The 72,089-nt window shown below is 41.7% G+C and overlaps 1 protein-coding gene across 2 annotated transcripts; it reads right to left on the bottom strand.

Annotated features, from left to right (window-relative positions):
* Nucleotides 1–7,134: 7,134 nt before the first annotated feature.
* Nucleotides 7,135–33,938, bottom strand: PHF6 (PHD finger protein 6). Of its 2 annotated transcripts, XM_086619447.1 has the most exons (11): nt 33,903–33,938; nt 28,673–28,852; nt 28,367–28,468; nt 24,905–25,038; nt 24,567–24,610; nt 14,738–14,904; nt 14,416–14,559; nt 13,125–13,229; nt 12,174–12,307; nt 11,404–11,533; nt 7,135–11,111 (listed from the first exon to the last, which is right to left on the bottom strand). In XM_086619447.1, the coding sequence occupies exons 2-10, from the start codon at nt 28,808–28,810 to the stop codon at nt 11,404–11,406; spliced, it is 1,098 nt and encodes a 365-aa protein (XP_086475573.1). In that variant the 5' UTR covers nt 28,811–28,852; nt 33,903–33,938; the 3' UTR covers nt 7,135–11,111. The 2 variants fall into 2 exon arrangements, with proteins under 2 accessions (XP_086475573.1, XP_086475574.1); XM_086619448.1 differs by having other exon boundaries at nt 7,135–11,533; nt 14,738–14,901.
* Nucleotides 33,939–72,089: the final 38,151 nt, after the last annotated feature.

A 72,089-nucleotide genomic window follows, 5' to 3' on the forward strand; every position in this document is an offset into this window, starting at 1 on the left:
GGTCTGGGCTTGCTCCTCTTCCTGCTCTCCAGGGAACTTGCTCCCCGGGTACGGGAGAGCTGGGAGAAGTGGCAGGGATAGGGAGGAAGGTGTGCCTGAAATCTGAAGCGAAAGGTAAAAAGCCAGGAGTGTGTTTTAACATGCCAATAGCCCAGGGTTTGCTGCAGAGCACCCTTCAGAGCCCTTAGGCTACCATTTGCTGCAAGCTAGTTGCTGCCGCACGAGGGGAACCACCAGCCTTTATTAGAGATGTTGTCATGTGGCACTGAACACGCCGCACGCACAGGCACCGTGAAGCCCAGGCTGACCTCGTTTACCCCTCCCACCCATCTCCTTTGACTACAAGGCATTGCTTTTCTCACTTTGAAGGTCTCGTCTCACCTGAGGTCCCCAGCAATCCCTTGCAAAAGCAAAGCAGAATGAAGAGCAGAACCAAGACCAGTTATGAAAATCAGATTCTTTCCTTCACCGTGCAGCAAGCATTAGTGAGAGGTGCATTTTCTCCATGCCAGTAACAAGGAAAACTCTTCCACTCCCCTCATTCAGCAGCACTTTCATCAACAAGATACCTGGGTGACCCAGAAGCTTCTACATGACACATTTCAGTGCAAACCTCATCAAAAGTGACGTCACTGATGGCAGCCACCTCAGTCTGCTGGCTTACTTGAAATTAAATGGTCTCTGGGAGCACAGGAGTGGAGAGATGTCCACACTGCAACATGCACATGCAGCAAACTCCTGGGACTACACAGGCATCAAAGGACTTCTGGGAGATGGGCTGTGCATGGGAAATGCTCTTGGTAAAGTCGAGCAGCTTATTTTAGCCGACAACTTAGTTAACGCATCCTCCGTTTTTTCAGTCAGTTTAGATGAAAGCGCGCTAGCGAGAAACCAGGGGAACCCTGCAGCGGGGCTGCAGCCCAGGGTGTCTGCGCTGGAGGCTCCTTTGTAGCGTACCTTCAGCTGAAGTCAGAGGGAAGGCTGGATGACTTCAAGTGCAGGCAGTTGGTGCTGGCAGGACGTCTTCCCACCAGGGAAGGGGGAGTGAGGGAGAGAAGAGGGGTTTCCTCCCTTGCTCAGTTGCGTTCTGAGGAAGGAACAGGTTAATCTGCTTTCAGCAGGCATCCGAGTGCAGGAGCTGCTGGCAAACCCCAGGAAGCATTTCTAAAAAGGTGTAGAAGACCAGCTGTGTTGCGCGTCTCAGGAGAGGTGTCTGTACAGCTACACACAGGTGAGCCAGATGCAAGGATTGTTTGAAAAATAAAAAATCTGGAACCTGGTGATACCAGCATGGACAAAGGGGCCAACGCATTGGGACACAAACTTGAGCGAAGGCAAGAGGAGGTGGCAAGGCCGTTTTGGTAACAGGGGAGAAGAATGAGGAAGACCAGCAAGAGACCACAAGGCAGCAACCCAATCAGATAGCTCGCTGATAGAAGGCTGTATTCGCCGAGGCGTGCAGATCCAGCTGGCACTGCCTCAATGCAGACTAGGCATCAGGTGGCAGAGCTCACATGCCAAGGCTCCTGCCTCCCGTGCAGATGGTGGCAGCCATTCAAGTATCTCAGAAATCTTCTCTGGGCAGATTACAAGGGAAGAGGAGACGAGAAGCACACGCCAGGCTGGGAGGAAACTACGCTTCGGGACTCCCTTCCCCTTTGCAAGACCTCTTGAGTTGGATGGTATGAGCTGGCAAAACTGTCATTCAGATCCTCGGATATTAAACACTGTTCTAGAAGTAACACCAGACCCTGAATCTGGATTTGGATTAAGGGTGCAAGACTAGTTGAGATGCCTGGTGAGGACAAAGTCAGATAGTTCAGTGGAAGAGTGCTTTTAGAACTCAGTTTATATTTAAAAGGGAAAATAAGTGAATTATAGGGCCCCAAGATAAATGACCAGGCAGCAGCGAGCTAGAATTCCTGTGTACTGTCACCCTCACAGAATCCTGCTTGAAGCAGTGGAAAGCTCCATCAGAAATCTGCCCTCAAAAGTGTCTATGAGACAGGGATGGGAAGGGGGAGAACTGTTCTCAAAAGGACTGCCAGGCCCCATAGCAAGGGGAGAAAACAACCTTTCTTCTGGGACAGAGAAAACAGGACCTCATCTGAACCCTCTCTCCAGACAGCTGGAAAGCTGAAAGTCCCAGGAAAAGAAAGAAGCTTGATGCTTTTTCAACCTCTCTGGCTCCAGACACTAACCCTATTCAGCAAACAGTACGTTCGGTTAATTGCAGAACAGAGCACCTGTACTTAAAATTGCAAAAATGTAGGGTAGTGTTAAGTGCTCAACAGATGTGACAATAGGAAAATTTTGCTTCAAATAACACTTTTTTGCCAAACCTCTGCTCTTAATTCTGTTAGCTGAAATCCACTCCTCAGATTGTAAATCTGTGCTATCTGATGGGCTAATACAAGTTTTACACAGCAATAGCATCAAGAGTTTTAAAATTAATTCACCAAGGCTTATCTAAGTTTCAGGTTGCTTGGTTTCCTCAGAGTCTGGAAAAGTTTTCCAAAACTCAGTTCCCTTCTTGTAAATATTGTTTGGCAGAATCAGAAAGGCTTTCCAAGGGGAAGTGAGACAGGCTAGAGCTCCTGTCTCTTTGAACCCCTGCCAAGTGCATCTTAAATTACAAACTTACAGACTAGTGTGGTCCTGCTATTGACGAGAGTTAAAAAAGGACGTAAAGTACAATGACACTGATCTTCTGTTTAATTGCCACACAAATCAGACAATTGGACACATAGCGTTCAGCTAAAAGCTGAGTATTCGACAATAAAAAAAATCAGGAGGGAGAAAAAAGCTATGCAAAATTACGGTGTTTTCATGCCTGTGAAATAGATAAAAATGATCCAGACATTTAATTACTGTCTTGGAAAATATTCTTGCTACAAATGAGAAATCATGATAAAGGAAAATGTGAATCTTGTTGTGTCTAAACAATCAACAACCATTGAAACAAAGAACAAGGAAGCCTGGTACTTAAATTGCAACATCATTCTTCATAGTCAAAACATACAGAAGAATGTGACACAATTTATTGTAGGGCAAAATGTTGGCACTAGCAAGTAGGTAAAAATCACTGGAAAATATGGCAAAACCATGTAACTTGTAGCATTCAAGGCCTGAATGAATCACTTCTGTCATTCAGTCCAACTGCCCGGAGAGTATTGGGTTTATTCCTTTTAAACTAGCCTCGTTTAAGGAACTGACTTTCCAATTTCATATCATCACATCAGGATTTAAGGATGTTTATTTAACAGCAATTTGGAGAGCTTAAAAACCTTTTGCAGCCCAGCTACTGCCGCCCTTACTCTGCAGAAAAGCCCTTTTTGGATGTGTCACCTGAGTATTTCAGTTTTAGATTAAAGGCCTCCTCCCTCCTTTGAACTTTGCAGGCTTCAGGGATTGCCAGCGCCAGCCTCAACCAGGGCTTAAGTAAAAAATTTTGAACGTGGATCCTGAGTAAGCTACCCGCACTCTGGAAGAAGCTAAAATTGACACAACGCAGCAGGGAGTAACAAGATTAAAAGCGTTGCTGACTGCGTTTAACTGCAGTGACTTCTTGTTTTGGAGCCGTATCCAGGCTTAAAACTAGAAGGCAGCTGCGTGGCTGCGCGCCAGAAGGAAGTTCACAGCAAAGCTGTTTGCACAGCATTAGCCTATTTTTAGTATATGGTTAGGGAGTGAGTTTCTTCCCCTGCCCCAAGCCTTTGTAGTGCCCTCCGCTGGCATGCAGGGGCTTGATAGGCGTCTTTGCACAGGAATATGGAATTTTTTTGGCCAGCAGTGTGAAATAGGGTGCTGCATGTGTGCCAAGCAACTTGCATGTCTGTCCAGGGAATAATGAGCAGGGCAGCACCAGCCCTGGTTGCTCTGGTCTCAGCTGTTTTAGGAAACATAAAAGCAGAGAACTCGGTTAAACAAAGTTAAAGAGACCACCGCTGGCAAAAATTCAGATAAAGGTTTAAGATTTCTGCCACGATGATCGGGTAGGGGATCAGTCATTCCAAGCTCTGCATCATCCCAACGCACGTACACATGCAATGAGGAAGCATCAAGCAGTTGTGCCCGCTCATCCTACACGTGTGTTCGTACAAAGTACGGCTGTCACGGCGCTTATTCTTCCGCAACAGAAACGTACATCGAAGGCGTGGGGCACATTCACTCAAAAAGCTGAAGTACTCCCGAAAATGTGAAACAGAAGGGTTGAGCATGCCTTACGCTGGGTGGTGTCAGGAAGTTCGTACTGACTATGCCGACGTGGGCCGCTCCACAGGAGCATGCCGGTCTCCCACAAACGTCATTGTTACCACCGGTGCTATTTTAAAAGGAAAGATGAAAAAGGAAACACATGGCTGTGAGCCTTGAGGTCAAACGCAGGAGCTCTGCCAGTGCAGGGTTTTGCTGCAGAACAGTAGTTCTCTGACTCCCTGCAGAAGGCCTTGGTGTGACATGAGGAAGATGGTTTAGGGACCGTGACAGTGCAGGGTGAATGGTTGGACTCGATGATCTTGAGGGTCTCTTCCAACCATTTAGTTCTATGATTCTATGACAATGGAAGAGGGCAGCCCAGGAAACGTAAGCGGGGAGGCGCTTCGTTGAGCCTTAGCCCCAGCACTTCTGACCCACGTTTGCACCAGCCCTCTTAAATGCCCACTAACTTTTCCGTTAAAATCTCAAATTCCTGAGATTCCACAACCTGCCCAGGAAAAGTATTCTGGAAATTAACCCCTCCTGTTGTCCAACTGCCCATTCTGATGTTTAAGCTAAATGTCTTCTGTAATCTATTTCTCTTGTCCTACCTGCAGCAGTGAGGGTAAGTGTTTATTTCCTTCTTCTTTGCAGCTGCCTCTTACTGATTTGAAAAGACGTCTCTCCCATCACCTTGACACAAGCCCAGTCTTCCATCCTCTCATCCCTTCTCAATGCTTTTCTCTGGTTATCTCCAGCTGCTTCACGTTTTCCATGAAATGCGGTGCCTACAGCTGGATACCATGTTCCAAGGAAGGCTTTATACTACCACATGAGGAAGAAAGACCACGTCATGCATCTTACAGACTATGCTCCAGTTCCTACATTCCACAAGAACTATTTTTTTTTTTTTTTTCAGGAACAGGATGCTGTTGAATCATCTTCAGCTGGTCGACTGGCTATAACCCCAAGAGAACTTTTCTGTACAACTGCTACCCCGGCAGCCTGTCCTGTCCTGTCCTGCATTTGTTCAGCTGATTGTTGCTTCTGCTGAAGTGTACAGATAGGCGTTTGTCAAATCCAGTGCTCGATTCACTGAATCACATTCTAACGCTTTTGAATTTATCAAGCTCCTTTTGAATTGTAATTGTCTTCTACTCGGTCAACAGTTAGCTCAAGTCTGATGCTCCCTACAATTTAATCAGCATATGCCATCTAAATTGTTCACAAAAATACCCACAAACATCAAATCAGAGCAGAACTGTAAAGAATCCCACTCAATACATCCTTGCAGTCAGGCTATGAATGATTCATAATTACTCTGAGTCGGTTTTCCGAACAGGTTTTTATAACCTCACTTTCAAATTGCTGTCAGACCACATTCCCCTACTTTCTTATGGAAAGTCATCAGAGCGACTGAAAGTAAAGCTGTGCCCATTGCTTCTCCTCTCTTCAAGAAGCTCGTTACCTCAGTGTACAAGGAGCAACATTAGTTTGTCACAATGTAATCTTTCTTTTTGAAGCTCACTGTTATTTCCCTTTTCCATTAATTTTCCAATTTAAACTATTGACCCCGAGTTCTGAACAGACGGGTGGAAGCAGAAAGACAAGCTGAGCCTTCAGTTTACAGCATCCCCCTTTGACTCTAATGCTTGGAAGTTATTTACCACACAGGGTATACGATCTCGGCACAAGGATAACTACTGGTGGTTTGCCTGTACCACAAATCCCTTACATATGGCGGAATAAGTAGAGCTTGTGTACCTGAGGACACGACAGCCCTTGAAGCACTCACTACTCTGCCCTAACACCACGCTGTACAAGGACAATGAAAGTCTGCTCCTGTGCCTGGGGGTCCCTCCTCCATTGTTCCAAGATTTCGGTGACCAGATATCCCAGTGAGAAGTCACATCCACGAAACAGAGAACGGTATCCTGCACTGCCTTCAAAGATCCCAGCTGACTGAATTAAAACACAAAAACCATATAGCAAATAAAGTAAACATACATCCAGTAATTATTTCCATGGCGTCGAAAGCCGTGTGATGAAACTACTCCCAACATCCACTTCGATAACAGAAGTCTTAAACTAACGTCTTGAGGAAACCTTTGCAAAGATGGATGTGGAATCACAGTACCAATAATTACACTTCATCAACCAGACCTGATAATTTGGCAGCTCCTATTTGAAGATGATGCATGGCAATTTTTTCCTGACACATAAGTCTGTGCTGACTGGGGATATGATTTCTTGGGTCACAGTAAATACCTACTGTGCTCATTAAATCGACTCCTTGTTTAAGGTGATGACAGAAGAGTATACGGTCATTTTTAGAAAATAAAATCTGCATCAACATGCCAATGGTACCCTTCCTCCTACAGAGTCTTCCCATCACATTTCTTGATACTTTAAAGAAAGGTATTGCTGTCTCACTCTCGGCAGTTAGGTATTTGGACAAATCCAGCATTTTCCAAGTGATGTTTTGTTTTGTTAATCTCTTACACCACACCTATACAGTTCTAAAGTGCATCCTGGATGTAGCTGCTTTTCTGCAGTATAACTGTATCACACTCTGCATTCCCTTGGCATCTTAGACTAAATTAATTCGTTCTCAAAAAAGAAAGAAAAAAAGGGAAAAAGTTCCTGAAAGGTGAGAACAAGAACTTTCAGTGAGTCAGCCACTTCACGTTATTAACTAGTGGTAAATGCAAAGCAGCTTACACAAAGTTAGGGATACACAAACGTGCAGAGTTACCACTGACCAAGTGGCGTGCTGTAAGCATGCACTTCTCTCCTGGTAAAATTTTCATGGGCCTGTAACCTCAACAGGAAATACTGCGTTTATGCATGACAATGACAGTTTTTATACTTCAGAAAAAGGACAGATATGCAAATATGAAATTCATAACTCATTTATTGAATATATATATGCAAGGATATCAATAAAAAGAAACTAATACTGCAAACTACAACTTTGGAAGTAAAGCCAATATAACAGGAACAAAATATACATAACATTGTAGATAGGAATGCATTCACCCTCCTTCATACATTCCTTGTCTTTACACCTACTGTAAATGTATGCTAGAGCAAAAGCTGCAAATGTTAGTCTAACCTGAGTGCTTTTTGACAAGCAACAGTTCTCCAGGATTCTTTAAGGGTTGAGATGTCACTGCTGGCTAATGAATGTGCATACACACGCACATATAGAGACTGCTTCAACAAGTACATAAACCAAGAGCTGTGTTTTGGGTTTTAACCTCCATCACTAATACAGTGGAATCTGTTTCTGGTGACACGGAGTTACTATTTGCTATAAAGTACTTTCAGTTCTCTTAAGATTAATTTCATATAATGAGGCTTAATTTTCTTGTCAATCTGATTCAGCATATTAATATTTTTGGAATGCACTGATTATCACCTGCCAGAGAAGTCTCATATTTCACATTGATTATCACCTCTTCATCTTTCACTCTGGTTTAGCATGAAGTTTTTCTTCACACAGGCAGCAGTAAGAAGAAAGCTCTCTTCCTTTAGATGATATTTTAGGGCCAGATTCAGTATAATCATATAATTCTAGATGAGCACAGCTCTTTCTACCTGAAGATCAGACTTTGTGGAGTGTAGGTGATGGACTTACTGCTGCCTTCCAGGAGTTAAGCTGGTGTAACTCCTACTAGAGCCCTATCACAGAACCTCCCGTTGATCAACACCTGCTAAATGAGTAGGTCTTTTGATCACCTAATCTATTTCACCCTAGCTAGCTGCACTGATGCTGGTATCGAACCAGCCTGTCACCCTTCCTTGAAATGGAGTGATAGCACAGCTTACTGCTACAGTGTTTGATCACGCCTTGAGACTCTGGTATTACACCAGCTGTATCCTCAAGTTTTGAACAATATCCTTCTGATGCCTGTCCTTCCTTGGTACAGTCCTTTCTTGGTATAGCACAATCACAGATCTGTTAATATAGAGATACAGTGAATTGGGGAGATCTGTTAATGTAGAGATACAGTGAGCTGGGGAGAAGCCTCCCTTCTCAGAGGGTTCCAGGTGTCTTAAACAGCACACACTACTCTTGTGAGAAAAAGAAATGCCCAAAGGACAAAAAAAAAAAGAAACCAGTTTCATAAGACAAGTTTTGTTAAATTCATGAGTCCTCCTGATTGTGAGATGAAAGCAGAAGGTGCCTATTAAAAAAAAAAGTCTCAGTAACAAATAGACTGCATTAATTTAACTAGCTAATTTAAACATACCTATTTTACCTATAGAGCACTTTCATTACTTCTAACATTTCTGGGAAGGCAGTAGATGCTCCAGAATAATCTTCAATATCTGCTTGCAAAGATTACGATGCTTTACCCCCAAAAAAAAAATTTCAGACAGGCTGTCTGAAATTCCAAGCTAAAATACACATAAAAAGACAGTAATGGCAGTATTTTGTCTTTAAAAAATGATGTAAATGTTGTATACTATCATACATTGTCATGCTTTTTAAAACTACAATTAAGGATGTAAGAGATGTACAGTAAATACACTGCTGAGGTACATTTCTTCTAAATATTAACACCACAACAGATTACTCCCCAGCAGATGATGCTACTTGGGAACATATACATACAATTTTTACATTGTAAGGCACTTTTACCCAGCATACATGAGTTGAAGTCAGTTATGACAAATTTGAGGCTCGTAAGAAAAAAGATTTTTGCTTTTGACTTTGTTTCCAAGAATTCTAAGTTAACGACAGTTTAGTCAGGCCATCTCAGCACAAAGAGGTAAACCAGTCAGTTACTTTTCTGCTACCCGAAGGTAAAGTGCTGTTCTGGTTCTTCCAGGCATATGGAATGGGGTAATTTATCTCACAACAGATGAGTTATTGGACTGAATACTACACTAAGCAAATGACACACTATGAATTAGAGCTCAGTCTCAAACACAATCAGTATGCTGGCAGACCTACCCCATGCAACCTTAGTTAAAATACAGTAGCTGCAAACAAAGTGCCTTTTTTCCATGGGAGGGCCATGTCTGAGGCACAAATCTAGAAGTAATTTAAACATTGAAGGATGTTATTTTGCATTCTAGAACTGTTCTGAGTGGCTGAAAAATGTTTGTATTCTAGGAGAAACAAAACACCTTGATAGAGAATTTCAATAATCGATCTGTCATTGCAATTCAAGTCACACTTTTAATTTTGAAAGTTACAAATACAAAATAAAAATGATCAATGGCATCATGTTTAGAGCAGTAACTGAATATTTTCTGTACACAGCAATATTTCTTTCCAAAACGGCATTATTCTCCAGAAAAGCAAACAGAATTGATTGAATTCTAACAGGTAAAATGTTAGAAACTCCAATATACAGTAATTGAGTCCCTCAAGACATTAAGGGAATGCATAAGAAGACAAATGACACACGTTAAATCTTTTAAAAATACAAGTAAAAAATGCTACAGAAACTCATGTTACAAATGAACCGTTTTTGCAATACTAATCACAGAAGACCTGTAGCAGTTTATAGTCAAATCAGTGTATTTTGCTTGTTTCCTTCCTTCAAATCCAGAAGTTTTGTTGGGAGTTCAGAGTGAAACAAGTCAAAACCCTAAACAAACAATAAGGGGATGCGACAGCAACAGACAAACATGTGGACTAGACTCAGCTTTTTGGTTTTATTTAAGTAAGTCTGAGAATGTGCTTTAACAGACCAATTGAAAAAGCTAGTAGCCATTAGAAATGACAAAGTGTTTTGAAAGCAGTCAGAGGACTGATCTGTTGAGTTTGGTATAGCCTAGATCTGATTATTCCCTAAAGGAACATCAAACTAGCAAGCAGAATTCCATGACGTGATTGTTGACTTGAGAGAAAGAGGAAAAATAATCACTAAACCAATAAGGATGATAAGCAAAGTTTCTCATATAGTGGTCATAAGATTAAAAAATAAATACCAATCTAGCAAAAAAAGGTTGTTTCCTTGTTCTTCTTACAGAATATGGGACCTTTACGCATATTCTGGACAAAACATGAAGTGTTCCACACAACACAGAACACTTGAGGTATGGACGTCAGATATGGTGGCTAAATTCCATAGCGAGTTTAAAGTTGTAACTCTCTGAAGTAAAAGAGACTGGGCTGCAGAGTCCAAACATTTGTGTAGTAAGGTTTTAATCACACTTAGCGAGCGTTCTTTGTAAATGTAACACAGAAAGAGGTGGGTCGTTGGGGAAAGAATGAACTACAGCCCTTTGGCATGAGTTCTAAAGCTCACAGCTCAGAACCAACAGCTGCTCAAGTAAATCTCCCACAGACAATGCTGGGCAGAAGCAGCAATCACAACAGGAACAACCTGAAATGTTCAAGTGTGCTTCGGTGTACACCGAGTCCTTTTCTACTGTGTGCTTTGCAAGCGAAAACAGAGCACGGCTTTCCTGTGTGTCGCCTCCGTAACTTGTGTATGAAGAAAATGCAAAATTCACAAAGTACCAGCTCGCTGCCACCACGAGCTTGTCCATGTTGTCAATTAAACTAGCTAAGACCTTCCCTCATTGCATGAATCCACTAAATGACTTACACATTCCAAATCTTAAGGTTTTTATTCAGTCCAGAAATATAGATCTTACTTCATTTCAATGTCTGCCTTTACTTTTGACACTGTACATGTTACATATCATTTATATAGTGTTTCATTTTTTCCAGACACTGCAGACTACAAACTACATAATATTGACATGTAAAACTCTGCCACTTACTGAAGGCTCACACACATGAACGTTTCAGGCAGTTCAATGAAATTTCTAACAGAGTTGGGTAGTAAAAAGTTACTGACCCTTTTCTGATTTTAGAAAACAATTTAAAAGAATTAGTAGTTATGATGTCTTAGCCATTCCCAGTTCTCTAACTCTGTCCCTTGAACCTGTTTAAAAAACGATGAAAACAATCGTAAATTTAAAATCATACAGAAAAGCATTTAGCAGCTCTGACATTACATCTATATTTAGCGACAGACACGAGGGCCTCCCTTCTTATACTGTTACAAAGTCAGCTGGATTTAAAAAACAACAAATCCTCCCCATTTTTCTACAGTATGCCAATAAAAAGTACTTATCTGCATACACTAGATTTAAATACTTCACTGCAATAAACTACATCAAATGTATATTGCGCTTCAGTCTTGGTAACAGATCTGCCAGGAGTAACTTCCATACCTAGTTTCCATTGAGCTGCTGCTGAGGAATGTCACTATGGTCAGTGCCTGATTTGCCACGGCTTTTGCTTTCTCTTTCTTCATCCTCTTCATCTCTTTCATCATTTCCACTATGGTTTTTACAATAGAGTCTAGCACAATAAAAGAAACAGTAAGGACTTTTACTGAAAATTCCTATCAAACCCAGAGTTTCCTCTCAATTAGTTTAGACATGTGCTACAAGTCGATTGCTAATTTTAACCCATCCGTGGCTTTCAGTCGAGCATCAGTTAAACTGAGAAATAGAACCAGGTTGAAGACTAGCCAACAAAACTTTGATCGATTCTAGTTGCCAAGAACTGCTACTACACTGCTCAGAGAATGCCCTCTTGTGGGCTCGACCACGCCGGCAACTCAGCTGCAGCCGAGCCGGTAACGCCAGAGTTCAGCAGGCGAGTATGGAAAGTTACGGGGCCCAGAAAAATGGAAATAAGCAAATCAATATGGAGGAATCACGACATAAATTATCCAGGGTTTTCTCAATATAAATTACAGATTAATCGAGTAGGAAAATCTAAGTCAGTTAATTGTTTTTCTCATTTTTCATATTGCAACACCACAGAAATTTAGAGTAAATGAAATATTTGGCACAGTCAACAATTACTTAAAAAGATCATTTGAAATGAAATATTTTTTTTAATAATATACGTGACTAGCCAAGTGAGGCAGAAAAAAAATGTCATAAAGTATCTTCACTTTCATTACAGATTCAAGAATTACATAGGTCCTTACTTATAAATTCCTCGTGACATATTCTCAATGTATTTAGCTTTGTCTTCTACTCCACAGTGGTAATGGTATGTTTTTATGCAGGCTTTAATTTCACATCCAATAGTGGCACCAGGCTGGCTGCAAAGTGTGCATTTCTGTGCAGGGGAAAGAAAAGAATTGCACCGTTGAGCCTTTCAGTCTCTTTGCCTCTTAGTATTCAGTTTAGTGTTTCTCGTATTTATGGCTGCCGCTTTGGAACAGAGTTCATTTCTCTGGCAGATCATCCTTCCAACAAAAAGTTAATCAAAGATACTGTAAACCAGAAACTATATAATACTAATCTATTCAAATATAAACACTAGGATTTACCTGTTCATTGCACTGAAAATCGCTACATGATTGCACATATTATTGCATTTCCAAGATCATTTTCTCACCACTGAAGTTAGCATGTTAATACATGAAGAATCTTAAGCGATTTTTTTCAAGGAACAATATTGTGACGAGTTCTATTTTTCCCCCATAAATTTCTTACCACTTTAAAAAAAATCCTGAATTTTAGTAAAATACAATGTGACATTTTGCCAACGTCCCCTTCCCTGAGGCCTTAATAATTTTTTGTATTAGAACATCAAAACAGTTGGAAACAAGTCACTGCAAGAACATATTCTCTAAGTTTATTTGTACTTTTACACGTGTAAAAGGATCCAAAGCTGTTACTGTCTTACAGTTACAGGAAGGCTAATAATAACTTACAATGTACATTGTCATAAAGAACTCTAAATACCACATGCCTAACCACCACTAATTTAAGTCCATTCCTACCTGACTACCTGTCCCAAAAGTAAAGATACATTTAAATTTTGTGGTTCGAAACAGACAGAAAAGATGGTTTCACAAAAGGAAGGAGGCAGACCTACATACACCTTAGTAGAATCAGTAACACGTTCATCACATACTGCAGATACATACCATTCTTTTTCCTCTCTTGATTTCTTGAAGTACAGTTTTGATATCAAAATCACCAAACTCTGCCCTTGAAGTTGTTGTTAGCTGGACAGTGCCAGAAGAGAACAACTGTAAAACAAGCAAGTCCAAAATAATTTCAGGTCACCAACACGATTAGAAATTTTTTTATGTGCAGGAGTAACCGAGTATTGAACATCCCCTTCTGTGATCTCAGACAGCATCTGCTTTACTGACAAACTAGGAAAAGAACCACGCTGAGTAATTAGTATGATGAGTATTCATTCTGATACCCACCTGATTGCTTTAATTACATTGGTTGCCTTGGAGAAATGTATTTTAGAAGACATTGAGTAAACAAGAAATAATGACATTTTGAAAGACAAAGTAATAAATGGGCAATATTATCAATACACCACTGAACTTTGAAGGAATATTCCACTTCCTTCCCTGTGACATATGTACCACTCAGCTTCACAGCACCGCTCGAGTAAACAACCTGAAAAGCCCTGAGGGATGACAATGGAGCACTTAAGTGCCATCCATCACAATCCTGGTATATTCAGTTTAAGCTGTCTTAAAACTGAAGCTCAGGTACACAAAGCGGTGAAGAATACTCTAACACCCCAGGCTGCTGGCACACATCAGCTCTCTGTTTAGTGAGGTGAGGTACAGCAAGACAATTAATAATCCACAGATTGCCTGGACTGTTTATTAATTTTGAGGTTACTCAAAGCCCTAACTCATTCATAGAGCGAGTTATACGAAAGATAGTATTATCTGCTCATGTTCACTGAAATTAGCAGATTCTTTTCAGGCTGACAGTTATCATCTAAAGGCAAGGGTTTTCTAGAACTTTGATGTCCCACTCTACTTGAGTCACACAGCCTGAATCCACCGATCAGGAAATTAATGAGGTTCCTGAATTCTTCCTGGATTTTGCATGAATACCTGTGGCACAGAGGTGTTTTATTTTTGGAGTGGATTCTTTTAGTTGAAACTTTTTTCCATTTTCCCTTTTAAATATTGTGTCTGCATTTAGATGCTAAGGGAGCATTTTTAGTGAGCTGAAGAGTCTCCCTGAGCTAATTCCATCTCTTAGCATGTAGCCAACTTTTACCCATATTGCCCACAGTGAAAATAAATGAATTGCTCACTTTGCAACACTTCAGTGCTTTAAGAGCTCATCATCACACAGACAATACTCATGCATAATTACATCTGAGGGCACTGTATTAAAATCTAAAACAGCAATTCAGACAAAATTCACATAAGACTGGTTAACAATGTTACTCACCATACACTTATAGTGTGCTGCAGCCTTTTTGGCATTAAATATATGAAGCTTTCCTCTAGCTTCATTTTCTTCTTCACCTGCATGACAGAATCCACATTTAGGTTTTGTATCACTGGGGCTGCTTCTGTGGGGAGACCTGTCTCTCTGAAAGAAAAACATTTTACTAAAATATACTGCTGGGTTACAAACAAGGTTGTAATTTTAAAAGCCTGTGGCCACCAGCTGGAGGCTCAGACAAATGCAAATTTTAATAAAAATCATATTTGCAGAGAAGAAATATGCAATTCTGTCTTCTAAGAAGTTTAGCATATTTACTGCTTACATAGGAACTGCTTTCTATTTCATCTGTGCCATGTGAGGACGTAGATCTAGTGTCTTCTGATTGCCCTTTTAAATTTGTTTTTCTTGGCTTTCCCTTACGACCCCTCCTTTTTCCTTTGGGAGGTGAAGGCTCCAACTCGTGTTCATTGATACTTTCTTCTAAATCTGCTTTAGAAGTTAGAAGACATCATCAAACAACAATCTCAAAAATTTTACACAAAACAAACCAACCAAAACAAAAAACACAGACAAGAAAAAACATAACCTGTATTTTCTGTATTTTAGTCAGAAATAAAAATCGCAACTTTTTCCCCACTTATTACAAACATGCAACTGCAGATCCTGAAAAGATTCTTTAGTTCTTTACACAAATCACACAGCTTTGCATCTTTATAACATATGAAGAAGGTTTAGCATTTCTTATGACTTCTACTTTCAGACCCAAAATGTGTCCTCAGACGCAAATATTCACCTCCACTGAAAATAAGACTCATTTAAACTACACTGAAACCAGAAAATGTTTTCAACCATGAAATAAGCTTTTAATTTATTATTTTTTAAAATGCATAACTCCAATGTAAATTCTCCTTGATATTATGCCAGTGTTTCTAAATAACACCTCTCCTTGCTTTATTAATTGATGCCTTTTGACTTCAGAAAAAAAAAAAATCACCCATTTGGCTACAAACATTAACATCAAGTTTTAAAACTGAAATGTATATTGCCTCCATGAAACAAATCTCAAATTTCATGTTAGTTACAGTATATTTTTACATTTACAGCTAAAAGCAGCCACCAGTTTACAGAAAATCCTCCACACTGACAATCTCCCTGAGAAAGTATTTATATACCATTAAAAGAACATGTTTTTTTTAATACAGACATACCAAACAGGTCTGGCAAGTTGCTTTGAAAATGTCAGCTCAACTGCTGAACGCTACATAGAACTGTAGTCCAGTATTCCAGCAGACTGTCCTTTCAATTACTCAAAGCTCTGCAGTTAATACAGATCAATTCTGCAAACCTAAGATTGCTTCCAATATGATCTAGCTAAGTTACGTCTGATATTGAACAACCAACTTTATTCGGTCGCTAACAGCTTCCCCGATCACCAGCTGCTTGCAGGAGCATCTTTCCTTTTTCTTTTAATACATGACACCCACCCCTGCTCAAACTGCAAAGATATTTCAGCAGACTTGTTTAAACAAACATGCACGCAGACCGCTAAAGAACTTGCTTCTCAAAATCCAAACCACAAACATCAGTACAAGCCCTCGAATGGCAGGAAATCCTAATCAGAAGATGTGGGACATCACTTTATACGTTATTGGGCCACTTAACTGTTGTGGTGTTAGTATTATTTAAGCATTGCTATGGCACTTATCGCCATTATATCTTGGTCCCGGTATCCAGGCAGGACATCTTATTTTCAGACTAAATGCTGCTTCACCAGAACTTGTCTTTCTTATCTATTATTACATAAAAATCAGATCACATTTCTATCTCATGATTAACAGCGACTCAGCTTCACAAACGTTTGAAGTCAAGGACTTGAACATGATCCACCACCATGAACGTGAGAGAAGAGAACTGAACTACTGGTCCAAGGCCTCGCACATGAGTGTGTCCTACTGAGCTCAGTCTGTCGTATCCGTTGCTAATCCCTGAGAAAGCGACAGCTTCTTGCACATTTATTAACAAGGACAGAAAACTAATCCAAATGCATCACAACAGGTTATACTGCAACGTAATTCCCTCAAAGCTTTACTCTGTTGTATGGTTAGAAAGAGGCAAAAAAATGATAATAAATTAATATGAATCTGCAAATTATTTTGTCTTAAATTGACAGATTATTCAGATATATACAGATATTCCCAAATTGCTACTAAAATACATCAGTCTATCTACCACAACACTCCTATGCTTTAATATATACACTACTCTTTTCTAATTAGATGATGAAAGCACCATTTATTTTACGCTAAAAAAATAAAATACATGACGACATGGATTATCCAATGAAACAATACATTTTACATTTTCTTAGAATTTACTATCTAACATTATTTTTCATTTATCATTACTTGCTAAATTCCCCAAGCACAATTATGCAATCTAGATATTGTACCTCTCAGGCTGCATATAGCAATTTTATTACAACCAGAAAACTTCTTCCAAAGAAAAGAATTCTCTTTTATCTTGTCCCTCATCATATGATCTCTCCACCAATGTATTAAAGGAAGGTTGTGAATCTTTATCTCTACTTTTATATTTACAGATATCATAGATGGGTATTCTGGAAAAAAAGTTTTACAAAAATGAGACTACTGAATCCATGACCCTTTAAATAACATCAGTAAGAAGTTAAAAATACTCCTTCCAAAATCATTCCACAGATTTCCCTACTGTATTTGATGAAGCAAAATGCAGCCCATTCACCAACAGTCCTTATTTTTTCCAAAGCTCCTTATCAGTTCTGTCAACCATCACCTGTCAACCTTTTGGCAAGGCTTTCTACCTCTTAGTCCACCCTTATTTTCTAAATAACACTAAAGCATATGCTGAACTCTCTACAGTCACAATTTCAAAACTGGAAGTGAATAATAATTGCTAAAAACCAAGCACGTCTTATGAAAACCAACTTTTTACAAGAAATGTCACAGCCTCCTTATACAATAAGTTCTTAAGTGCTATTTTTTAGTCTACAGTTATTAGAATATTTAAAATTTGAAAATTAAAAATGCTATATTTTTAAAAGATGGTTTCAGTGTAAGATTAAAAAAATATCAAGATTGCGCAGCTTTCCTCAAAGAACCCCTTTTCTGTGTTCAAAACCAGTACTTCCAAAAAAGCTCAGAGCTCATCAAAATCTAGATGCTACCTGACCCCTTCACTAAAACAAAACTCCTCGCAGATTTAGGTCTCCTACAAGTGACATGGACCTACAGATTAACATCACCAAGATGTGAGGATCTGCTCTACCACACCTATCTGCAAGACCGACACCTCAAAACATGAAAGTTTCTCTCATTTTTAACACCACTACGAACTAGCGTAACAGTACATGAAGAAAGAGATTGTAACCAGCTTTAAAATACACCTGCCTTGGATGGTCTTTACTGGTTAATACACAGTTTGCTTTGTGCCCTATCCCTCCCCTCAAGCCCACTGCCAGCTTACCCTGTTTCCCTGGCATCTGATGGTTGGGTGTTTCCAACTTCTCATGTCAGCTTGAACTAAGGAAAACACAAAAAGTTGTTCAACTCCTCCCTGACCAGATGACGTTTTCTTACGGATATCACCTATAGTCTGAATCCCCTGAGATTCCCTAGATATTCTTCAACTGCCCCCCATCCCATATCCCATTACTGCACGGATTTTTAAAATCATCACAATATTCTCAACATAACTTTATCTAAAGTCTTCAAAGGAGGTATCTGATTAGCCTTCTTCAGAAGTCCCTAAATGCTGTACCTAAAAAACCCAAGCTTAATACGCAACACAGTCTGAGAAGGAGGGGTGGGGGCAGAAATCAAGAGGAAGCGTTCTACATTTTAAAAAGCACCTAAGAACACAATATTGTAAATTCAGATGAGTGGAAAGACGAGCAACAACAAGCCCCAGATTTGCATTTTAGAAATCCAGGAGCAGTACAAACTATCACAAAAAGAAGACGAGCAAAATGCTGTATTACATAAACTGTTGACAGGGAGCCTCAGCTTCAGAGAGAAATCTAAAAATTCTCCTTTGATCATGACTAGAAGGAAAAAGGATCGCGATGTTTTGCTGTTTAAAATAAGGCTTGGCAGAGAAGAGGTTGAGATATCACTTATCTATTCTATATTGCATCAGCTTGAAACGTATGTGGAATCACCCATTTCCAAAAGCGAGGTTGAAGCAAAGTAATAAAAGAATTCAGTGATTTAAAGGTTGTGAGAGAACAAATAAAAAGAAGATGTGTACAGTAAAGGCTAATACTGTTCTCTGCATCCACCTCCTATGTTACCTTAAACCACAGACTAATGAGCCAGAAGCAAAGGGGGCTAAGTCTGTATGAGGACAATAATAAACAAAACTGACTGGCAAAATATATTTGCAAGTAGGACTGTGCATAGAAAGAAGTCAAAATGTAGACATACTGTTATGTAAACCTGAAATCACACACATGTATTTAAAGATATACAGTGCACTCAGGATAAAAGAGAAACTCTAAAAATTACAAAGAACAAAATCAACCTTATTAGATTTTTAGAAGAGAAACGGAGTATAACAGGAAGAAAAAGTACTTTAGCATGTCAAAGTGAGATGTCCTTAGAATATGGCTGAAACTCAATGAACCATATGTGGCAACATAATTATTCTAAATTGAAATGTAAAAAAAACCTCAAAATCTTATTGTCTCAGTAGTCAATAATAAAAATGTGAATGTACCTATAAGCAACCAATAACAAAAATGTGAACATACCTATAAGGAACCTATAAGAACAGAGCTGCATAAAAACCTTTGCAAGCAAATACGGAATCGGGTAATCTGATCATAAATAATAGCAGCTTTTATCAAATGATGTGAAATTCACGATCAAAATGTTGAATTTTTAGGGTTTGTTTGTTGAGGGTTTTTTTTTAAATGAAAAAAGACTAAGTTACATGAAATGTATCTAAACTGGAGAAAGTAAGAGCGAAGAGGAAAAAAAATAAATTACTCCTTAGGTCTAGTCACTAATATGTTTTCCAAAAGTACCAGATACCTCAAGGAACTAACCGCTCTCGTCCAAAAGCTGTTTTTGACTGAATGGCATCTATGTAATGAAGTACTGGGGATTATTTCTTTAGTTAAGTATATTTAACATAGAAAATGAATAAAATAGTCCTTCACAACCATATAATCTAAATGCTTTTCCAAGCAAACAATCGTTGGCAAAGACTGAGGACAGACAACACACTCAGCTTATCTGCATAATCAGAAAGCTTACGACAACTGGAATGATAACCCTGTTGAGTTAGCTGACCAAGTCTCTCTTTGTACAACATATTGCCCAGATAGGAAGGAGAATTATAATATAAACACCACAGGCCAGCTCCTCAGGTACGACAGGCCAGCTCCTCAGGTACGACAAACCATTCACCACATTACTTTTATTCTTTCCCTTTCCATTAGCTGTGCGTTTTTCCTTAAAAAAACACCATTGTGATGCTTCTGCAAAACACCTCATACGTACTGCCCGGACCAACTGTTCTCGTTGTAACACTACATATCCATTTGATGCCACATTTAGAGCAGCATTCTCCACAAGACAGACCACAAGAAGGCTGAATCAGTAGAGTCCAGGAAGAATTTGTAACCACCCACCAGCAGAACTGAAAAACACTGAACTGCAATGGTACGGAAGCTTTTATCCCTGACTGCATTAACGTGTACAGCGTTGGGCAAGCTTGTGCTGTGAGCAGTGCACCAGAAAGTGCAACTATGAACAAACAGTGACTGAAGAAGCCAAAGATGAATCAGGATATTACCCAACTGTAACACCAAGAAGTTTTGGATTTTTTCCTGCCAGCCTCTGGCTTACACAGTGCTTTGAAAAAGTACTCGGTTTGATATAGGTTGCAGCATCTCTAAATAGGTCTCAGAAAGACATATTATCCTGACTCAACTCCCTGAGCAGTAGGAGAAGCATAGATTTCATGTTTGATCTCCAGAGTGAGATGAAAAGGATGCTGAGACAGGGAACGTCCTTATTTCCATTGTGGAAACATCATTCCCTGAGGCTTTGAGTATAGCTACAATAGGAATTACGGACACTTTGTTTTCTGACCCCATGGTTCCCAAGAATCTGTTTTAAACATTAACAATAGATAGTCACATGGCTTACTTCATCATTCTTTGTTTTATTACTATGTGACAGAAGAATGAAATTATTTTTTTATCTTAGTTTATATTAAACGATTCCTGATCACTTGAATTTGTTTTGAATTCAACTCAGGGCCCAGGGCAGCCCCACCTGCAAGGAACTGAAAGATAACAGATTTAAAATTTTTCAACAATTATTTCCAGCACATTGGAATAAATTCCAACAAATAGTTCCAAAATCCTAGTTCAACAATACCTTATTCTTCAAAAAGAACAAAGGCAGTTGTATCAAACTGAACGGTAATTCAACTAATAGTTAGCTGTGATGGTTTGAAAGCACTGGCACCAATTCCTGTAACCTATCAGGTGCTGAAATCTTAGACAGCTTGCCTGAATTGTGAATTAAACTATTACCTGAAGTTCAGGTCAGATTATTTTGTTAGATTTGTAACCAGCAAGACAAAAATCTAGAGATGAAGCTTTCAGTAACTTGGTCTGCTCCTCTGAGCAGGTGTCTTCAAATCTGTTGACCCCACAGCCACCGCCTAGTACGAAGTGTGAGTATCTCACTTTCACTATCCTTTTTCCAGTTAGTGGGAACACAGCACAGAAGAATCACTCTGAAATATATATACACAAAGGAAATACAGGAGAAATACAATTCTCCTATTCTATGTCTCCTGAAGGCTAGGCCATACAGATAAATTAGACAAACCCAACAATCTGCTGAAACAGATAACGAATTTAAGAGCACAATGCTTTCCTGCCATGTTTCATATTTTTATACTCAAAGAAAACAGAAGGTAGTTCAGCAGCTCCTGTCAATTAAAAGAAAATGAACTCACATCACTCATTAATTCTGTCTTGATGAGTAGGGAGATACTTAGTCTGATGAATTCTCGCTCCACTTGAACTTCATGACAGCAATAAATAACATCTGAGAGGTCCTTTTTATTAGGTTTTCACTGTACCTTGTTAAAACTTTAATTCCAACATAGCTCCTTCAACCGCATTTCCATGCGGCCTCAAGAAATTTTCCTTAACTGTTATTAAATGGGTAACAAATATTCTTTTTAAACGAGAACTTCTAACAAAAGGTACATTAGCCAGATCTCAGACTTGAACAAGGATGCCCCCAAAAGCATCTATCTTCCAGGGAAGGGAAGGAAAAATATCAGTACTATGCAGCTGTGCTGCCTACAGAAAATAAACTGTTCTGGACTGCACCAAACCAAACACTCCCAAAAACCTTCCAACATTCACTAATAGAAGTGACACAATAAAAATATTTGAACTGCAACAATTAAATCTGGATACAGATAACAAGAATAAAAAAAACGGACGTCTTACACCGACCAAGGGAAAAAAAACAGCATCCCAGTGCAGGAACAATAAGCTACGATTAAAAAGGACTAATAATTCCAGTGCCTTCGTGCAGCTACATTGAGTGACATAACCACAGATGAGCTTTAACTATTCTATTACGAAAACACTGCTGAGAGTAAGGATTCAAAAAAATGAAACGAAAACAAGAGGAAAAAAAAAAGCCCCTATGGTAGCATCTAGAACCCCTAGGTAGTCTACTCATTCTTCCCTGCAGGTCCTTTCTGGTTTCCCACACCACCCTTCTTTCACATTTAAATTCCTCTGATATTCATATTTTCCTCAAGAAATAAACCAACAAAATACATATAAAAAGCTTAATCTCACTATCCATTAGTTACCATTTCATTATGCAAACTTCAGTATCTGAATATCCAGAAACAAACCCTCCAAAGTCCCTTAAACTCTGAAAATTTCTGTCTTCCAAAGGTAATTATTAGTTTTCAAGGTACCAAAATACCCTTGCTATACCATGCTGTAAGTAATTTCCATAAGACAGATGAAGCATGTGTTTTACTTTCTTTGATTTAATGGAGATCTATCACAAAAGAGCTCCAGCTTGTGGCATTATCAAATCCATAACTGTAAGGAATAATATTCTATGCCTATAGTTCCCTAAACTGTATGGACTAAAACCAGAACATATTACTTGGGAAAGAACACTGGATAAAATTTCAGTCAGATATTAAACAAAAACACAAAAATGTGAAGTATAGATACACATTCCTATAGGTGTAAACAGAATATTTTAAACAAAAAAAAATGAGTGCAAAGTTAACTGCTAAATGAGATGCTGTTGGGTTCTTTGGCCTCAGTTTTTTAAAAGATGTTGTTTATTCCTCCTTCTCCTATCCTCAATCTAAGAGTCTCTTTGGATGAGTCTAGTTTAATGTTTTAATAAACTGCCATCATCAACATTTAAGAAAAAAGCCACCATGCCTCTGTAGTAATTTCTCCCATGTCTTCTCAGATGAATACATCCATATGAAACTTAAAAGCCTTTGCTGTTAGAGAATGACCTCGTAGAATTGGAGATAACGGTTTCTGAAAACTCTTAAAGAAAAGCACAAGTTCAGATCTTGCAAGGAATTCTAAGCAGAAAAAGTTGTCCACTGGCACTAGGCTCCATGCAGAATTGGAGGTATTTTTCAATAGATGTCAAATATTGAGCCATTTGTGAATAAGTATAAAAGATTATGTTTAAATATCAGTTAAGGAGATTCATCTCTCTCTCGACTCAAATGACTTTCATATTCTGTTTCTGCTAACAAGCAAGACAAACCCCAAAACAAAGAAACAAAGTGCCAAACTACACAATAACGTGGCCTTGTCTACTGTTTGGAGAATTAATATAACATGTTGCCCAGAGAAGTTGTAGGTGCCCCATCCCTGGAAGTGTTCAAGGCCAGGTTGGATGAGGCTTTGGGCAACCTGGTGTAGTGGAGGGTGTCCCTGCCCATGGCAGGGGTGTTGGAACTAGATGGTCTTTGAGGTCCCTTCCAACCCAAACCATTCTATGATTCTATGATTCTATAACTCTATGAGAATTAATACAACATGTATACTGCTTTTCTTGTTTAAACCTACTAATAGCAAAATCAGAGCAGAGAGTGTTTTGTATACAAAGCACACGACACAATTCTTTAAACAGACTAAAAAAAAAATTATCAGTTTTCATTTGAGATTTTCTACTGGCTTCAATATCTTCTTGAACACTGAAGTAACATCCAAACTCTCATCATTCATGTATCTACTCCTCGTAGCATAAAAAGTACTATATTATCTTAAAAATACATTTAGCAGAAACAGATTGAAGTAATTTATGAGATTTGATCTTCATTAAATGGTCATGCACTCCTCATTAGTTAAAATTTGATCACATTTCAGTTGAAAGCAATGCAAAGAGTAAATGAACAACTGTTTGCTCACCCAAATTCAAATGCAGTAGAAAAAATGAAAAATATCTGTATAAACACACAATAGCGCAACTAGTTTGGAATTTTCACAGACCACACAGTTTATCTACGTTTGTGGCATATCACCCCTCATGCATTTCGCTATTCTCCTCTGCAAAGATGCACAGCTTTTACCAATGTATCCACACAGCTTTTCCTGTTTACCAAAATCACTCAGAAATACATCTCTCAGTGATGTGATCACAAAGCTTTTCAATTGGGTCCTTCTTATTTGAAGAGTTTAACTCTGTTTAATAGTTAAAAAAAGCAGTGAATATTTAGGAACATTAGCCATAGCAAAAATCAGCTGCTGCCTGACAAAACTGATGTGTTTTAGATGCTAATATTGTGAATATTTAACTACAATATAAGCCAACTTCTTCCCAGAAGGGAATGCGTTGCTTCTACCCAAACTTTGTTTTGACAGAACATCAAATCTTTCAAACATCCTAAAATGTATGGTTTGGGTTTTTCTCCACCTCAACCAATAATTTTTAAAGAAAATATAGAAATCAGATGGGCTTCCAAACTCATTGCTTCTCAAAAAAATGTAGTTCTAATTTTTACTGAAAACATTCCAGAAAAATTAAATTTAACCAAAGTATCTTTCTACAATGGGAAAAATTTATATTGAATAATTTTACCTTCAGAGTTATGCGTAGTTTTCTTGTGTTTTCGACATAAAATCCTATAAACAAAGTAGTTGAAAACTGTCAAGTCAGTCACGATTCACAGATTATTTACTCATCTTTTAAAGTTAAATGCCAGTACATTTTTCTCCCACTTGTAAGACTCACTGATATACAAATCTTGCAGTGAAAATATGCTTTTCTAGCACATCACTATTTTGAATGCCACAATCATCATTAGATTTTTTTTGCAACAGTTTTGCTTAGATTCCAAAAGCAGGTTTTTTTTTTTTTTAAACAAAGAATGTGAAATATAAATAGAAAAATAAACATAGCAAATAAATAAGAGTTACATGTAAATGCCTTGTGAGGGTTTCTCTCTTATCTGAGCTTTATCATGCAAAGCACAGTAGTAGTGATATGTCTTGTGACATGTTTTCACATCACAGCCAATGGTTGCTCCAGGACAATGGCATAAAGAGCACATCTGGAAAGAAAAAGAAAGCACAACTCATGTTACTGTTGGCTTAGTGTTTCCCAGTTAAAAAAAATAACACTGTTATCACTCGTGGTGACAAAATACATAGAATTATGCACTCGGCATTACTCTTCCTGCTCTCAGGTGTTTTCCATTATTTATTTTAAAACCAAGGAGAAATTCATTGCAATTATGCAAAAGTACAATAATCATCATACATTCATTATCAATTCAATGAAGAAAACAAGTAATTTGCTTCTGTGGAGTATCATGTGTTTGATGAAAGTGACACAGCTATTCACCTAAATATCCCACTCCCAAGGACAGTCTGTTTGTATCAACCATTTCAGAAAAGTTAAAATCATAAATTGTACTTGTTTAATTCTGAATGACATTATGAAAGTAGGAGGGGAAAAAAAAAAGACAACCATTTGGCAATGAATGTTGCAGAGTCAGAAATACTGATGATCTGCAAATTTATCTTAGCCTCAGCAGTTAACCTTATCTCATTTTTCTCTACAGTTATTTCCATTTCCAAAACACTGAATTTAGTGAAATATTTGTTAAATACAATACATTCATTTCAATTATACTAAATTTTGCTCTATGTACTTATATTGCAGAAAACATAAATGGGAGCCTGTTGCTTTACTCTTCTTTCCCAACAATTAATTGTTCTCAGACTCATCATTGCTTAGGATACACCAACTATCATGCTTTTAAATTGCTCACTGCCCTTCTCACACTGTCTTAGGAAAGGAAGTAATTGATATTATGACAATATTTTTCTCTATATTTTTCTACTGACATAATATTGCCCCCAAAAATCTCAGAATTTCCCATTCTTGTTAGTCTCAAATATGCCAAATAAATATATCACCAAAGTTATATATCGCCATCCTGTTTTTCAATTTTAACAAAGTTAACTGAACAGGAAAAATGTCAAAGCCTTGGATCATCTCCATCTACTCCTCTGCAAGCCCTGAAATGGTACAGTTATATACTGTTCCTTATTACCTAATTTGTATGGGTATTTTATCCCATGTGTTTGTTATACATTATGGTTTAATATATAATAATGGTTGAACAAAGCTCTTTTATAAAAGCCTAGGTTGAAATTATATCCATCCAATCAATTTTAGTCAGTACTTCAGTATTTTTGAAGCCAGAAATGGCCAAAAGGAAACTTTCTCTCCATGATGCGTCTGTATGAAAGAAAAACAGACCACAGTAATTTTTATATTGATTTATTGGTCTATGTTTCCTGACCATAATAAAACATTTATTCCATTGGTACAAGTCCTGCTGTCCAAATGGTCCCTGTCAACAGATTCATTAATTCTCAAGTTATACCAGGTAAATGTTAAACTTGACAAGCTGCAAAACAGGTAAGCTCTTTAAAAAGCACCCTCGCATGCACAGCTAACAGAAATAATGATGGTAGCAGAGCCTTGTACTCCCAAATGTTTAGACTTTACAAGTTTTTGACTAGCCTATTAAGGTCTGAACCCACAAACTTTTCTCAGACAGAAATATATTACCATCAGAAAGGCTCTGCATGTCACTCATTATCAGTTCACTAATAAACATCTTGGCCTCAGTTTTCAGTGCGCACCTGGTCAGCAGCAGCACCTCCTGAAGGAGGGAAACTACATAAAATCTGCCAGTAGACAAATTTAGTCCGAGCTATCGATGTAATTACCTAACCCAGTGCACCAGGCTGAGATATTTTTGCTCAGTGTGCTCCCACATAACAGAACAGGCTAGAAGAGAACGCAGACCTTAGAGGGGGCATTTGGGCTAACGATAAACACGTAGCTTTAAGCTTCCTATACAAGTCAGAGAAAGACACGATCCCTCCAGAGACTGGTTCAGAGCTGTAGTTTTCTCACAGCTACAGATAGAAATAAGGCACCTAAGTTAAGATCTTAAAATTATCTTGTAAATTCTCTCTAAAGGAGAAACATTTCAGGACTATGAATCTACTAAGTTATCCGGACCCAGGTTTTCTGCAAAAAGCTGAACGAAGTGCCTGATATGTACAGCTAGCGAGCTCCACGAATACATCCAGCTGTTGCATTAGTGAAGAAACATAAAGAGATTCAGAAGCAGAAAAACAGAAACGACCAATGACATAAAAAGAAATAACCTTCCAAAAACATTTGAGATCCAAGAATCAAAAAGTTTCCTTGCAATCTGTACTTCCATTTACTGTCATATGCTTTGGAAATTCCTAATCACAACATGAATGACTTGTGAGTAGTTATGTCTTTATGCTTCAGCTACCTAGAGCACATAAAGTTCCCTGTGTTGGAAAGATTCAAATGAAACATTGGATGAAATATTGGACTATTATTATATAATTGTAGTTCTACAATAATACTTGGCATAACTCTTAGTAGTCCAAGAACTGGTAAATACATGAGTTTTTAATAATAAGTCTCACTTATTTTCCCACATGGAAAAAAAAATAGTCCTAAAAAAAAATAAATTATTAATTAGCTTCTCAGAAATTAAAAGAAGTCATTGCTGCTCAATTCTCATGAATTTGGTAAAGCTGTAATCATTACTGTACTCACATACCTCAGAAAACGTCCATATTCACAAAATTATCTATTAAATCAATATGAAAGGAAGCAACAAAACTACCTTTGGTAGTTAAAATCCGATTTTGGGAGCAAAACCAAATACTGGTAAAGGCACAATAATACCTTTAACAGGTCCCTAAAATGTGGGTTTCATTCTGAAATCTAACAGAAAACATTAAATAGAAATTAGTGGATTAGAAACATAAATTTAGGAAATGCTCTTGTTTATATGCAGCCCATCCAAAAGAAAAACGAGCATATTCTGTAAGTCAGTTTTCGAATTTGCTTGGAAAAAAACGCATATCTGCTACAACCATCTACATTTGCCAATGAGAAAAAAGTAACTGTAAAAATAATAATTCTGGATTTTTTTTTAATAAGTCATGATTAAGCTACAATTCTTAAAACAACACGTTTACATGAGAGCAGAACTTGACTGAAATAAACAAGTCACTTTTTATCCTTTCGTAAAGACACTTCAGGGCTTGATAAACTGACATTTAAAGTTCAGCATAAGTATAATCACATCTGCTGAGGTTTTCTTTTCATAAATCTGAGACCAATTTTACTTCAATATCTTCTTCTATACATCGTCCGTTACCTTAGAGCTCACACATAGGTAGTACTTTAAAAAAAAACAACCAAACAAAATAAACCACACATAATACACTGAACAACATCCTGGTAAACTTTATATAAGGTAAGAAAATATTGTCTTCCATTTTCCAAGGCCAAAAATAGAGACTTACCAGTTTAGTGCCTCTCTTGATTTCTTTCTGAATATCTTCAATAGAGAATCCACCAAGACTCTCATTATCAGTGTGTGAAGACACCAGTGCAGATGAGAACAGCTAAAATTATAAAACCAAAACTTATTTTTTAAGTTTTAAGGGTGTAAGCGATATAAAACATTTATATACATGAAACTCAAAAAAAATTCAAATTAGAGTGATTAAATACGTGCACCAGTGCCACAGCTGGTTCAATTTTTTCAGTCGTTTGTGGTTGTTCACCAGCTCACTCCATCCATCCCAGTCCCTTCGCCCAGTACTCACCATACATTTGTGGTGTGCTGCCACCTTCTGGTTCTCCGACATCAGTAACTGTCCGCACTCATTATCTTTATTAGACCTACAAAAGCCACACTTCCTTTGTCTTGAAGAGACTTTTTTCTGTCCAACTGAGCTTGTCATGATTTTAAACAATCTCAGAACACCGCTTCAATCCTTTCAACACTACAAAAAAAAAAAAGGTGCCATCAGCAGGTTAACATCAACAAAATGCAATTTAGTTTTATAAATATAATATTGGTTGCTTGAAAATTATTATCTGTCCCTTTTTACCCTTTTCTTGGGTATGGATATATTGTATGACTACAATATATCCATACAAACACGCATCCAACAGAGGCACTATTTTGCCAGCTTTTTATGAAATTGTGTTAGCAAGCAGAGTTAGTTCTTTAGACAAAAGTTCGAACATTAATATAAAACTTTGGATACTAATGTAAAACTTACGGGGGAAAAAATAAATAAATGGAAAGTACAACAAGCACACCAATCATTAGGTGAAAAAGTTACTGCAAGTCTTTCATCCCATTCTTATAATTCTTTATTACAGATTTATTATAGCAAAGGAATTTATAGAAAACGCACTACCTGGTGCATGCAGTAAAATTCATGCCTCTGAACTTTTTCAAAAACAGAAGCAAGAAAAACCCCAAGAGTCCAGCACAGCATCCAGAACGGGTTTTGAGTGCAAAAGCACCCACAGCAGCACAGCAGATGAGTAACTACCCTTAGAGGAGGGCAGAGATGAGAAGATAAAATGTTACCATGTCAGGCATTTCACAATATGCTGTGGCCAAATGGCATTAGGAGCAAAATTTTAGAAGCTCTATGACTAATGCACTGCGATGGAAACCTTTGCAAGACACACAGTTAATTCAGCAGGACCGTACCAGTTATCAGTAAGTGAACAAGAGCTGCTATTCTCATCTAAGAAAAGTAACTTGAAATTAAACTCAACATGAATCACAAACTTTTCATGTGCTACCAACGACACATTTTAAAATCTAACACTGAGGTCCCAATCCCCCAGTCGGGCAGACACTGCAACTTCAAAAGTGAAAACGCCTCACAAGCGCACGTGCTCCTTGGCCCAGCATTACGCAGTTTGTGTTCATCTGTTTCTACATCTCTCAAAAAAGAAAATACCATCCTCTTCAACTAGACTTGCTTACAGCTTTTCACTTTGGAGACTGGAGCCTCACCGTCAGAACTGGCCACCACTGCAATAAAAGCATCCTCCTCAGCCTTTGTCCGCAGCAGCCTCATCTAAATGAGAAAAGCCACCATACAGTTTGATACTTCTGCTGGAAAAAAATACCAAATCCAGCCGTAAGAACAGCAGAGTTGTAACAGCCCTGGACTGCGCTACAACGGCCATCTGCATGAGAAGGCAGGACTGTTTTCTGAGCTGTGCACGAGCAAACCTGCCCACTTCTCCGCGCTGTCAGAGCCCCAGAATACCAGTATCACTCACTATTTTTCTAATCAAAAGCAGAGGAATGTCATCAAGTGTCTGTCGGCACATACCACTGCTAAAAGACAATCCTGTTAGACTGTCGCTCTTCTGTTTCACCACATTTTCACAGACTGGGTTGTAACTGTTTGTCACAATGTTTACTGCAAAACTGCATCCAAAAGTGCCTGTCCTCTGCCTACTGCCTCTGCTTTATTAACAGCTTCATCCGCTTTCTTTTACAATTGGAAAGCAGTTTACCAGACGGTGACGCACACTCATAAGAGGAATGCATAGATTTCAGATCTTGCTGATTTGCACAAAAAATGTGCCAATCTGGATAAACTAGTCACACCCTTTTGCAGTGGCAATAGAGAGTCCTTAAGTGTTAAACACAAAAGAATTACTATACTGTATTCTCCTAAAGAAAAAAAAAAACACGAAACAAAACCATTCTGTAATCCCTTCTGAGCAGAAAGAAGGAATGGTTCCTGAAGGAAAGATACGCTGATTTTCTGATTATTATTTTTAATATAATTTTTACACTTAAAAAAAATTATTTATTTGGGAGCAGGAAAAAGACCTACAAAAGACAAGTAAGAAATAATATCACCAAGATTTCTTGCTTTCAGGTTACATTCAAGCGCTCAATATAAATCACACAGTGATGGGTTAGAAACATATTAACAAAATAACTTTAAATGCAAGACGTTCTGCTTCAGTATCAATAATGTGATATACACACATAATCATTCAGATTATACTACTGCAATGATACCAGTTCTTAAAAGGAATATCAGGGATTTCCTTGAACACTTGCACAGGTTCTACTGACTTGCAGGAGTAAGAATTACTACTATAAAAAGCAGCAATCCCTTCAATTTAACAAGCAAATTCATATTTAAAAAAACGCACATAATTTATAGAACACACAAAAATGTATTAAGTGGCTCTCATCATCTTTAATTTCTAAGAAGAGCAACTTTCCAAGAAACAAGATCATAAAGAACCTTCTCACAGCTGGCTGCAGTCAATGCCCTCAGCGTTCCGCCTTCCAGCGCACCAACAGCCACGAGCGGGCACGTCACTCTGACACAACCCAACTTCTTGAAGCACTTGTGCATAATTACACTTCTAAGGCTCACATAGAAGTTAAAAATAATTTCAGCATTTACTTGGTGATGCATGCATGTTGATGTTTTAACAACAAAAAAATAATTTGCAAATAGTATGTTTTGGAATACTTATTTAATGATAAATATTTTAACACTTGAAAAATTATTCAAAATGAAAACAGACCGAAAAAGATGAGGGTACGCCAGAAAGAAAACTCACATTCTTTTCACCGTCAGATTAAACTACTCAGAAAGCATTTTATAAGGCTATCTAAAAGATTTCTTTCCAATCCTGCATTCTTTGCATTTGCGTTTTCTGTATCACTAGACATTAACACTCTTTAGGCATTTCTAAAGACTGCAAAAAAAAAATAAGCATGAGAATTATTGCAGAAGCATTTCTGTTGCAGCCCTCTCCCTAAATTGTCTGCTTTCTCATAAACGTGAGAAAACACTATCCTGGGATCACTTTTGTTTGTGTCAAAACGCACTTCTTATCCTGTCCATTTAAACAAAAATAACCTTTTTCTGAAACAGACGAACCAAACTACACAGCTATACCACAGACCCAGAATTCTGAACACGACACTCAAAATTCTGTTCTCATCTCTCAAGTTAAGTCACCCAAACGCAACTAATCCAGTTTGCCAAGTATCAAGCTACATTTCATTGGAACAAGAAAAATAATGCAACTTAAAACCAGCTCAATATTTGCTTTCCATGTTTAAAAAAGCTAACGAACGAATAAGACTTATAAAACAGTGTTTAAAATACTGTTGACAGAATCTTGCTTGTCAGTTTTGTCAGAGAAACTCTTCTTAGATTTGATTACAGAAAGCGATGTCCTGTGGAATCACTGACTAGGAGATCGTGCACTATCTCTACCAAAACGAAACACACGAACCACAAAACACAGATTATTATATACAGAAACGTTTTCCACGGGCTTGGTCTAAAAAATTAAGAGTTACATCTACCCTAAAATCACAAAAGAAGAAACTCATTTGGTGATTCTTTACTCAAAAATTTTGGTTCACTTGCATTCGTGTTTCTTAATGTCCACTAAAGTATTCAACACGGTGCTGCCCCTAACAGCACTTTTATTTTACTTTCAGAGCAGCATGTTTTACAAACCCATACGACCTATATACTGGTTTACTGAGTTCTAGACGACAGATTTTCTAACGTAAAAGAGTGCAATTTCAATGACTGTCAGGCAAAGGATGCTCTCAGTGCATGAGACATTGTTCAGCACCGAAGAACGGAAAGTAACCTGGATTCTAATTCCTATTTATTGCCCGAGTGTTTCAAGAGCTGCTCCCAGTTTACAGGGGTTAAGGCCCCACTCGTACTTCCAACAAAGGAGAGTCACCTCTGTGCTATACTTTCTCACGTAAAGTTTGTTCTGCTGTGCGGCCTGTATCATTGCAGAATTTTATTTTTAAAAATTAAGATTTATATTTGTCCATGAAGAAAATTTCAGACACCCAAGGAAAACCTACAAGAGAAGCATACAAGCTTTGTAAAATTCCATTAAAGACACTGAAGTGGTTTGGACTCTCAGGAAAAGCTACAGAAAATATCTGGGTTGATTTTTTCCAAGACTCTCGCTAGAGATACACGGTTCTCTGTTCAGGAAACTTTCAGGTGCTTTCTAGTTTCTAGGGTCACACCCATTACTGGGCATTATTTTGGAGAAGAGGGGGCAAAGCTGAGGAGGAGGGAGGTACCCCGGAGGTGTCTGTATTTGAGAACCCGAAGTCACAAGTCCCATAGAAACGTTTATCCAAGAGTTACGTTCACACAGCATCCCACAGCCACTATAAAAAGTAGGGTAGGAACTTATCAATGCAGCTTCCTTGGAAAAAAAAGAAACCAAAGGGGGGCAAAGGTGGGGGAGGCGCCGGGGGGAGGGGTGGGGGTCCAACCCTGGCAAGTCTAAACAAAAAGAACAGAGCAGGTAACTAAAAATGTCACGGAAAGAGCCTGCGGTAAGGAAGATCCGGCAGCCGGCACAGACCGAGCTTCAGGAAAGTTTACGTCCTCCCACAGGGAGCGGGAGATGATCCGATAACGGCACCTCCGCCACTCGCCGCCCTGGGGGAGACGGACGAGGCACGGCCCCCCTCTGGGCAGGGGCTGCCGCGATTTCCCCCGCAGCGACCGGCCACGGGCGCCGGCGAGCCCTACCCCTCCCCGCCGGAGGGCCTACCGAGCGGGCTCGGTGGGACGCGGGGCTCCCGGGGAGGGCGATCCTCGCCCCGTTCCTCACCGAATTTTAGGGGAAACGGGACTGGGAGACAAGGGGGGGCGGATCCTCCAGGGAAGGAGGGAGCGGGCCGAGGCGGGCGGAGCGAGCGGCTGCCGCCGGCTCGGGGCGGAGGGAGGGGGGAAGGGGGGCGGGTAACGGCACCGGGGGGCGCCTCCTGAAGAGGCAGCGCTGGGTGCCGGGACCCTCCCGGGGCAGGAGGCTCGCTAAGGCCCAGGGACCGGCGGCGAGGCGGCGGGAGGACGGGGCGGGCTCCCTGGGCAGGGGGCTGCGGGCGGGCGGGCCGGGGGCGCCGTGCCTGCCCCGGGCGCGCGGCAGAGAGGCAGCCGGGCGGGCAACGAGGCGGTTGGGCACTCGGTCGGTCACTCAGTCACTCACCCGTGTGGCGGGTGGGGCGCCGGGGAGAGGAGCAGCGCGGGCACACCCCCACCCCCCCGTCACCGCCGGTCGCTCACGGCCGCTCGCTCGCCAGGACCGTCCCTTTCATTCGGGGCAGGGGACGCTGCGCCGCCGCCGCCGCCGCCGCGCGCAAGCACGCACGCACGCACGCACGAACGGACGCACGCACACACGCACGTACGGCGCGCTCGAGCCGCGGCGGCGCGACGCTGCGGGGCGGCGCCCGATTGGCGCGCGAGGCGGCACGGCGGGAGCACGGCCGGGCCTTCTCGGCGTCCTGCGCACGCGCGCCACCGCGAGGCCCGGAGGCGAGGGAGCCGGGAAACGGAAGGGGGCGGGGCGGGGCGGGGCGGGGGAGAGCTCTGCGCCTGCGCACTTCCCACCCGCAGCCGTTGGCGGTTGGGTCGGGGGGGGTGGGGCCGGCTACTGGGGCTCCGCATGCGCAGTACGCCCCAGGCGAGCGGCGGGAGGCTGCGCATGCGCAGAGCGCCTGGAGGCGGGCGGGAGCGCTGCGGCGCCGCGGTGGAGACTCGCGTATGCGCACTGGCGGGCGGAGGCGGGGGTTGTCCCCGGGGCGCCTCCTCACAGCGCAGCGCCCATGGCCCGGCCTTGGGCCTGGGGAGAGGAGCGGAGAGGTGGGGGAATGGTGGCTGAGTCGCAGGTGAGGCTGAGAGGAGGAGAAATGAACGGAGCGAGACAACAGGTGGTGAGAGGCGAGTGTGGAGAGAAGCTGAGGTAGAGAGGTGATGAGGAGAAGGCACTTTGTCACTGCGCGGCTTGTTTCCGCAGTGGCTCTGGTCTTGCAATGTCTTCCTTTTGCTAATACCACATGGCAGAGACAGAGAGGTATCATTTTATACTAGTTTCTCCATTTGGGTTCATGTCTACAAAGAGTAAGATCCTTGGGAAGGATGGATGGAAAGAGTTTTGTGGGTACATCTGTCCATTCACAGATGAACTCTCAAGAATTTATTTTTTTTTTGTTAGCCACTGCAGCAAAATAATTCAAAATGCTTACAGAAAATGGGTTGTCACTTCGAACTGGTACGAGGTGAAGAAAATGTCAACAATAATTATAAGTTACCTGAGCTGTAAGAGCATACTGCAGCTTAACAGAGTATACAATATATCCAGCTGGGGGTTGGAACTAGATGATCTTGGAGGTCCCTTCCAACCCAAACCATTCTATGATTCTATACATTCTATACATGTACACACACACAGAGTGTACTTCAACAATGCGCTTCAGCTCAGAGGAACACGATTCACGCCAGGAGTAGCGGTTCTGTGTTGAGAAAAACTGTATTGTAGATGGTTGTATCAGCAAAACTGCTTTCTCTCATATGATTTGTTGTATTTGGAGAGTATTATTGATTCTAAAGCACTGATATTGTGCCCAGTGTTAGGACAGAAGTTGCAGCTGCGTATCCTACCGGTGTTAAGAATAAATCAGACTGATAAAGCACTTTTTCTGTGGCTAAAACATTTTAAAACATTTAGTTTTGGTTTGGAAAAAAGCTCTTAGCTATAATTGCCATAATAACTAAATAGAAAAATGTGATGCAAGAATCAAATTCCAGGAGATTGCCTATTTTCCCAAAACACAATAAGTAATGAAAATTATACTTCTTTTTTTTTCCCACACAAAGTTGTCATCATATTGGATGTGTTGACTTAATCTGCATTACACTGTAGTGAGAAACTCAAATGCTGATGCACATTTAAATATTCAAGCTGCTGCCATTTTACATCATTATACATAGACGATTTACACTCCTACTCCTCCAGAAATTATTCTGCCATGTTGTTATTTTGGGCTTTTTATTTTGCTGTTTATTAATAAAAATCTATCTTTTCATTTAGTTCCAGAAAACACTGCGTGTCTTGAGGAAAACCTCTCCTTTCTCTTTGGTGTTCTTTGATTTTTACTTTTCAGTGAGTGTTTATTTAATATCAGCTACTGGAGGGGGGGGGGAAAAGCCACAAAGAAAATTGCTTTGGTTTTTCCTTGAAAAAACTTTTCCGATGATTGTGCTTCCTTCTCAAGACAATTACTTTTGTTTCCCTCTGGCAATATTTTTGTCCTCCCTTGGCACAAGGAGCTTTAGAGGGTAACGTTTAAAAATATTTGCAACATTAAAGACAATTGTGATCATTGTTTGCTCTGGCTGCTGTTGGAATATCTGCTGTGCAGCATGTTGCTGTGTAGCCCCAGCACCTGCAGAGTAGGCAGAAGCAGCTCTCTGTGGAGGACCCTCTGGATTTCATGCTCCAGCACAAGGCTGAGAACCAAAGGTATGGAGCGCGTGGTGGGGGCACAGGCAACATTTCATGTGTGTTATCAGATAGTGATGTTTAGTCCTATGTTATTTCTGGTTTTCCAGGCACGAGTATATTTTCCTTTCTTCCTAAAGGATTTTAAAATTAACATAGCCAGTTGCTTTATTCTTTTATAGCATGGCATTTAAGAGCTCTCTAGGGATGCTGTACCTCACATGAATACCGAATTTGTGCATACTTGGTTTCACTGAGAGGCTCAGCAAGGCAAAAGAATTAATGAGTTTTAGAAACAGCGTATCCAGCTGACTTCATGTTTTATCATCAGGATGTCTTACAGGCAGAGATCCCATGAATAATGGTCACGTGCAGCAGTATCACAGATTGGTTTTTAATTCCTAATGTGAGGTTATGGCTAGCTAAGGGTTGCAGTGGGCAAGTGACAACACAGGGAGATTCTAACTTTACGCTAAAATGTTTTGACCATGTTGGCAAGGAGCCTGGCAGGCATTAACCACTACAGGAGCTTACAGAACTTCTCAGTGCCTTGTGTTTGGCAAGCTCATCACCCACAAACTCAATTATTGACTTTCTTCCATTTCAAGAGAATAAGAAATGTCATCATCAAGGATCTAAAAAGACTGACGTTACAAAACAGAGTGTGTCATTTGTTCACAGATCCAGCATTAATCCTGTTGCTATAAACCCCAGACTTATATAGAAACCATTCATCGTTCATCAAAGACATGATCGGGTTTTCCCATTTTCTATAGCCCAGCTGTAGTGGAGTACATTTTACAGTGACTTCAGTGTGTGAAGCTAATTTTTTTGGTTAAAACGATGGGAAATAAAACCTCATTTATTTCCCATGAAGCAGTGCCTGATTAAAACAAGACCCAAACATTCTATAAGCTCTGTAAGAATATACCGGGGCAAGCTATTTAAGAACAGTCATTTTAGAAACAGGTTGAATCCTCTAAAAAAAAATTAAATAATCCTTTTAGCTGCTGTATTTCTGCTACATGATTTAAGTACAATCCAAACGAAGTGCAGTCAGTTAAATGTTATCTTTTCTGCAGTCTGGTTTTAGGTACAAGATGTAACTGAAATAAAACAAGGTGAGACCCATACCACCTCTTGAGTGCTGGCAGCTTCCAAGAGCACAGCCAAACAGCTCAACCAAAAACCAGCTACTTGCTTCAACAACCCTCCTATTCTTTATCTGGACAGTGCTTTAAACCTTATGAAAAAAGGCAAAGTGTTCACAGGGTAGGATTTCAGGACAAGCACTGCCATCTTTGCTTTAAGGAGATCCACAAAAAACTGATTGCAGGGGTTCAGGGGAGAAGTCAAAATAAACCAAGAAAACTGATAATAACTGGAAAAGAGAATACTGAATTGCTGAGCCATCCTGCAGGTACCCCCATTTTTAGCTTATCAGGAGAAAAAAAGAAAAAGTGCTCACAATTTTCTTAATGCCCATTCAAATTAATTTAAAAGTGATGATGAGTAATGCTGACCGTGTGTTCTAGTTGGTGGTCAAGTACAGACACCAAAGGCCTGTGCCAAGGGAGCTTGTGCCCAGCAAGCTTTGAGCTCTACCCCAAAACACGACAGGTAAGCAAGGCTGTTCTCTTCTCTGCTCTCACTGTACAACAGCAGCTCAGTTTTCAACTCTGGAATAATTCTCAGCCAATATGTATCAGATACTTAATTGCATTTGCTTGGTTTCGTACAATATTGTTAAACTTATATTCTTTCATTCTCAAAGCAGCCACAAAAGATCCAGGCTTTAAACCTAAAGTGAAACAAACCGAGTCCCCGTGAATCCCCTTCAAAAGAACGAATGTTGCCAGTAGTGACTGAACCCTTAATTATCTTACCACTGATTATTTTAGCATAAAGGTATAGCGCTTTTGTGTGAGGTACAGCGTTCACAATCCTGAACTCGCTCTTTCATCTTCCAGGATTAAAAAAGCCAAGAGAGGTTCTGTACTCACTTAATTCATGTTAACTGAGTTAGAAGCACGCTGCTTTAGACAGCGCTCCAGTACAGCAGCGTGTTAGCTCTGCTGGGTACCACAGTGTGCACTGTGGTATGTGTGCATAAGGACACTGGGTCAGTGTCCAGTCGCCTCAATATGTGTTTTCTCTGTGCCACATTTCAACTGCTCTTCTGTTATTCTGGGACAAAACAACGGCAAGTGCTCTGTTGATACATCAAGAGGTGCTTTCCTAAGCCCAGGTTTGTCCTTCTGTGGACAAACAGAAAAACAAAGCTAAAAAAAGATTATGTATCTTGAGGTTTCGCATGGTATGCATTGTACCCGTAATTAGGATCTTGTGCTACAAGTCACTGCCAACCATCTCTTCAGGAAGTATGTCACTTCATCTCATTACTTTTTTCCCCTCTGTCTTGTCTGAATAGATGTCAAAGGCTTACAAGCAAGAGCTGTTTCTTTCTACGGGCTTCTGTAGCAACTGGCACGATAGCATCCTGATGTGTTCTGGGTCCTCCAGCTGCTATGTTATACAAGTATTTAAGAGAGAACATTTTCAGAAGTGTGGGCAGAAATCTACGTCTCAATTACGGTATTTCTTACCTGTATTGTGGTGTCTTGTGGAGTTGAGGATTATACAGACAACTGAGTCGGTCCTTCTTGTTTAAAATTCACAAACTGATTCTTAAAAGGGGATGAGCATTACAAATCAGTCATGTTACAATTGCAAATATAAAATGCCAACAAGAGATAGGAGTTTTACATCATTTATGAGGTATGAAATAATAAATCATTGTTCAGATCCTTCTTTTTGAAAAGGAAAGAACCACATTAAACATGAGTGCTCTACATATGGCTTAACTGGGTGTACTTCACTGCTCATATAAAGAACATTGGCTTTTATATGTTTTTATTTCCAAAATTAAGAGAATTTCAATTCCAAACAAATCTGAAGAGAATTAATACAAGTCATACTTGTTTTGATTTATGATGTTGTTAATTCAGACTGCACTCTTGTTTTAAATACACAACAGATGTTTGTGGTTACGGTCAGTAAGTGGAACATGCAAGCCGTTGAGGCGAGAGCGAAGATAAATTTGAAGATCAGTGAAGGACACTAGAACCGTTTGGGTTCTAGTATTTTGACAAGATTTTTTCCTGCTAAAAACCTACTAACATAGAGATAGCTAATGCTACTGTCATTTAAATAACCATCTTTAAGTTTCTGAATTAAATCAGTCAAAAGCACTGGATGGTTCTTGGAGCCATTGTCAGAGCTATTGTTACGAGCCATCTGTGGCTTACAGAAAACATCTTCTCATTTGTATTCAATATATTGTTAAAACCATCAGCACTTCCTTAAAAATAAACAACTCTCAGATTGTAGACCTCAGTTCTCCATCTAGAAAAGGATTTAACAGCTATGGATTTAATACATCCGTGTGGTTTTTTGGAGTGCTGGAGCCATCTTTACAGTCAGACAATAAAGATGTCTTAGACCAGCAGTTCCTAAATTTTCTGGATGAACAAACACTGTTCACCTGTTAATATGTTAGGAGTCACAGCCAAATGTAACTGAAAGTGCTGGCTTGTGAGTGCTGGCAGTGGCTTTGAAGACTGTTCTCTGGGAATACCTGCACTAGGTGAGTGGAAACGCAAGTTTCTGTGAAACACGGGTGTTAGAACGGCATCGAGATTTAAGCCATTCGAAGAACAGTCCGCAGTTCAGTCAAGCTCCATCAAAGAGACAGGTGTTCTGTGTGTATGATTTGGGACTTGACGCTTGCGTACGTGTGGTTTATGTTCTTTGCCACAAAGAACTGAGATCTTTCTGGCTCCCGGAGGAGGTGCAGTTGCGTGATCGTCTGTATCTTTGTTAAGTGGCAGGGTGGTGGTGAGGAGGAATTTTGTAGTTTTCAACCCAATCAGCAACCTGATCTACCTGCTGTCAGGCCAGCACTACTGCCCGCGCCGGGGAACGACAACGTCTGGTTGGGGAGGGAACTTTTTTCACTGGCCACACAGTCCTAGCTGGGATTGACACAACTGCCTAAAGGCTTTTTTAAAGACTAGTTTTAAAAGTACAATAGAACGATTTTTGGGTTTGACCCAGGACAGCCTGTTGTTTGGAAACCCACCTGGCGGCACAAGGTAGCTTTCTGAGAGCCCCGAGCTCTCCTCCCCAGAAAGGTGAGATGCCCAGTTATTCGGAACACACCAGTGATCAACAGCCACTGTATCACACAGTGACGGACTTGTGGCCAGATCTTGTCCCAGCCGCTGCTGGCTTCCAGCTTGGCTGATAGAAATCCCCCTGCGTAGCTCTCGGTTCCTCCACGCTCCAGCATCGTTGTCTGTTGGAATGGTGCTGGCAAAAAAGCTGGAAACAAAACACATGCTCTGCCATTGCATTTTATTGCAACATCGATGGTTTTCTGAACCAAAATTGCGGACTTTCTGGCGAATTACATTGTCACTACTGCATACTCTTTGTGGATAGCTGTTCAATACCTGGCCAACAGCACAGAGCATCCCGAGTGTTGTCCGAAGTGCTTTCCCATTTTCAGTACTTGGGAAGAGTTGTCCAACAGCAACACGTGTTGCCTGCATACTCTTGTATCATCTTGGAGAGGATAAAATTTAGCTATCACGTGAACTGCCGCCCAGTGGGACACCAGCCCTCTGACAGAGGTACAGCAAAGGCCGGTAACAATGAGAGTTATCTGTGTGTGGGCTAAAACTCACCAGGGTTTTACAGTTGGCATCAAACAGTTCTTGCCAGTTTTTAGCTCATCGCTTCGTAGAACCGCTACACTGTAGTTATCAGCAATCTATTAAATTCAAGTTTAACAATGAAAAGCAATTCTCAGTGCAAATAAACTGTGAAGTGTATCTGAAAAGCAATGTAACAAGTAACATTTTAGGAGCTTTCTTCCAGCAGTAACTATCACACTAACAATACAACGTTTGGGACACTGGGAATGTTTAAGTTTGATAGTCCAGCCTAAGGACTGCAGTAAGCTTTAATAAGACTATAAAGTCATTATCTTGAGTACCACTTAATGTGGTTTCACTTAACACAGGTCAGAGATGGGCAGTATTTTAAAGACCCACGGATCAGATTCTCTGCTGCCATATGCTGCCATGCTTCCGTGGACTGAACCCGAGCATGAATTCTTGTAAATACCCTGGGGGTATGAAAAAAATGTGTTAATCAGATTAAGCGCAATGTGGGACATTTCACTTTCAAATAGCAAGCCTTACCTTAAACGCTGTAAAAATCCAGCAACTGTGAGAGTGCCACATTTGCGGTTGTCTCACCTCCTTTCTGTGAGCTAATTTGGCGACATCCTCTACACAACAAAATAGCTGGGAATAAATCCACAAAAGCATTTCAGCAACCCAGGAAAGCCCCCAAACTGATCACTCCAAAGAAGTTTTAAATGAAATTAGGTTATAAACTTTTAGGCTTCCTCTTCCAGAAGAGAGTATAACACTGGGAAACATTCTGCATGTGCTAGCAAGGACCCCAAGGGCTGAAATCCGCAAATGGCAAGTGAGAGGGTTTTACTGCAGGGGAGGGGAGAATGGGGTGGTGTTCGCCACGGAAGCCAGGCAGGAGATGAGTTTTCGTTTGTTTTAGCTTCCAAGTGAAACGTGCTTCTAAATCATCAACAGAGAGACAAGAGTGCAGTGGTGGCTGAGGGTTTGGGAGGCAGACGAGGAGGGAGAAGATTGGCAGCAGGGATGCTCTTGGCCACAAACACAGTTTTGCTTCACAAAAGAAGAGAAGAATACTGAGCTGTGCGGAGCGCAGCTCTATGCAGAGCAGCCTGGAGAAGACAAGCCTCAAACACAGGACAGGACAAAGGCCAAAGAAAGCTGCTTCAGCCTCTGAACTGGATGCTTCTGCTTAAAATATCCCAAACAATTCAGCAGTCTCTCCTTCTGCCTCCACTTACCCGGCTCCAGACTCGTACAGCTGTAAAAAAAACCCAACACCTCTTTGGAATCTGTGCAATCCATTTTACTTTCTTGCACCCGTTTTGGTTCCCTCGATTTGCCTCTTCCCAGTTACATCCCCCTGCCCCCCTCCCCTAAAACACAGCCTCTACTTAGAGGGTAGTTTGGTCCTATAGCTTCTTATAACTTGATTTTTTTTAAAGCTAGCTATTGTTTAATTACTACTTTGAAGTCAATTTAGCAGAAAAAAAAAAATCCCTAGTTTAAGGTGGCTTTTTGCATCCCCACCAAGCTATTCAGCAGGGCATTCATCCAGGATACAAAACTGGGCTGAAGCTTTAGGAGCTGAATGGATCACTCCAGTAGAGCTTTAATTTCCATGAAATTCTTCCATGAAAATCCACTCACTCCTCTTAGATCTGACAGGCAGGCAAAGACCAGCCACTACCTTTGAACTGAGTAATTTCTAAATGCACCCACCCCTCTGCCCACCGTGTCCATATGAATCGCTGAGGCTCGCAGTGCCCTGGTGGACTTTAAACCACTCGTGTATGATCCGTAGATCTCCACGGAGTGTGAGAAGCGGGAAGGAAACAGGGTCAAGCACACCGCTCCACGGTGACTACACTGAGGGTGGTGGGAAGAATGAGCCCCAAGGCGATCTGCTGCCAGGGCCGTCCTGCCACGGGTGACTCCGCTGGACTGGTGGCTTTGGCAGTGGGGGCACCTGCCTGCAGGGAAACCTGTGGAAAGCCACCGCCTGGGTCAGAGAAGGCCGCCAGCAGCTCTGGCCACCTCGCCTTTGGTGCAGACTAAATTCCATAATTCGCCTTGTTGCTTGAGAGCGGCACCGGACACCTCGCCCTGCTGCGCCACAGCAGCACGGGCACGTGCATCATCCGCCAGACGGGATTTCATTCCCGGGGTGTCTGCAGATAGAACCGAAACTTTTACCCCAGGCGCAGAGGAGCCCAGCGCTGCAGCCGGGGGTATTCCCGCTGCCATTTAATTCCCGGAAAAGCCTCAGGGAGCTCGCCGCGCAGCCCGAACGCACCCGACAGGCACGAAGTATCCTGGACGCGGCTTTTTTCCTGCTTTTTTTAAGGCGTTTCTCCAGTCGCTTGGCATGGACCGGCGAGCATTTGCGGACCGCTTTCTCAGCTCCCGGGGCGCGCGCCCCGCCCCGCCCCGCCGCCCCCCGCCGCCGGGGGCACAGCGCCCCCTGCCGGCCGCGCGCCGCGCCGCCCCCCGCCCCCGCTGGCGGGCTGCGGGTAACCGGGCACCCTGGCAGCCGGGGCGGGGACACCCTCCCGGGCACCGCCGCGCCCGGTCCCGGTGAAACCCCCTTAGACCTGGAAGGTCTCCGGGCGTACAAACCGAAGCCAAGCGGCAGGAGCGCTGGCGGATTTTCTTTTTTTTTTTTTTTTCTCCCCTTTTTTTTTTTTGTCTCTGCACCTAACAGGGATTCCTCCCACTTTTGTGTTTTAGAAAATATTTACCCCGGAGCCATCAAGTGCATCACTTAATGGTTGGGCCAAAACAAGTTTTTTGGGCCAAAGCAAGTTTTTTAAGTATTTCTATAGCTTTAGTATTCCAGGCATGCAAGACCTTTTCAACATTTAGCTCACTTTTACCAGCTTCCGTTTCTCTATTTTCCCGAGTATTGATGCATTTCCACCTCCCCTGTGCAAGCCTCATTTCAAACCCAGGTCGCTGTTTTAACTTTACTTAGGCTCTCGGTGTAAATCTTTCCTGTTTAAATTTGCGTTAAAAGCTGCTTTTCTTGCCTGGAGCGACTCTTCATTAAATCTTAAGTGTGCTGATTTTTCACCTAAGCCTTGTTTTAAACCTCGAGATCTTTCTCAAAGCTGGCCTTTTGCTAGAACCGGGCAGTTTCATCTACCTTCCTTCCTTCCTTCCTTCCTTCCTTCCTTCCTTCCTTCCTTCCTTCCTTCCTTCCTTCCTTCCTTCCTTCCTTCCTTCCTTCCTTCCTTCCTTCCTTCCTTCCTTCCTTCCTTCCTTCCTTCCTTCCTTCCTTCCTTCCTTCCTTCCTTCCTTCCTTCCTTCCTTCCTTCCCTCCCTCCCTTGCCCGCTGCCCCCGTGGGCAGCCGTCCCTGCTCACCGCTCGCACGGTCCCTTTCTGGCTTTCCACGTGTGGCTGGGAGCTCCAGGCTGCTCCCGTGTGTTTCTTGCCACGAATTCCTTTGCATTCCAGGCACAATGATCCTCTGTTCCCTGTGAGCTTTCTTCGGGCTCCGACATCTAAATCACCAGCCCCACAGCAGGCAGAATCCCCTTCTGTTTCCTCCTTGGAAATATTTATCTTTGCACCTACTAACTTAGGTTCATATCCTTGGGCAATGCATTTGGGAACACGTTCTTTCCTTTCGAACCTTTTTTCCTCGAGAATTTTTGTAATTGCCATATTATAGAGGGTTTTTTCACTCTTTTTGCTCTCTCTAAAGGCAATTTTTCAAACATCAGTGATTCAGAATGATTGGCTTGACTAAAAAAGTCCTGTGCACTGAAATTAGGAGAAAATAACTCCTTCCAGTGTTTTCTCTCCATTCCTATGGTTTGTTTCCTACCACAGGGGAAAAAAAAAATAACAATATACTTTCACTTTGCTGTGAATACTGATTATTTTTACTATAGAAAAATTTAAAACTGTGAATACCTTTCTTTAGCAGTTCACATATAAGGCTGCAGAAGGAAACTCACACAGCAAGGTGGTTTTATTCAGTACAAAAAAGGGTCTTAGCAACGTTACAACACGTGAACTAAACTATACAGGAGCTCAGCTGTATTTTAGCTCGTGGTGTGATATTAAAGCTGTTGGTATAATACTGATTTGTTGGAGGAAACATTTTAGAACTATATTTTTTAAAACCGAATAAATGTGTATGGTTCATGCATTAAACAAAACTTATTTTAAAAATAAAGTAAGTTTTATAGGACCTATGCTTGAAATGTTTACATTTATGGACTGGGGATTACAAACTATATTTGTTGTAAACTCGCGTCTTCATTGAATCACATCACCACTCAGACTCTTTAAAGGCACTTACTTTGTTTTAACATTTGCACTGGGATCTGAATATATGAAACACTGCTGCGATTTAGGTGCTAAGTGTTATTTAACAACTGTGGAGGTGTCAGACCTTACTATGCTGAATTACCAGAAAGCTACACATAGTATAGACAGGCAATATATACTGCCTCTGGTAACAACCCTGACAGTTGCCCTTTAATCATGACCTACAAGATTCCTGATATTCCAGTCGTGGTCCATTCTTTGCATACGAACTAAGGAGAGACACAATTACACAGAATTATACAAGTTTTCCTAGGGAAACAAACTTCTGTATGAACTTCAAGGGTATCTCCAAATTCATGTCACTAAAAATCTAAATCATGACATGAATCAAAACCTCCAGGAGTGAAAAATTTAGAGCACCTCATTATGCTATTTACTCAGAGTTATGTGTTCAGGTATATGTTATTGCACTGTAATTGCTGAACTGAGAAGATGAAACTCAGTTTACTTGCTGTTAAAATATACAAGAAAATTTTGTCTGAATTTACATTAAAATCCCATAAGAACAACTGCATGAGGTGAAATATATTGACAAAGGTTTATGTTAAATGGCTGTCTGTTCTCAGAATTGGATAATCTAAGTATAATTTAAAATTTTATAAGCAGAATAAACTGGATGTGAACAAGATTTATGACACAGGCTTTATATTTGTGGATGAGGAAAGGTAATAACTAAATAACAGCGGTAATATTTCACTTAACCGAAGTCTAACAACTGGACAGCAATGAGTTCAGAGATACTTTATTATATGTCAAAGTACTCACATACAGTATGAGTACAAATAAATTGAAATACAAGTGCTGCAGAAAGGAAGTCTTCTACTTTGGTTTCCATATAAACTTCTTACTGACCTTAGAGGAGGATCAGTGCAAACCGAAGGCAGTTTGAAGTCCTGAATTTCTGTCTCGGTTGACTGAGGATTAACAATCGTGGAATCTGTCTTCCTCCTCTGTGGGATTTTGATCCTCCTGATCCAGCAGTTATTAGACAGTAGTGCAGTTGTTTCAGACCAGATTCTAACAAGCAGGTTCCTCCATCTTAGAGGTCAGCACCATGCTGGGGTCAGTGACTAAATTAATCTGGAAAGGAGTCTGAAGTCACACAGGCAAGGATCTTATTAATCATAAGAGAACAGCAGCTTCACCTAAAGTTGTCCTTCTAGAAGAAGACTGATGTGCACTAAGCGTGCATGTAACACAAGTTTGCAGCCTATTCTGTGGTGAGGAGCCATTCAGGGCTATTAGAAGGCAATTTGCAAGAGTGGTACATTCTTGTAACAGGTTGGAAATAAAAATGGAGCTGCATAAAGAAAAAAGGGAAAGGGAAGAAAGAAAGCAAGACAGGAAGAAAGAGAAAAAAAGACAGGAAGAGGAAGGAAGAAAGGAAGCAAGGAAAGAAAAAGAAAATGTAAATACTCTTAGTTATCCATTATAATACTAAGCTTCGAATCATTCCAACCATGTATCCCAAAACTCAGCTCCAAACTTTGGAAGGGTAGGATTTCTGACCACGTTACCAATGAATGAAATTAGCCATGACATGTTTGTTTTGTAATAGAAGTATGCTGACTTCCAACGCAGCAAATACACAAACTAAACCCAAACAACAAGGGTTGTTGAAGGGCTGAATTTTCAAGCACACTGAGGATGCAGCATTGTGTAAGCAAAAGGAGCACTTCTAATTTCCTCCCACCATCCTCGGCTGGACTTTTCCACATCCTCCCTTGTTCAGACTCCAGCCATTGCTTTATGCTAAAGTCTGCCAGTTTGGCTCGCTGATTCCCTGAAAAATTATATTGTGGAGATGTTTTGGTTTTTAGCACCTCAGCACGATGAACCAGCTTCCCCCGTACCTGTGTGAGCACTCGGGGCAGGAATAAGCAGCTGCAAGAGAGGCTGAAGGAGAGCACCCTTGTACAGCCGTCCTTCTTTAACACCGACCTGGCCATAAAGGGAACTGCCCTAACACCCGCCTAACTCCGCCGAGCTGGTCTGCCATGCAGACCTCAAGAGGACAGGAACTGTGGAGCTCAAAATTTTGGATACCTGCCATGTAAATCCCTCTTGTGTGAGTATGTGACACAGTGTACGGCATAACCTACAAAAATGTTCGGTGCCAATGTAATCGCCTGATAAATCAATTAAAAATTAAATAGTAACAGAAAGAGTTATTGAAACACTATTCCTAGAGGGGTACAGGTACTCTGTGCAGCTTAATCTTCTACTACAGAAGTAAATTATATAAGTTAAAGAAGCAACTGTTGTGAGTTACAACCACCTTTGGAATTGCCCACATTCAAAGCAGCAGTTCTCCAGCAGCATGCTGATGCCTCGCTCTTTAATTGCAACAATTTTGGTCACAACCTTAGTCTCTGGGATTGGCAGCCTGTCCTCCTGGGCTTGCCTTAAACATGGGCTTTCTTACATAACGTATACTATACCTCTGAGCTAAACTGGTGGCGCAGGGGCACAGGAGAGGAGGGAAGGAGAAATTCATCAAGTTTCCTGCTGCAGCCTGATCTCAGAGGAAGCCGTTGTTTCCTGCAGCTTGGGTAGGGGAGCTCTACAAGCCAGCTGGATGTTTGCTTCAAGAAAGATCTATTTAGATAAGTCAAAAGCTGGGTAGGAGTGAGCAAAGAGCAGTGCCAAACAAGGCTGGAAAGAACACCACTGGTCCTGCCAAAAAAAATCAGAAGCCATCAGACCTGCCGCTGCTAGGTAGCGGTATTTACATGTATGCTGTTGTGATGGACTACCCCATCATCACCTTGCAAGAAGATAGTGTAGCCGCAATCAAGCCCTGTATTTGCAGAGTCTCCTCTTCCAGTTTAATGGCATGCATATAGCAGAAGGGAATGGAGAGGGTCTAGACCTCTCAGACAACCAGTAACTTTGTGACCGAGGTACATTTGCCCTAGACACCCTCTAAGAAAGAACCTAATGAAGGATGAGAGAAGCACTGAGGTAGGTTTGTCTGTCTTCTTAATTTTCATTTCTTTCTCCCCACCCTTACTTTCTCCACTTCAGTGATTTCCTCTCTATTTCCACCTTTCCTAAAAGTGCTTGTCTCCAGGCATGGAAAAAAGAGATTGCTTTTTGAAGTGACTGTTGTATTTAAATGCATGCACTGGCAGAAAAGTTAAAAAAAGAAAAAAAAAAAAAAGGGGGGAATACTTCAAGCAACATAAGATCATTCCAGAATGCAGGCTTTCTTGGGTTAGACAGTTTTTCTAGCAACAGAACAAAAACTCCAAAAATAAAAAATTCTGGATACAGACTAGTAACTGCTAATTTGAAAGTGACACCCATAAAATTGAAATGAAGCCACAGTTCTCCATGAGCAGATCAGGAGCAGCCCACGACACACTGCAGGAGCTCTTTGCAGAAAGATGTCCTGGGTGGGCAGTGAGAGCCATGTCCGAACTCACCAGGAGGACTGAAGGCTGCCCTGTGTAACAGCAAAAATGCTTCTGTTCAGTCCGTGCTAACCACGGGGAGTGTGAGGGAACATTGCTGTTGCCACGTCACTCCAGTTTGACAGCACTGAACTGGGCAAAACTTTGTACAAAGAGGAACACAAATATTTAGAATAAGCAATCAAACCACACACAGAACTTGGTGGCAAACCATTAATTTTAACATCTTATTACATTGTGTTTAATCATCTATTTTCATAAGTGGTAACCCTGTTTTCAAGCTCTAACAACGTAAGATGAGAAAAAGAAAGAGATGTTTTGACGTTGCTGTTCTAGGACAGTAATCTTCCTCCCTCAGAAACGCTCTCTTTTGGAAACATGGGTCAGCCAGAACCCATCTGAGACAAAACCCACTAAAATAGAAATAAATCTAGTGTACTGATACAAATGTACACGCTGGCTGACGTTACTCCCCAGTGTGCCTCTCCCACCAGGCACTGGCACCATCCCCGCTGGCACAACGGTTTAAAATAAGCCCCTTTATCTCCCCAGCTTTCACCCAAACCAGATTAACTGAACACATCTAGGTACATTACTTAATGATTTTTCTTAATGAGGACTAGAGAGTGTGTGAGTTACTCTGTCCTTTGATCTCCAGGGTCAGTAATCTTTGGCAGAGGACTGAGATAACGAGCCGGAGGCAGCAATCTCTTCAACCGCCTTTGCTGGATTTGGAAGAGGATACTTGTAAACAGCACAACATTTCTAAACACACAGTAAAAATAAATATCTGATGTTCCAATTTAAGGAGGGTAAAAGCTCTGTTTCCAAGTGACCAGGTAAAAGATGGCAATGAGGTCAGGAAGCGAAAGTGACCTCAGGAGCCGAACCAGCAGGTCCCACAGGAGGAGCTGGGTTGTTGTTCCTCCAGTCAGAAAGAGTAAGTCAATACTCAGACTGGTGGTCGTACAGTCTGAAAACGCAGAGCGGATCGGCAGCTTGTTCTTCTGGAGAGAAATGTGCGCAGGAAACAAACTCCTTTTCAGAACAGCGAGGGCAACCTCTGTAATCAGCCTTCCCACCTCCTGTTCTTCGCAGTCTTAGCTGCCACGGGGGCAGTACTGCTTCCCAAGGATGGGGAAACCTCCAGGTAGACAACATTTACAAGAAATTGTCAGTTTTCTCTTAAAGCATTAGAAGAAAGATGTTCATAATTTCAGTTTCTGGATTTCAGAAAGTGTGAGACTATTTAATGCCCTTACACCTGCAAAAACGCACTTACACCTGCAAAAAAACCCCAACAATCCCACATCCTGTCGCAGGTGGAGGAGGAACATGACGGCACTGCCTGAAGACATGGAAAATTTCCAACTGTTTTCATTTTCCTTTTATTAACTATTCCCTAATGCACAGTTTCTCTCTGCACCATGAACCACATATGAGATACACCAGTCATTTTGCTTAATGTACTACTGGAAGGTGCTCAGATGTTACAAATGATGTACCTGGCCCGAATGCCTATAGAGAACAGAAAATTGCCTGCTGCCAAATTTCCTGAGAAAATTTCCCAGAGAGACATTAGACCCACTCACTAATTCGACAGAGGGACTTGTTAGCTTCTCCTCCGAACATTCAGCAAGGATCTTCTCAAGTCTGCGGATTGAAAAATGATACAGTGAGAGTTATTCCCAAGAAAAGAAGGGAAAATTAAAGCTTTCAGTATAACTAATGAAAATTGCTTGAATTGCAACCAATTTCTCCTGCAGCTTTAGGTAGCATGTGGCACAAGTTCATCCCAGATAAAATGCAAGAGGTTCTGAATTATCAAGTCACAGTCTTTTGAGACACAGTTAGAAAGCTTTCTTAAACATTGTAACTACTTCTATTGAAATTTCACTTGAGACCAAATATATTTGAATATTAAAAAATAAAAATCGTGGTGAATTTCACTGTAGGTATTAAACACCAGTAGAAAAAAAAACCCCAACAACGTGTTGCGGATAATATTGTAAATGAATTCAATGCAATTAAAAACATCTCACACACCTTTTATTCTAATTTATATGTTTATGTCACCTTACCATGCCTACCTCTGAGAATCAAAGCTGTATTCATTTGAGCTAGGATATCTTAATTACACCTGAAAAAGTATTTAGGAAAGCAGAATGGTGGATAGGAAGAGCAGAAAATAAAGGCATTATTTTACTGGATACTGTTGCTGTTCTTAGTTTGATTGCTGGAGATGTTTGGAAAAAAAAACCAACGAACAATGCTCTGAAGGTCTGGAAGCTACACATCTGGATGGACACTCTCTTCAGGTCTAGGATAGGCACATTTTCTAGAGCTAGAGGGGCCCTGGAGATATTCCGTGACCAAAATATGATTCAGCCCCTTTCTGAAAAGCAGCTGTTGACTGTGACAACTCCCACTGCTAATCAATATTTCAGTAGTTACACGCTTTTTCTCTTTTTTTTTCTGGACTTAATTTGTCCCTTTTGAGTCCTACCACTCAGATATATTTTTGTCCACAAAGTCACTTGTTTTCTTAACTAGAAGTGAGTTGGAGAAGCAGTTTTGGTCTGGAAAGCTTCCCTCATCCGACCCTCTGACTTTCGACTCATGAAGATCTGGACTGTTGTGTAGGTTCCCAGATGTCCCAGTACAACGGCAGGTTCAGCACTGTATGTTAAGAATAATTTTCATTGACTCCTTTTAATAAAGATTTAGCCTTGTCTGGGTAGGTCTGTTATTCCTTGAGAGCAACAGAGGGTTTTGGAGATGTTGCCTTTGCTTTGCCACATGCCAACTATGATTCTGGTGGGTTGTACTGGTTGTCTGACACCGGTGTCCAAGCGAGTGTTGGAGAGAGCTGTACTCCATCCTGTACTCCGTTCTCCTGGAGAACAGTCTGGCATGAGCTTCTGACGAGGTTAATGAAGGAGAGAGGGGTCTACTGTTGCCCTTTCACAGCTGAAAGGGCATAGGAGAGCAGTTAGAGCCCTTCATACTAGTAGCTTAAATGTATTTTGTTTTTCATCTGACCAACTAACATAAAATACGCTTCTGAAATATGTAATAAAGGACGGTAATTTATGTAATATGAAACTTTAAATATGAAATTATAGAAAGAATATTTAAAATTTAATTGCATGGTTTGAAATGTATTTTATGTGTGCCTTTCTTGTATGTGGTGCTGGTTTACCCTGTGCATATATATTATGTAATGGAAATGTGTGACATACATTATTATCTGTTTCAGCCTCAACATTTACTTAGCCGAGGATATAATTAATACTTTGATAGAATGAAGCACCTCCAATTTGTATCGAATAGTGAGTGATGGGTCTATGTTGAGCAAGGGCCAGATCTACAAACATTTATTGGAATAAGCCTTTCCTCTCATTTCTTTCAGTTTATTTCCTTGTATTAAATTGAAGCACTGAATGAAACAGAAATTAATAATTCTTAGCCCTCAAATCTACTTTTTGTTCTGATATTATCTTCTGTTTGTTTCATGTGATCCTACTTCAAGTTATCCCTTAGGCTGCTGGAGATTCTGGGCTGAGATGGGCACATGGAAATGGCAAGTCGAGTTTAGGAAAACCATGTGGTCCAACAAGACAAGGAAGTTTGGTAGCAGCCATGAGCTGATGCTTCATTAGAAGTAAAATCTTCCCTCACTAAATGTCATAGCCACCAACTGCAAAGAAAATTATCAGTCATAGCATAAAAGAATGTGATCTATACCTTCAACCAGAGAAATACATCTAGTGTTAAGTATCAATTAATCTGGTCTACCAATCTAGTAGTGACTTGCCGCTCTGGCACTAGATACAGCCAATACTTGAGCATTCCAGTGGCTGATGATAGACAAATTGGTTTAATATAATTCTGGTAAATGAGAAATACTTTCCATTTCCAAGGTAACAAGAAATCTGAACAATAAGAATGAAAATTTCTTCTGGACATGGAATACTTGACAGGGTCTATTCTTTCTTTTTCCAAGAGCCCTCCTTTTGCTCTGAAAAAAATCAGCATTGCACCTTGAGAATACAGGGTTGAAGGTTTTGAAAGAGGGAGGAGTAGAGGAGATCCATAAAATATCATTAAAAATACTCTTATCTTTTTTTCAGGGAAGATTTAGAAGGCTTTAGTATACATTTCAGTACGAAACCCATTAATTTACAAACTGCAGTGTTTATGTTGGGAAATGCATCCTGGTCTTTCTATAAGCAAAATGTCTGTATCTTGACAGACTTTAAAAAAAAACAAACAAACAAAAAAACCCCACCATCAACAAAAGGAGAATGCCTCACAGAAGCCTCTGCTTGCCTCATGGGATTTTGTCTGGAAAGGGAACATGAGAACATGAGGCAATCCACTGATGAGTGCCATGAAGCTTTTCCAAATCAGACTATTTCAGATTTCACACACTTTTTTTTTTTTTTTTTCAGTAGGGAACTAAACAGAACAACACTTGCTCAGAGATAATACACTTTTCATGGAAAATTTTACTTTGGGAAATAACTAATTTCCTATCTTTAAAAGATATGATCAGCCTCACTCCTAAAGCATAGAGCAGTTAGACACCACACTGCAGGCTCCAGCTCTTAGCATTGATAAATAAATCAGGTGTCTTATCTCAGCCTCCAGTATTACTGGATGACTTTCCTCCCTTCCACCCCGTCTCCCTGCAGGAGTCAATCTTGTGTTTGATCACTTCCCCATCCCTTACAGCCCCACTCCAGGACGTCTCCAGTGTCTTCCACTGTTCTCCACCCAGTAGCTGCTCTTGCTCTTGCTGGGACCTTTAAAACTACTTTGGTTGTGCGTGTGGAGGGGGAGAGTGATTGCTGGCTTTCTTCTTTTATAGTATTGACTTTATCCAGGCATGGTACTGTCAAGCCACAAATTCCAACCATTAGGTGCTGGGCTGCATCTCCTCTTGAAGATCCATCTTGTATTAGAAACCTATATAAAAACTGGATCAATGATGGGAGTGTGCTGTGGGAATGTTAACGAGACATACTTCTGCAAATAAGAAAATTTGTTTTGTATATGCAATTTTATCTTAAGAATAAAGTACACATATTTAAGAAATGTGCTTATTTCTTTCTTGAAATATTTCAAAGGTGGGCTATTAAATTTCCTATCAGAAATTCAATTTTCAATAGTCTTTTTGAAAGAGTAAAGGGTCCTTAAGAACAATGATTTAACTGAAAGAGTAGATAATAATTTGTCAGTGTTTCTCAGCAAAATTACAAATACATAGTAAAGCCCTTTCAAAAAGACACTAGAAAATTAATTACAACGATTCTAATTATAGCTAGGTATTAAAACAACGTTAGATTTTTCTTGTTTGGTGATCACTAATTGTTTGGATGCTAAGAGATATTCCAGGATTAATTCTGTGACTTTATAAATATTTATTAATGTTTGGATATTTTCACAATGTGTCTAATGATATCTTCTCTTTTCAATTGCAATCCTAACTGTAATTTCACAAAGCATGCAACATAAGTTCTGCTGCACAAAATACCCTCCATGCCTTAACCAACTTTAGGGTCCTTTAACTGCCTTTTTATACAGAATTTTAGGCTAGGAGGAACAAAAGGATGCACTTTTCACGACCCTGGAACCCTGTGACCACTGGGAAATCAAAAGGGTGGTGACACGAAGGAAAACTATTGTCCACAAAAATAAGCTCTTCAAGGGGCACCAGGAATGCACAATAAAATCCCAGTTTCCTTTGTGTAGCTGTTTATGCCTATGGCTTGCATCATCCAAAGCTCAAGAAAAGATCTAAACTAAAAAGGAATCCTGGTTTCTGAGAAAATTCCATATTCTTATGAAAAAAAAACCCCAAACCCTCTGTGAAATAGAATCTTTTAGGAATTCATCATGTCTTTACAAATTAAAGATGTAACTCTGAGGTAATGAAAAATCCTTCAGCCTGCTCTGTGGGAGTCAGGGAGGTAGATTTAAAAAGTGATTCCAGCAAATAGGAGCAGATGGGAAAATAACCTGATTTGTCAAGACTGGAGGATTTAGTGAATTTGTTGCTTTCTAACTCTATCATTACTAGAACATAGCAGCATGTAAGAGCTTAATTAGAGAATCAGCTCTACTTTGACCTGAAAACATTGCAAGGAAAAAGACAACAAAAAAAAAAAAAAAAAAAGAGGACTGATCCTAAATTCTTAATTAAGCAAAGCTGCTATCAAAGCTAGTAGTCTTTTTTCCACTGAAGACTGCAAAACATAAAAATATAACAAATAAAAAATATAGATAAATAAAATTATGTATGAGCATCATGTTATAGTCTCTGAAAATAACCTGTTATGTCACATATTGCTGTAAAAATTTTAAAAAGTAATTGTTGTTAAAGTCTTTTTCAAAGACTTTTTCTAATTCAGCTTGAAATCAGTGAAGAGAAAAAATTCCATTGACTTTAATAAGCTTTGTATCAGGGAATTGCCTGGTAATTTATGCAAAACATTATAATTAAATTTTCTTCTAATAAAATCGGTTAATGAAAATTTGTACAAGTAAAATATGCAGTTATCACACTTTTGTTTGTGTATAAACGTTACTCAGAGATTTGCAGAGCAAAGTCAAAGTGCTGTGCTAGTGGAGCAAGTTTAAACAATGAAAATGGTCAGATAACAAAAGTGAAATCAACTGATTTTTCTAATTTATTTTTAGACACTTTCAAAAAAAGTAAGCAAAAGCATATTGGGAGAAAAAAACAGTTCAAAAAGCTGTAGTTTTAACAGTCTACATTTATATCACGAAAGTGGAGAAGTATTATTTTTAAAAGATTATTTTAAATTGTATAATTTAACAATTCAAATTATTATGAAAATTTATTTGTGAGGACTGAAGCTAAAGATACTGAAATATTTTATGTTGCAACTGTTGGTCCTCTCTGCAGAAACATGTAAAATAATAACTTATTTAAAAGACAACTAAATTGTTCTGAAAGCAATAATGTTTAAGTTTCTACTGCATGTGATCTTTTTAACGATTATTTCTGGTTGTGGAGTTTACAGTGAGAATACATGATACTGCTAAACCTGATTATGCAGAAGCTGGAAGAAGCAGCACAACAAAAGCCGGCAGCCTAACAGGCATGCTAAAAACTCCGTAAAAAGCCCAAACCTACAAGTGACCTCTTGAGCCCTGAGGCACCTCATGCAGCCCACAACACTTGGAAGGCAAACTGTACTTACTCCTAGTCATGTTTTCAAACAGTTTGTGAAGTAATTTAATATATTTCCTACAAAGCAAGGAATAAATTTACATGGAATTTGGTGTAATCTTGTAACAAAGAGTAAAGAAAAATGAAAGAATTGGAACACTCTTAAAGGTTGTCGTATTTTTGCACATTTAATCATGACTTGATGTTACAGAGGTCGAAAGGAGAATTCAAACAGACATATCTGAAGGGAAAATTTCGTGTTAGATTTCACATTATTCTCACTGAATCTTCAGTCTTCCTAAAGTTTTGTGCTTCCTGGTTAGCACAGAGGGGAACTACTTCTCTTGTAGGCAAGAAAAGCACAAATACAAAATGTAGTGATGCCACAAGCCATCGTAGTCACCAACATTTTTTAATGCAGCATCATCAGGAAGAACGTAAGAGAAGAGGATCTGTCTAAATAAGTCGTTTAGAAAGGAAAGGAAAAGTCAAGCTAAATCAAAACAAACAAAATAGAAAGACACACTGGTTTGATGCTTTATATTACAACATGTGTAAGGTACAATATCTCTGATACATTGAATGTGTAAATGATACAGAGGTTCATGCAGAAAATCCTGCTTCAGAATCTGCATTTCAGTTTTACATGGGAACATGCGGTAAATTAAAAAAAAAAATATATATATTGAGTGTACTGTTGTAATTTTCCTTTAAACCTTTTACTGCCAAACCACAGAGTTATTTTTAAGCAGAACAGCCAAAATCTAATGCAGAGGTACATGGCAGAAAATATACTTTAAATGTCTGAACAGAGATCTTTTTGCTGCCTTTTTATACAAAATTCTGGGTCCATTATAACAAAAGGATGCACTTTGCACGACCTTGAGAGCCTGTGACCATTGGGAAATCAAAAGGGTAGTGACACTAAGGAAAACTATTGTCCAGAAAAATAAGCCTCTCCAAGGGGCACCAAGAATCCACAATAAAATCCCTGTTTCCAAGAAAATTCAGGCATTTCCATCAAAAAAGACTGGTAAGATAAATAGAATGCCCTCATAAGCCACAGATTCTTAATAATACAAAATGTCTAAGTCCATGGTAAACAAAGCCCCAACGAAAACGAACATCTACTAACTCAGGCTTCTCAAGACCCAGGTCATGACCCAGCGCCTTGTCACAAGGTACCTCAAAAGCATTTCTGAGCTGGAATTGCACGGAGTTTGTTTTGCATAACTTATATTTCAGTTAGAGTTTCCCTCCTGTCCAGAGCTCGTAAAAATCCCACAACTATCTTCTTGCTGATAGGTACGATTTCGGTGTTAATAAAGATTGTTTGCCATTGTCTTTTAAGCATTTCAGCTTACGTGACAAACCCTAGCATGCTCATTGCTTTCCTGCTGTCTGCCCTTAAATGTTGTGTAATTTTTATTTTTTCCCTAGTTTTTCAACAAATCCCTTTCGAAACTTAAAAAAAATCAATAGCAAATGCATTTTGCTATACATTTTGATTTATAATTATGTATTAAGACCCTTAATTTTTCAATTACTTTATTTTGGACTTGATTCTCTTCAGCTTCTTCTAATGATTTTGTGGGAGAAAAAAATATTTGTGACAGATTCAAAGGTCAGAATGTAGTATTTTGTGACAAATTAGTGTGCCTATGATGACAAAGGTGTTTCCAGAATGTCTGTTTTCAGATGGAGTCCTGCTTGTACTAAACTCACCTTTTTCTAGCTTACTCCTGTAGGAGGCAGAACTCAACAAATCTTTCACCATTTTATGTGACACGAAGGCATTTCTGTTACCGAATGTCATGTTTTTGTCGGTCAGTACTGGCAGGAGTTAATTGAACAAGGGAAGCTATACATATCAGTATTTTTAGCTGATATATACTTTTTAAGGTCTCATCCTGCAAATATTTACACGCACAAGTAACTTTACTGACATAAATAAAGCTGCTTGCATGTTTAGGTGTTTGCACAACTGGCCTATAATTTCCATGAAAATCTAAAAAAAATACTGTATGATTTTTCTTGAAGAGTTAACTAAAGGGCATATGGAATAGGCGGACTTGGAAACTAGATGACTTATTTATTAACTTAGTTCAGTATAAATTCTTAAGAGTTACTGTCTCCAAGAATTTCTACACATTGGCTGTAATTTTAACTTTTATTCTTGCAGAAAATGGTGGGGAACGCTATGAAAGTTACGATGTTATGAGTTTGTTTCAAGGGCTGGATCACAATAATCTGAATGTTTTCACTCATTTTTGCAAAGCTGACAACTCTGTGATGTAAACTGCAAATTTGCCTCAGCTGGTTGCATATGGCTCATGTTTAACCAGAAAATAATTTCATGTAATGAGCTGTACAGTAAACCGTTCTTAAATGTTAACAGAACTTGGTGTCCTGCGATACGTGATTTACACGAAAATCTACCTTTCATCCACATCAATTCCAGGCTTTATTTGGATTAATGAAATTATACTGCAGAAGTATCGCTTTTAAAATCGCTTTAATAGGTTCACTTATACATTAGGAGTAAATTCATGTGAACATGGGAAAGAAGGTGTCTTTCCAAAGCCAACAACTTTAATTTCTAGAAAAGGTCTATGCCAAGAGGGACGATTTTTTCGCAAATCTGATGGAGCAGGAGCCGCTGTCTTGCTAGAAGGCAAAGGAGGGGGCAGGACAGAGGGCACGGCATCTGCTCGCACATCGCCGGGGCTGGAAGCCAACCTCATTAGCTATGCAGAGGAGCTTTCGCTGCGGTGCCGGATCCTGGACTGCCATCGGACCCTGGACTCCCATCGCCGTCGACAGAGATGCTGCTCCGCGTCCTCGCTGCCAGGGGGCCGCAGCTCCCTCCGCTTCCCCGGCGCCGGGGCTCCAGGCTGGGGGGTCTTCTCAGCCTCTGGCTTCACCTCTCTCCCTCTTGCTGTTAAAGCGGGTGGATATTATTCAGGGTTTGAGGATACTTTTATTTCTCAGAGCTGTACTTCAACCTGTTTGCAGCTTGGGGGCAGAGGCACACTGGCTGGTGCTGGCAGAGGGGAAAAGCCACTTTCTGGAGGTTTTCGCAGCTGGGACAGGTTCTGGAGAGGGAATTCCCACCCCCTTTCCTTGGTTAGACATTTAGTTATTGCACTCTGATACAGAAGGGAGCTTCCTTCCTAGAAAGGGAAGTACTTCTGCAAAAAAAAACCCCATATTTTCATCTTTGCATGTGAAGTCCAGTCTGTATCCATCCTTAGCCTTATTTCCAGGCTGGGCTGCATCTGTGGACTTTATTACTCAAAGAAAGGACATTTTCCCACTATGCTGAGATAAATTACACGTTCTTCCTTGTGATAAGCTTTGTTTACCTCTTGTCATGTTTTTCTTTTCCAGAAGAACATTTTGAGCTTGGGATAACAGGATCATGCTTTAAGTATGCACATCCAAAAATGTGATAAACTCCTATTAATATATTTTATCTTAGCAGGGACCTGGAGCGTGCACGACACATGCACTGGAAAAAAATGTTGCCTCAGGATGAGAGGTAAGATTCTGTGTTATGCTTCTAGCCATAGCTCTGGGAACATATAGCAGGTTTAAGCTGGTTTTATGCCCTTCTAAGCCCGAGCTGCTCTGCACGCTGGAGTAGACACCCTAGTGTTTAGTCAGCCTGAGGTCTCAACGTGTTTTAACTACCCTGTGCACTCAGGGTAGTTAATCCAAGCTCTTCCTTGAATTTCCAAAACGCTATTGCAAGAGGGAACAGCCTCTCTGAGATAACACCTTCCAATGCTACTGCCCAGCTCCTGCACAAGTGTTTGGAAGGGAAATCACTGAAGGGGAACTTTGACAAGCTGCATAATGAAATGCCTCTCCAACAGATGTAAAAGCTACCTCACAGTGCCCTGCCCTGAGGAACTCATCCTAATTGACAGGATTTTGAATTTAATGGCTACATACACCAACTTCTGTCTAAGACACCTGCTTTTGTGCTCCTGGAGATGTGCTGGTCAGCAGTGCTCTTGAAGAACAATTTGATGTTGCACAGAAGAAGACGGCCTCAGGGATGCTCCAGGTGCTGGTGGGACCTCAAGGAGCATCCTGCCAGTTGCAGGTGGTTTATAAAGCCTGACCTGCACCTACACAAGTTCTGTACATTTAACAGGCAACCTGAGAGCTTCTGTCTGCAACATGCTCATGTTTCTTCTGCAAAAAAGAGAAGAATCCTAGCATTTCGTATTGCATGCAACTGCAGGAATTTAACGTCAGGAAAAAAAGGACCAGATGTTTTCCTGGCTGTGCACGATGATACAGGGTGTGCGTGTACACTGCCAGTTTTCTTATACGTACAAATGCCCATACGCCTGCCTCTTTTTAGAGGCTACCTGTCAGAAACAATTCTGAAAATCCAGTATCTCCCAGAGTGCATACAAGCCGATTGACAGGGGAAGGCTAAATGTGTTCTTTTAGCTGAGAAGGAACATTTGGGCAGAGAAGAACATACAGGCCACATGACACAATGGAAACACGAGGACAAGCTCTGGGTCTCTGGGTCTCCTCATCAGGTCCTTACATCGAACATTGATAATACCTGTAGATTGCAGAGAAAAATGTAGGCAATACTGTACTGTGTCCTACAGTGAGAGAGTAACAGAGCTCAACAAAAAATGAATTTTATGTGTAACATGTAGTCAAACAATAATTTATTGACTCATTTCTAAAATGTCACATGGTATAAAGGAAGTATATTTTGGAAGTAGATGTCTCATCTAGAAATGACTCAAGCATATTCTTAAGTTTACGTATAATGAAAAAATTTAAACAAGTCCTGTTTTGTTCCACTGACTTGAAGAAGTTAAGCATACACACAAAGGTCTGTGCAGGACTGGGACCGAAGGCTTCCCTGCCCTTACACCCAGGGACTGGGCAGAATAATCAGCGGCATCATGGCCAAATTACCCAGCATGTGTATAAAATGTTTGTAGGATCAGATCCACAGTGTAGCCTGCCTTTATACCTTGTTTTGATGGACAGATTGCTGCTGCTCAAGACAGAGCTTTCATGGTTTGCAAATATATACACCCCTCACTTATGCTACATACGCAGTTTTAAGGGCTTAAGCATGTATTTAGATATGTGGCTTATCCAAAAATTAAGATTTACACAAAATCTAGAGAGCTCACAACATATTCTGATGCCAGCTGCAAAGAAATAAAATCTATTTTTAGATTTATTTTTTTTTTTACAAAAGGGGAAGTTGCGTACTGTTACCAAATAGAAAACTGTACTTCATAATTAATATGCAGGGATGTATGCATGAATTAAAATGCTATGTTATAAATATAAACAAGAAACCTCATCAAAATCGCAACATTGGCAAAATTGGAAACCTGTCTGTGGGAAGAATATATACATTTGGGCTGAAATGAAGCAGAGAAGTCGTAATACAACGAAAACCTTCTGATGAGAAATGCAAATCTCAAACCACAGAGACTTTAAGTAATTTGGGCAGGTATAATCCATGATCTTATCAAAATGGCAGAAGGACGCGTAGCGAGTCTGAAGATGTTTCACAGGACTAAGCCTATCTAGAAGATATGAAAGAAAAAACATACGGCCAGCTTGGCTACGCATTCAAAACTGTCATCAAAGAATTGATTTTTACATGAAAAAAATGCAAACCCTGTTACTGAGCAAGTTAATATGGGATTTCTAATTTCTAGTACAGCAGTTCAGCATTACATAGGGCCCTATCCTGTGAACACAACATGGGTCATTCGGTCCTGCAAGTAACTGCCTTTTCAGTTAGGCAACTTATATCCATATTTCCTGATTTAAGCCACTTGAAACCAGAAAGAAATAGATTAATAACTCAGTACTATGAAGGGATGAGTCAATGTAACTTCCCATGATGTTAATGAAAGTTAAAGCAAGTCACAGAATCAAAACCTATAGGAATTGCATAAAAGAGCTGCACAGAAAACTAATTTCACCTGCTAGAAAATAAGTACAAAACAAATGAAAAGGATTAGAAAGCTAAATGCAGAATTTAGCATATTTATATAGCTACCAAACTATGAAAATAAATGAGAGAGAGCTTTCATTCTTTCCATTTACATTTTGTTTTAATAAACACGTTTATAGTAAATAGTTGGTGAGCTCTTAGAAAGACAGAATTTGAGACATTAGTATATGGCAGTCCTTTACAGCGTATCAGAGATACAGCGAATATTACATTATTTATCACAGCAATCAATATTGTAAAAAAAATATTAAAATCAGACATGAAGTCCATGCCATTAGTACACATTTGTTTCTCATTTTGCATGTAGATTGGTCTTATTTAGGAGGAGGTTTTGTGTTTTTATAAGCATATTTCACATAACAAAAATGCTGAGTAACATAGCTTATCTGTATTTTATTTTTCCACATGAAATAATTTTACAAATAAAGTAAAGAGAAATTAAAAGGTGAATGCCAGTTTTAAACCTGTTTTACTAACACAATGCCAAGAGTGTGAAATCTTTTGTAATAAAACCTCTATTATTGGCCATTTTTCATAGTGAAGTGCAAATACATAGAGACTATTCAGAAAACTAGTATTGGGTTAAATTCTTCATTGACACTGAGGAGAAATTTGTATTATAATCTCCAAGTATTTCTTTTCATTCTGTCCTCACAAGAGGAAAATACTTTTCGTTCTACATATTTTTCAGCTGAATGCTTTAAAACAAAGGCAGTGTAGCAGCAAATGCCAGGTAATCCACGGGTATATGAAAAATTCAAAGTGCGCAGCAGACAAATGAAGACAGATCTCTAAGGCTTCAACTCCACTCCAGCAAAGATTTACCAAAGTTGTGACTGTGTGAGCATTCTCAGAAAAAGTTAGCAGCCTCTGTAGGATCAGGAGAATAACTCTGTAGCTAACGATTAAAGTATTTTCTCTTAAATATTCCTTTGCATTTTTTGTTTCTTTCTAAGAACATTTTCTTCCAAAAGTATAAAATACGATGTCTGAAAGACTCCAGACCTGCCTGTAAAATAATTTTTTGGGCACTGATTTCATGCTGCTGTTCTGCAAGTGTAGTAGAAGTCCTTCTTAAGACTTTCAGCTGTTCCCAGAGTTCTGAGAAGTAAGCTAAGATTTTACTAATCTGATAGAATTACTCCGTACAGCAACTGATGTGCATCTTTGGATAGCTTGTTTTGAACAGCAATTTTCTGTTTCACAAAGATACATGCCTCTTACTTGTTTCTGATTTTAATCTCTTTTCTTTTATGCATCTGGATAGTTCAGCACAATTCCCTGTGATTTTCTTCAGCATGAAAAAGGTCAGACAATAGTTCTGATTCTTGAGGGAAACAGAAGTGGAGCAGACAGTCCAAGGCAATCCTTGAACATACTTGTTAGAGTATGAATGAATCAGTAACCAAGATGAGATAGAAGAGAATTATCTGCAACGCTGAGAAGAAAAGTGCAAATGAAGGAAACAGAAATATCTTCTCAGCACGTATGCACGCGCATGATCCTATTATGGAAAAAGAATATCCAAATTTCTGCGTAACTGGTGTAAGAAAAGAGTGAGTTAGGTAATTTCACAATAAATTCTGAAAGTGGCTTTCAGGAAATTATTTTTTCTTTGTGTCTCTGTCCAGGGATTACACCTCGCTTGCTCTTCATAATGGTCCTCCTAACCTGGAACAAAACCCAACCACAGTAAGCGATGTGTTTTAGAAGCACCACCTTGCAATCCATAAATCACGTGCGTCTGAAGAGGCCGTCAGCACAGCGCACAACGCTCTGCCTCGCTAACATGGCAGATGAATGCTTCAGCCAGACAATTCCCTTTAAAATCTCAAGAAACGTTCCGGTACTGTTTTCTTTGCCCATCACTTTTTTTAGCAACTGATGTATTTGCAGACTTCAAGACTCCCTTCCAAGATACACAAAAATACAAGTCAAAGGTCAGCAGGAGGATGTAAAAATACCATTTAATCTTATCTGTATAACACTTCATGTAGACTTATTTCACCATCTTCAGGCTCTCTTTGTTGAAAGACTAATTTATTTCTGAACTGGCAGAAAAGAGATAATCGATTTGCAGCATGCATTTAGTAAAAGCTGCTACGCGTACACATAACTTTATTCATATATAAGATTTGAATAACACTTGGGATACAACTTTTCATATTAAATAATCAAAAATACCAAGTAAAGCGTATTATTCTTTTCTCATATGAAGAAGGAACTTTTCTAGTATTGTGTCACGTTAGTGCTTATTTGCTAGTTTTAAAAAGTTTTGGTTTACAGAGTTAGACATGAACTGTCTTTTAGTTGGGAATGTTTTCTATCCTGTTGTGCATATATAAGTTACCAGGACACTTTTGTATTTTCCATTACTGTGTCAATTTACTACTCCGTTTCTGCAAGGGCATTGATAACAAATTTACACATCCATGCTAAATTACTGACTTTAATGTTGAGCATTTTGCTTTCTTTTAGCATTCACGGCTGGAGACCTCGGAAAGGGACTTTGCCTAATCAGAATAAAATTTAAATTTCGAATTTTCCTGCGTCCTCCATTACACAAAATCTCCCTGCAGCTCCGAATCAGGAGTCAGTAAATTCGGTAACTACGCGAAACATCACGACATAAAGTTTGCAAAGAACCATCCGGCCGAGCGTTTCCACTGATAATGAAGAAACAAATTGCAGTTTCTGGAACAAATAATAAAGCAGCCTCGGAAATAGGTCTGCCCGCGGAGAGCCCTCCCGTCTTGCTCCAGGAGCGCTTTGTTTTAGGCCTCACACGCGCACGCACACGCACGCGGGGAGGAAAGCAGGGAAGCTCGGCAAAACTCGCCCTTCAAACCTGAAAGAACTTGGCTGCGGAATTTTAAAAAAGAAATTAAACAGTAGTAAATACAGGCGGGACAAAAGCCCTTTCTCGTTGTGTAACGAACGTAATACTGATAGATTGCTCCCCGGTTTCCATGGGGACCTTTTTGTTCCAACTTCGGATACCGGTGATTACGGATAAATCACCTCGTCTTTTCTCGCCGAACCGAACGGAGCGGCCGAGGGGGAAAGTGGGGCAAACCCGTTCATTATCGATCAACTTTATTTATTTATTTTATTTTTTAAAGACGATTACTCCTAATCCTCGAGGGACGGCGGCCGCTGCCAGGGCACAATTCGCACATTTTTAGCATTCCTGCGAGGGCCGCCCGCGCTCCCCCGGCCCCGCTGGGGCGCGGGTCGGGGCTGGGGTCCGCAGCGCCGCCCGGTCTCCGGCGGGACCCCTCGGGGTTCGCCCCCGGGGTGAAGGGGAGGGTGGCAGCGGGCAGCCGCCAGCGGCAGGGCGGCACCGCGGGCCGGGCCCGCCGCCGCGCAGGCCAAGCGGTGCCAGGCGTGGGGCAGCCATGAGACCCCCGCAAAAGTCCCCGCTCTTCTTCCTCCTCCAACTCCGCCGGCCGGGCAGCCGCCGCGTTCTCCCCCGCGCCCCGGCCATGCCGAGGGGCGCTGCCCGCTCCAGCCTCTCCCCGAGGTCTCCGGCCATCGCCATCCTCCCCAGGCGAGAGGAAGAGGAGGCCGGGGCGGCGGAGGCTGCCATTGGCCGGGGAGCTGCGGCTGCAGCTGCAGGACACAATTAATTATGCTAATGGCGTGGGGAGCGGATGTACTTTTTTCCCCCTTTATTCCTCTCTCTTTTTTTGGCTGGTCGGTGCGGGAAGGAGACGCCCTGGGCTGGGGATCACATGATATTGTCTTCGCGCCACTTTCGTAAAACCCTTTTTATTCCAGGGCTTTGCTCGGGCTCAAAGGTAACGTGTTTATCTTTCCTTTTTCTCGCCCTTTCCTTCGCGCTTCTTTTTTGTTTCCTTCACCAAAAGCCGGCGCGAGCCCTAGAGCGCGCCCCGCGTTTGCACGCTTCTAATTATTTTATCCTCTTTATTTTTTTTCTTCTTTTTTCTGCCTTTTTTTTCCCCCCCGCTCTCTTGCGCGGCTCCTGCGAGCCGCCGGGCTGCGCCGCAATCTCTGCCGGGCGGCACGGATTGCCCGGGGCGGGGGACGCGCAGCCGGGCGGGCAGCCCCGACCCCCGTCCCGGGGAGAGGGGCACGAAGCGGGGAGGGGGGCGGCGGGCGGCAGCGCTGTGGCGGGGCGCGGGCGGCCACTGCCCACCTGTAGGAGTGCGCGGGGTTCGTGCTGCCGCCCGCGCGGGCCCGGGGCTCACGCTGCGGCCCCGCCGCTCCGCGCCCGGCTCGATACCCCGCGCCCCGAGGCCGCCTGCAGCGGCCGGTGCCCCCTCCCCTCCCCGCGCCGATGGCCGGCGGCTCCCGCGGCACCAACAATGGACGGCGCCGCGGCGGGAGGCCGAAACTTGGGGGCTCCCCGGCCGGCCCCGGTGGTGCGGGGGTCGGGTGGGACCCCGCGTGCTACACCCCAACCCCCCGCCTCGTTACACCGGTGGGGGGGGGGGGGCTGGCCGCGCGCCGTCCCCGCGTGGCCGGTGCGTGGGGGGAGGGGGCGCGCGCGGCGAGCACATGGCGGCGGCGTCGGGGGGGAAGCGGCTGCGAGGCGCATGCGCGGCGCGCGGGGTATGCTGGGGTTTGTAGTGCGGGGTGGGCCCGGGAGGCGGCGCGCGGGCGGGTGCGCGCGCGCTCTGTCGCTGGCGCGCGGAGGGGGCGGGCGAGCGGGAGCCGGACCACGCGCTCGGTGGAGCCGCCGTCGGGGCGCCGCGCTCCGCGCCCGCCGGGCCCCTCCGCCGGCGCTCAGGCAAGACCGGGGGTAGCGGTGCCGGTGGGGCTCGGGGCAGAGGAGAGGGGCGAGGGCGGCGGCGGGGCGGGAGGCGGCCGGGCTGCCCCGTCGGGCCGGGACAAAGGGGCCACCCGCGGCCGCGCGGAGCCGCCCTCGGTGCAACTTGGCGCCGGGGTTGCTGCTCCCCGTCCCCGGGGGCGCGGGGGGGCCGGGCCGCTCCTGGTGGCGGAGCGGCAGGGCGAGGGGGGGGCGGGCGGGCGGCTTGGCGCGTTTTTGGGGCTTTGAATGGAGGACTGCATTTCCCACCGTGCTTTGTTCCTGCGCTTTAATCTCCGCCGCGGCGGCAGCGCGCGCCCCCCGGACGGGGCGGGCAGCACGTGGCGGGGCGCCCCCACACCCCCCTCCCGGGAGGGAGGAACGAGCCCGGGGTGGGGAGGGGCGGCGTGCCTGGCCGGTGCGAACCCGCTCTGAAATTCAGCGCCGGTGCTCGGCGCCGGCCGGTGCCCCCGGGGATGCTCCGGTTGCACTCCCGTGGAGGGGGGCGGGGGCCGCGGTGCACGTGGCGAGCGCGGCCGAGTAATCCCCCCCGTCCGTCCCCCCGAGCAGATGGTCAGTGCGGGGGAGATAACGGCGGGCTGCGCCGTTCTGGGGGGAGATAAAGCCCCGCCGGGGGTGGGGGCCCTGCCCTAGCACGGCCCCCCCGCCATAAGCGCCCGGAGCGGCTCAACTTCGGTAAGAGCCGCTTGGCGTGTGCGGGAAGGTGGGGGCGGGGGGCGTCTCCGCTGCCCCCGAGCATCTGCTCTCCCCGGGCATCCCCGGCAAATACCTTCCCACCTCCGCAGGTTTGTAGCGCCGGGTCTTGACAGCTTGGCTCTGGAGGGAAATTTAAATTTGTTAATATATTTTGATTTTTTCTTTTTATTTTTTTTTTTTCTTCCCCTTCCCTTCCTGCGAGAAGGGTCCGTCGCTTTTGTGCTGTGCTGCAGTTAACGGCATCATCTGGAGTACAGATACTCCATTATCTGGTGTGGGATCATGTGTCAGAACTTTTTTTTATGCTACTTGGGGGGGGGATGTTTGGTGGCTGGGTGATGCAAGATGCTCGGTACAGCTCCGGGAGAAAGGTCAAGTAAAATGTCTCACGTGCTGTAGTAACACATGGAACGCATGAGAGCAGGAAACCGGGATGTTTTGGTACCTGTTACGGTGCTTTTTAACTGCCATTAAAAACTGGAGGAAGCCATTTTCACCTTAATTTAAGTAAAAATTAGCTGCAAACTCTTCCTCCTTTGGTGTGCTCTCAGTTAAACTGCCTTCTCAAAACTCTGAACCCATTTCTGCCTCTGTACTTTAATAGGAAAATCCCTGTTAGATCGAGTAGCAAATCCATATCTGTATTATGCAACATTAATATTAGTTCTTCTCTCTTGGCAGGTACTGTTGGCTCCTGTGCTTCAGTCAAGATGCTTCAGCTGCGCTGAAACAAGACGACCTTTTAAATAGAAGAGTTTCTAGCTGGTGATGGGCCTTGAGTTGTGCAAAAGTGCTTACAGTGCAGGTAGAGTTTAGGATCTACTGCAGTATAAGCACTTCTGGCATTACTGTGGCGATTCAGTGATGGTAGCAGGGCACGGACGCAACCAGGATTGTTGTTTTCTTACGTTACAGTTGGTTCTTGTGTTAAGGTGCATCTAGTGCAGTTAGTGAAGTAGCGTAGAATCTACTGCCCTAAATGCTCCTTCTGGCACAAGCTGCTACCTCCACGTCCAAAAAACCCACATCCATCTGGCTTTAGGTCAGCAATTACGATTTTAGTTAAAGCGTTTTTTCATTGAAGGCAAGTGCTCGGGAAGTAGTTTTGTCCTAGCAGTATCAAAGTGCTCATAGTGCAGGTAGCTTTGAATTGGACCTACTGTAATGTGGGCACTTACAGTACTGCTAGATAAAGTGCATCCTAGCTAGGGGCAGTTTCTGGAGAAGATGGTGCTGATTACAGTCAGTTTTGCAGGTTTGCATCCCAGCTTACTAAAATTGCTGTGCAAATCCATGCAAAACTGACTGTGGTGGTGGTGAATCTGTGGTGAATAATGGGTTTTGAAGCTTTTTTCTTTTTTTTTCCCCCTTCTCTTTTTCCGTGGAAGATCTGAAGATGCCTTGCGCTGGTTTCTCCATGGGTGGGGATTTGTTGCATTACTTGTAGCTATATGTAGAGTATTGCACTTGTCCCGGCCTGTGGAGGAAAGGAGGACTTGTCTTCAGGCTGCGCTGCCCCAAATTCGCCAGTGTGGTAAGCTTTGTTTTGCTGTTGTCGGGTGGATCACGATGCAATTTTGATTAGTTTAGTAGGAGAAAAATTGCACGGTATCCATCTGTAAACCGCAAGACCTTCATCGCTGACAACATGGCTTTTGTCAGTAATCAATTCCCACAGCCCAGTCCATAGTGATGTGCATGATGGCTTGCGGGTGACTCCACAGCTTGAAGGGATGGGAAGAAAGAAAACTTCTCCAGATACTAAGGTTTGTCTACCATTTAAAAAGACAAAAAAAAACCCAAAACAAAGCCACCCCTGGAACAGTTGCAGTGGTCCAGGGAAGGACATTTGTGGAGTTTGTTTCTGTAATAACATGTAAATGACTGCGGTGGACTTACCAATAAAAAAAATTTAAAATAAAAGTTGTGGTTAATAATGTGTCTCACTAAAGTGTGGTTGTGGTAGACAAGAGAGAAAACTACTGGGGACCTTTTTTTGCTGGCTGTGGGTTACAGCCTTGTCCTGCCTCCTCCAGCAACCTCCTCCCCCTTGATTTTGAAGGTGGTGGATATTCTACGAACCTCTTGCTGCTACTTCAAGGAGGCTCTTTGCTGGAAAGGGGGATGTTTCTCCTCCAGGCCAGGAGAAGGATGTCCTCAAGTGATAGTGCTTGATGTGCGCCCTTAAGCAGTAGTCAAGCTCCCTTTTTCTTCTTTCTTGCTCTTTTGACTTGCTGAGTCTTGAAGTGGAGCTGCTGCTTGTCTTGAACTGCTACCCTGGGAGTGGGGAAACCTTGGTTTGTCCCAGCTTTGGAGGCTGGCAAAATGGTGTGACCTGCTCTGCTGTGGGAGCAGGTGGCTGGAGCTGAGGCTTCTCTGCGAGAGCTGAACATAGCCTGAAATTTTGTTCTCTGCTGTTGGGTGTTGCTGCTGGGAGAGTCTCTGTGCTGATAGAGCGAGCGATGGGGTCTGGATGCCGTCAGGCGAAGGAGGGAGCTGAACTTGAGCTGCGTGTAGTGAGTGTGCAAGTGACCATGTACTTGGAGAGAGATGAGACTGCTGCTGCATTGCTGTAGTGTGTGAATTTTTTTTTTTTGGGTGGCCAACCTTCTAAGGGGAACCTCAGTGTCTTGGGGAGAGGGTTGCTTGGATGCTCAGGCTTCAGCTGGGTTTTTCCTTTAGTCTGCCCTCTTAAAACTGCATGGTTACACGCGTGTTGCATGGCAGAACTGTCTTGAGACTTGCTCTGGAGCCGCGGCTTGTGGTCGCTGCAGTTGTCTCAGTACAAATAGATGTGGTCCGGTTAAGTGGGTGGCACCAGTGAGTCTACAACACCCTCCTTCCCCCAGCTAAAATATTTTGAGATCCAAAATGATCATTTTGCTGGTCTGGTTTATGGTGGCCAGTGTATCTGGGCTGATACCATGGTAGGTCCTTGATACAATCCTGTCCCTCTGGTCCCGTGCTCAGACCAGAGTGGTTGCATGCAGCAGGGAAGAAATTACACCAAGCAGAGCAGCACTTGCTTAGTTCAAGCACAACTGCAGAGCTGCAAGGGCTTTCCGTGCAGCTGGTGTCTCTGGCTGGTTTTCTACTCCAGAACCTAATCTGAGACTGAGTTGTAATCTTCCTTGTGCTTTGGTGAGCTGTAATCTGGACTTCAAATCCCTGCCCAAACAAAAGGCAAAGATATTCCCTAAGTGTAGAGCCCGTCTGGCTGCACCACTTGTTGACAGTGAGGAAAAACGGATTGGCGTATGTGCTAATTGTGATTTACTGTAGTGCATCGTACCCCAACGGAGTGAAGGCATCGGGCTGTGTTCACGCTGGTAACGAAAACCAAGCTTGCTACTGTGTTGATGTGCTCTTGGGAGGTGCTCCAAGCCTGGCTTTGTATTGATGATACTGGAGCTGTACCCAGCTCTCATGTGAGATCTCACAGGTGTTTTTTGGATGAACCAGGCTTGTGTTTTTGGGGTGGGTGCTGGAGGGGATTTGTTGCCACTGGTGGGCGTGCTCAGTATGGCCACTGTTTGGTGCAAGGCGCTAGAGTGGTCATCCGAGGGTGTCTCACTAGTGAGGACTTCTGAGCACCGTGGTAGGGTCAGAGCTTGAGATGGGCTCCCCAAAGCCATCCCACCCAGGCTGAGCTGTTAGCACGTGACTGGTAGCTTCAGCAGTAAACGAGATGCGTGTTCATGTTACCTGGGTGAGGGGATTGTTGTTGTTGTCTGATTCTACGAGTGAAAGCTATCTATTAACAGCGTAGGTGTTTGCTGTTCTGGTGAGTATCTACACAATCTGTTCTGAGTGACAAGCCTGCAGTTTGCAGTTAGGGTGGTTTGTGTGGAATTTACTGACTTTGTTTGAAGCGCTGAAATTTGGAAGGGAGCTGAATGTTCCTGCAGTTGTAAACTGGCTCAGGCATTGGAGGGAAGCAAGATCCTCGGCTCTCTTGAGAGCACCTTCTGCAAACCGATGCCCTGTGTGTCCTTCCTACATGGGTACTAAGTTGGTTTTATTGTCAGGTTCTGGAATTCCAGCGCAGTGGTGCATCTCCAGGACTTGCGTGTTGTTTTTCTCTTAGGGTGCTGGTGAAATAATGAGGAGGGGCGAACTTGCAGGATATCAGCGTGTTGCAGGATTTGGGAGTCAAACACGCTCCTGGTACCACCTTAATGCGTCTCTAAGTCTGATGAAGAGGAGTATGGTGCGATTAGAGGCTGCAGAGGCTTCATGCGATGGCAGAGCATGCTGGCTCTGAACTCTGACTCATTGTGTAGATGCCTCGGTGGGAGATATCTTGACTGTCCTCTCCTCTCTTACACCTGAGGATGAGGTACTGACTTGCACAATTTGCAGAAGCTCCTTTCTGAGCTGGAGACCCCTGGCCCACCCAGCACTGATGGGAGCTGTGTCAAACCTACAGCCTGTTTTACACTGCCTGGATCCCTGTGTCGTGACTTAATGTTTTTCAGAGGCTTAAAAATGCTGAACCTGACTTGAAGTAACAGATAACCCGTCTTCATACTAGCAGCACTGCACAGAGTTGCCTTGTCCTAAGCCCAGCACATCACTTTGGGAGGTTTCTCAGGAGATGCCCTTGCTTTCTGAGGTTTTCAGTGCCCTGTATGATCAGGTAAAACCCTGAGGACAAAAATAAAAACGCTCAGAAAAACTGCACAAACAAACCCCACCCCAA

Source organism: Tauraco erythrolophus, chromosome 13 (assembly GCF_009769465.1).
Source record: "Tauraco erythrolophus isolate bTauEry1 chromosome 13, bTauEry1.pri, whole genome shotgun sequence".
NCBI lineage: Eukaryota > Metazoa > Chordata > Aves > Musophagiformes > Musophagidae > Tauraco > Tauraco erythrolophus.

Bases quoted from the DNA above. Each gene is read 5' to 3' on its own strand.
- PHF6 (XM_086619447.1), bottom strand. From the start codon at position 28,810: ATGACAAGCTCAGTTGGACAGAAAAAAGTCTCTTCAAGACAAAGGAAG. The intron at 24,611-24,904 runs GTAACTCTTATT...CTTTGTTTATAG, and splicing joins CCCTCACAAGGCATTTACAT to GATTTTATGTCGAAAACACA. The intron at 12,308-13,124 runs GTATGTATCTGC...TCCCCTGCACAG, and splicing joins TCAAGAGAGGAAAAAGAATG to AAATGCACACTTTGCAGCCA.